This window comes from Heterodontus francisci, chromosome 47 (genome assembly GCF_036365525.1).
Source record: "Heterodontus francisci isolate sHetFra1 chromosome 47, sHetFra1.hap1, whole genome shotgun sequence".
In the NCBI taxonomy this organism is placed as follows: Eukaryota; Metazoa; Chordata; class Chondrichthyes; order Heterodontiformes; family Heterodontidae; genus Heterodontus; species Heterodontus francisci.
In genome coordinates this window covers 816,929-888,590 of record NC_090417.1, presented here as the reverse complement: position 1 = coordinate 888,590, position 71,662 = coordinate 816,929, and the positions used below count along the sequence as shown (strand labels likewise).

The 71,662-nt window shown below is 49.1% G+C and overlaps 2 protein-coding genes across 2 annotated transcripts in view; both read right to left on the bottom strand.

Moving 5' to 3' along the window:
- Positions 1–12,452, bottom strand: part of LOC137357186 (BTB/POZ domain-containing protein KCTD9-like) — a 22,735-nt gene extending 10,283 nt beyond the window's left edge. The window contains 5 exon segments of the mRNA XM_068023322.1: positions 62–120; positions 697–793; positions 2,307–2,350; positions 3,345–3,466; positions 12,317–12,452. Of these exon segments, the coding sequence (XP_067879423.1) occupies positions 62–120; positions 697–793; positions 2,307–2,350; positions 3,345–3,466; positions 12,317–12,364 (370 nt within the window). The 5' untranslated portion in view covers positions 12,365–12,452.
- A 2,833-nt stretch (positions 12,453–15,285) lies between these two features.
- dusp2 (dual specificity phosphatase 2) lies at positions 15,286–18,202 on the bottom strand. Its single transcript, XM_068023442.1, has 5 exons — positions 18,097–18,202; positions 17,377–17,833; positions 16,800–16,930; positions 16,330–16,549; positions 15,286–16,184 (listed from the first exon to the last, which is right to left on the bottom strand). The coding sequence occupies exons 2-5, from the start codon at positions 17,750–17,752 to the stop codon at positions 15,970–15,972; spliced, it is 942 nt and encodes a 313-aa protein (XP_067879543.1). The 5' UTR covers positions 17,753–17,833; positions 18,097–18,202; the 3' UTR covers positions 15,286–15,969.
- Between the last annotated feature and the right edge of the window lie 53,460 nt (positions 18,203–71,662).

The window sequence follows — 71,662 nt, the reverse complement described above, 5'->3', positions numbered from 1 at the left end:
TGTCAGCTAGTGACATCCTGCACAGCACTGGGGTTACAGGGCAGGTGGCAGTGCTACTAACCTTTGTCCCGGAACATGTGAGCAAGCATACTCTCTGGCTCCTTATTCACTAAAGTGCTCCTGGGGAATGACAGAAATGAATTCCAGAGTTAGCAGTTGAATGGACAAAGCCACATTTCGGTCCTCATGAGAAAAAATCCATCCAAACAAACACCAAGGGTGCTGCGACACAAAAGAGTGATGCAGAGTAAAGCTCCCTCTACACTGTCCCCATCAAACACTCCTGTCCCCATTTAACACTCCCAGGACAGGTACAGCATGGGGTTAGATACAGAGTAAAGCTCCCTCTATACCGTCCCATCAATGTGACTCATCCCTAATCTCAAGAACTCCTCCGACTGCACGAGTGTGTATTTTTCAAATATTTTCCACAGCAGTTATCTCTTTGTCCAGAGAGTGATGCTGAATTGAGGTTGGTTTTGTGTTGGTGATCTTACTAAAAAAAAAAGCATTTCTAAAAAGAAACTCTTTTAAAATGAAAGTTAATAACTGTTGAAGCACTTTGACATCTCAGTGACAAGAAGGATTCATTTTCATTTCCACGAGTGTTAACCTTCAGCACAGTTTTCACCCCAGCAGAATTCCCAGCCAAGCATTCTGCATTGTCACAAGCTTGCACCCTGCTCACTGCCTTACCGTGTAGTGGTGAAGTATTGTCCCCCAACATTTAGTGTTATCCAGTCAGTACACATCCCTGCTTTGGCGTCTGCGTCCTTCTCGTGCGCTTCAGGAACTGGCGGAGGAAAGCAACAAATATTTTGAAAAGGATTCTCCCCGAGCCGGTGTTTGCGTGAGAGATCGTATAGCAGAACTGTCCCTAAGCCTGAAAGAAAAAAGCTTTGAACTCGTCAAAATTCCCCATGGAAAGCCGGGAGGGGAATGGCCACACAGTTATGGTTCAGATCCTGAACATCACACGTCAGAAGCCCACTGGAAAAATTACTTGACCGACCTGCACAATGGCTTCTGCGGCCGAGTGATTCCGCGATTGGGCGAGCAAGCCAGACTTGTCGAGCCCAACAATCCCAATGTGGCGAGTTGCGAATCTGACTTCCGGAGGTCTGGGAATGTGCGGGCAGGCTTTGAAAAAACAAGGAGAAAAGCTGCCATATTGTGGCTTCACTTTTGGGATTGGAAACTTGCTACTCCAAGTGACCAACTTTGCAACTTCAGTTCCACATTACATTATGACTCCTAATGCCCAGTGCTGTTAGAAAGGGAGTCCAGGATTTTGACCCAGCGACAGTGAAGGAACAGCGATATAGTTCCAAGTCAGGATGGTGTGTGACTTGGACGGGAACTTGCAGGTGGTGGTGTTCCCATGCATCTGCTGCCCTTGTCCTTCTAGGTGGTCGTGGTCACGGGTTTGGAAGGTGCTGTCGAAGGAGTCTTGGTGTGTTGCTGCAGTGCATCTTGTAGATGGTACACACTGCTGCCACTGTGCGTTGCCGGTGGAGGGAATGAATGTTTGTAGATGGGGTGCCAATCAAGTGGGCTGCTTTGTCCTGGATGGTGTCGAGCTTCTTGAGTGTTGTTGGAGCTGCACCCATCCAGGCAAGTGGAGAGTATTCCATCACACTCCTGACTTGTGTCTTGTAGATGGTGGACAGGCCTTGGGGAGTCAGGAGGTGAGTTACTCACTGCAGGATTCCTCGCCATAGTATTAATATGGCTGCTCCAGTTCAATTTCTGGTCAATGGTAAGCCCTAGGATGTTGATAGTGGGGGATTCAGCAATGGTAATAATGCTATTGAACATCAAGAGGAGATGGTTAGATTCTCTCTTGTCGGAGATGGTCATTGCCTGACACTTGTGTGGCGCGAATGTTACTTGCCACTTATCAGCCCAATCCTGGATGTTGTCCAGGTCTTGCTGCATTTCTGCATGAACTCCTTTGGTATCTGAGGAGTCACGAATGGTGCTGAACATTGTGCAATCATCAGCAAACATCCCCACGTCTGACCTTATGATTGAAGGGAAGGTCATTGATGAAGCAGCTGAAGATGGTTGGGCCTAGGACACTACCCTGAGGAACTCATGCAGCGATGTCCTGGAGCTTAGATGATTGACCTCCAACAACCGCAACCATCTTCCTTAGTGCTTGGTATGACCGCACCACATCCCAAAAACTTGAAAACCAATTAAATGTACACCACATCCCAAGAACGGCTTTATAAATTACTGAACATTCCTGAGAACCAATTTTTATAATACACAGTTGAACATTTCAGTTCAGAGTCACCTACCTATAAATGGCTCCCCTTCAGACACGTACAATACATCGTCATCTCTGGTCAATAAGAGAGAAATGAGTAAATTAGCAACACAATAATTGTCATCTCGAAGGCTGGGAATGTTACTGAACCAGTAAGCTAGAGGCCCAGGCTGACACCCCAGAGGCCCAGGCTGACACCCCAGGGACACAGGTTCAAATCCTGCCATTGCAGTTGGTGGCATCTCAATTCAATCATAAAAATCTGGAATTGAAAGCTAGTCTCATCGATTGTTGTAAAAACCCATCTGGTTCACTCATGTCCTTTAGGGAAGGAAATCTGCCATCCTTACCCGGTCTGGCCTACATGTGACTCCAGACCCACAGCAATGTGGCTGACTCCCAACTGCCCTCTGAAATGGCCTCACAAGCCACTCAGTTGTCAAGGGTAATTAGGGATGGGCAACAAATGCTGGCCTTGTGGAAATTCACAGAACAGGTCACTTTGCCCAACTAGTCTGTGCTGGTGTTTATACGGCATGTGTCCATCGACCTCACCTCAGCGTACCGTTCTATCCCCTTCTCTCTCATGTACTCCTTCTAGTTTCCTTTTGAAAGCTTCTAAGCAATTGGCCTCAACTATCTCCTGCAGTAGCCAGTTCCACCTCTGAATCACTCTCCGAGCAAAGGAACGTCTCCGTATTTCCCGATTAGATTTATGAATGGGACGTTTGGAGCATTATCCAATGCGTGTTCAACTGGAAGGTTCCAGATTTGGCCTCCCAGGGGAAGTCGAGTGCGACAACGGGCCGAAGCGCTCGAAGTTGGAGGAACATTCGGCTCGGGGTCCTGCCACCGCTGGCGAGTGCACTTGAGTGGGTGAGAACGGGATATTGTTGGGGATGGGGTGCGCTTTGCGATAAAGCAGCACGCCAGCACTGCGCCTGGCCCTCAACACATACAGAGAGGTCACTGGAGAAAGTCACCAGCTGCTGCAGAAATGGGGGGGGGGGGGGGGGGGGGGGAAACAGGGGAGCGATAAGAACCATCAAAAAGAGTGAAGCAGACTCACCTAATGAGTGCAATGTCATCAATGAGACCTCCCTTCCCGTTGTAGAGGTGAGCCGCCTTAATACTCAGCTTATTACTGGCAACTGACAGCAAGTCTGACAGGGCCCCGTACACAGCGACAACCTGCCAAGAGGAAAAGAAGGGAGAGCGTGACATCTGAGTAGCAAAACTTAGAATCATAGAACGTTTACAGCACAAAAAGAGACCACTTGGCCCACCGTGTGCGCACCGGCCGAAAACGAGCCACCCAGTCTAATCCCACCTTCCAACATTCGGTCCGTAGCCCTGCAGGTTACAGCACTTGAGGTGCACATCCAGACTCCTTTTGAATGAGTTGAGAGTCTCTGCCTCAACTACCCTTTCAAGGCAGTGAGTTCCAGACCCCTCACCACCCTCTGAGTGAAAAAACTTTTCCTCATCTCCCCTCTAATCTTTCTACCAATCACTTTAAATCTATGTCCCCTAGTCACTGACCTCTCTGCTAAGGTGAATAGACTCTTCACCTCCACTCTATCCAGGCCCCTCACAATTTTGTACATTTCAATCAGATCTCCTCTCAGCCTTCTCTGTTCCAAGGAGAACAACCCCAGCCTATCCAATCTTTCCTCATAGCTGCATTTTTCCAGTCCTGGCAACATCCTCGTAAATCTCCTCTGTACCCTCTCTAGTGCAATTACACCCTTTCTGTAATGAGGTGACCAGAACTGCACACAGTACTCTAGCTGTGGCCTAACCAATGATTTATACAGTTCCAGTGTAACCACCCTGTTCTTGTATTCTATACCTCGGCTAATAAAGGAAAGGATTCAATATGCCTTCTTAACCACCTTATGTCCTGCTACCTTCAGGGATCTGTGTTCATTCACTCCAACGTCCCTCACTTCCTTTACACCTCTCAGTATTGTCCCATAAATCGTGCATTCCTTTGCCTTGTTTGACAAATGCATCACCTCACACTTCTCCGGCTTGAATTCCATTTGCCATTTTTCTGCCCATCTGACCAGACCCTCATCAACTTCCTGCAGCCGACAGCTATCCTCACTATCGACCACACGGCCTATCTGTGTGTCGTCTGCAAACTTCTTGATCATGTGGCCCACATTTACGTCCAAAACAAAATTACAAAAAGACTTACATTCACGTCGCCTCTTCCACATAATGAAATAATTTGTTTAAGCAAACTGGCACAAAAAAAACACCCCTACTTGCAAATAATTTAGCCTCAAACCATAACAGGTGATTCATAACACAATGATACTGTTACTATGTTCTTGAGACTGATTACTGGACCAGATCACCTCCCATTGCTCTCTCACAAAAAAAATTACCTTTGAAACTATGAAGAGATAAAATGCTTTGCCCCAACAAACATTAACCATTCCAAGAGTCAACCTTTGCCAATTCCCAACTTTCAGCGATAGTCCATTGCCCGGACACAAAGGCGATGTGTGTTGCCAATGCCTCTGACACTCAGGGTCATCCTTTACCCCCTGTCCATTGCCTCTGACACTCAGGGTCATCCTTTACCCCCTGTCCATTGCCTCTGACACTCAGGGTCATCCTTTACCCCCTGTCCATTGCCTCTGACACTCAGGGTCATCCTTTACCCCCTGTCCATTGCCCCTGCCACTCAGGGTCATATTTTACCCCCTGTCCATTGCCTCTGACACTCAGGGTCATCCTTTACCCCCTGTCCATTGCCCTGCCACTCAGGGTCATCCTTTACCCCCTGTCCATTGCCCCTGCCACTCAGGGTCATCCTTTACCCCCTGTCCATTGCCTTTGACACTCAGGGTCATCCTTTACCCCCTGTCCATTGCCCCTGCCACTCAGGGTCATCCTTTACTCCCTGTCCATTGCCTCTGACAGTCAGGGTCATCCTTTATCCCCTGTCCATTGCCCCTGACATTCAGGGTCATCCTTTACCCCCTGTCCATTGCCCCTGACATTCAGGGTCATCCTTTAGCCCTGTCCATTGCCTCTGACACTCAGGGTCATCCTTTACCCCCTGTCCATTGCCTCTGACACTCAGGGTCATCCTTTACCCCGTATTCATTGCCCTGACACTCAGGGTCATCCTTTACCCCCTGTCCATTGCCCCTGACACTCAGGGTCATCCTTTACCCCCTATTCATTGCCCTGACACTCAGGGTCATCCTTTACCCCCTGTCCATTGCCCCTGACACTCAGGGTCATCCTTTACCCCCTGTCCATTGCCCTGACACTCAGGGTCATCCTTTACCCCCTGTCCATTGCCCCTGACACTCAGGGTCATCCTTTACCCCCTGTCCATTGCCTCTGACACTCAGGGTCATCCTTTACCCCCTGTCCATTGCCCCTGACACTCAGGGTCATCCTTTACCCCCTGTCCATTGCCTCTGACACTCAGGGTCATCCTTTACCTCCTGTCCATTGCCTCTGACACTCAGGGTCATCCTTTACCCCCTGTCCATTGCCTCTGACACGAAGGATCATCCTTTACCCCCTGTCCATTGCCCCTGACACTCAGGGTCATCCTTTACCCCCTATTCATTGCCCTGACACTCAGGGTCATCCTTTACCCCCTGTCCATTGCCCCTGACACTCAGGGTCATCCTTTACCCCCTGTCCATTGCCTCTGACACTCAGGGTCATCCTTTACCCCCTGTCCATTGCCCCTGACACTCAGGGTCATCCTTTACCCCCTGTCCATTGCCCCTGACACTCAGGGTCATCCTTTACCCCCTGTCCATTGCCCCTGACACTCAGGGTCATCCTTTACCTCCTGTCCATTGCCTCTGACACTCAGGGTCATCCTTTACCCCTGTCCATTGCCTCTGACACGAAGGGTCATCCTTTACCCCCTGTCCATTGCCCCTGAGACGAAGGGTCATCCTTTTCCCCCTGTCCATTGCCTCTGACATTCAGGGTCATCCTTTACCCCCTGTCCATTGCCCCTGACACGAAGGTTCATCCTTTACCCCGTATTCATTGCCCTGACACTCAGGGTCATCCTTTACCCCCTGTCCATTGCCCCTGACACTCAGGGTCATCCTTTACCCCCTATTCATTGCCCTGACACTCAGGGTCATCCTTTACCCCCTGTCCATTGCCTCTGACACTCAGGGTCATCCTTTACCCCTGTGCATTGCCCCTGACACTCAGGGACATCCTTTACCCCGTATTCATTGCCCTGACACTCAGGGTCATCCTTTACCCCCTGTCCATTGCCCCTGACACTCAGGGACATCCTTTACCCCCTGTCCATTGCCTCTGACACTCAGGGTCATCCTTTACCCCCTGTGCATTGCCCCTGACACTCAGGGTCATCCTTTACCCCGTATTCATTGCCCTGACACTCAGGGTCATCCTTTACCCCCTGTCCATTGCCCCTGACACTCAGGGACATCCTTTACCCCCTGTCCATTGCCCCTGACACTCAGGGTCATCCTTTACCCCCCTGTCCATTGCCCCTGACACTCAGGGTCATCCTTTACCCCCTGTCCATTGCCTCTGACACTCAGGGTCATCCTTTACCTCCTGTCCATTGCCCCTGACACTCAGGGTCATCCTTTACCCCCTGTCCATTGCCTCTGACACTCAGGGTCATCCTTTACCCCCTGTCCATTGCCTCTGACACTCAGGGTCATCCTTTACCTCCTGTCCATTGCCCCTGACACTCAGGGTCATCCTTTACCCCCCAGTCCATTGCCTCTGACACTCAGGGTCATCCTTTACCCCCCTGTCCATTGCCTCTGACACTCAGGGTCATCCTTTAGCCCCTATTCATTGCCTCTGACACTCAGGGTCATCCTTTAGCCCCTATTCATTGCCCTGACACTCAGGGTCATCCTTTACCCCCTGTGCATTGCCCCTGACACTCAGGGTCATCCTTTACCTCCTGTCCATTGCCCCTGACACTCAGGGTCATCCTTTACCCCCTGTCCATTGCCTCTGACACTCAGGGTCATCCTTTACCCCCTGTCCATTGCCTCTGACACTCAGGGTCATCCTTTACCTCCTGTCCATTGCCCCTGACACTCAGGGTCATCCTTTACCCCCCTGTCCATTGCCTCTGACACTCAGGGTCATCCTTTACCCCCCTGTCCATTGCCTCTGACACTCAGGGTCATCCTTTAGCCCCTATTCATTGCCTCTGACACTCAGGGTCATCCTTTAGCCCCTATTCATTGCCCTGACACTCAGGGTCATCCTTTACCCCCTGTGCATTGCCCCTGACACTCAGGGTCATCCTTTACCCCCTGTGCATTGCCTCTGACACTCAGGGTCATCCTTTACCCCCTGTGCATTGCCTCTGACACTCAGGGTCATCCTTTACCTCCTGTCCATTGCCCCTGACACTCAGGGTCATCCTTTAGCCCCTGTCCATTGCCTCTGACACTCAGGGTCATCCTTTACCCCCTGTCCATTGCCCCTGACACTCAGGGTCATCCTTTACCTCCTGTCCATTGCCCCTGACACTCAGGGTCATCCTTTACCTCCTGTCCATTGCCCCTGACACTCAGGGTCATCCTTTACCCCCTGTGCATTGCCTCTGACACTCAGGGTCATCCTTTAGCCCCTGTCCATTGCCTCTGACACTCAGGGTCATCCTTTACCCACTGTGCATTGCCTCTGACACTCAGGGTCATCCTTTACCCCCTGTCCATTGCCCCTGACACTCAGGGTCATCCTTTACCCCCCTGTCCATTGCCCCTGACACTCAGGGTCATCCTTTACCCCCTGTCCATTGCCTCTGACACTCAGGGTCATCCTTTACCCCCTGTCCATTGCCTCTGACACGAAGGGTCATCCTTTACCCCCTGTCCATTGCCCCTGACACGAAGGGTCATCCTTTTCCCCCTGTCCATTGCCTCTGACATTCAGGGTCATCCTTTACCCCCTGTCCATTGCCCCTGACACGAAGGTTCATCCTTTACCCCGTATTCATTGCCCTGACACTCAGGGTCATCCTTTACCCCCTGTCCATTGCCTCTGACACTCAGGGTCATCCTTTACCCCCTGTCCATTGCCTCTGACACTCAGGGTCATCCTTTACCTCCTGTCCATTGCCCCTGACACTCAGGGTCATCCTTTACCCCCTGTCCATTGCCTCTGACACTCAGGGTCATCCTTTACCCCCTGTCCATTGCCTCTGACACTCAGGGTCATCCTTTACCTCCTGTCCATTGCCCCTGACACTCAGGGTCATCCTTTACCCCCTGTCCATTGCCTCTGACACTCAGGGTCATCCTTTAGCCCCTATTCATTGCCCTGACACTCAGGGTCATCCTTTACCCCCTGTCCATTGCCTCTGACACACAGGGTCATCCTTTAGCCCCTATTCATTGCCTCTGACACTCAGGGTCATCCTTTAGCCCCTATTCATTGCCCTGACACTCAGGGTCATCCTTTACCCCCTGTGCATTGCCCCTGACACTCAGGGTCATCCTTTAGCCCCTATTCATTGCCCTGACACTCAGGGTCATCCTTTACCCCCCTGTCCATTGCCTCTGACACTCAGGGTCATCCTTTAGCCCCTATTCATTGCCTCTGACACTCAGGGTCATCCTTTAGCCCCTATTCATTGCCCTGACACTCAGGGTCATCCTTTACCCCCTGTGCATTGCCCCTGACACTCAGGGTCATCCTTTACCCCCTGTGCATTGCCTCTGACACTCAGGGTCATCCTTTACCCCCTGTGCATTGCCTCTGACACTCAGGGTCATCCTTTACCTCCTGTCCATTGCCCCTGACACTCAGGGTCATCCTTTACTCCCTGTGCATTGCCCCTGACACTCAGGGTCATCCTTTAGCCCCTGTCCATTGCCTCTGACACTCAGGGTCATCCTTTACCCCCTGTCCATTGCCCCTGACACTCAGGGTCATCCTTTACCTCCTGTCCATTGCCCCTGACACTCAGGGTCATCCTTTACCTCCTGTCCATTGCCCCTGACACTCAGGGTCATCCTTTACCCCCTGTGCATTGCCTCTGACACTCAGGGTCATCCTTTAGCCCCTGTCCATTGCCTCTGACACTCAGGGTCATCCTTTACCCCCTGTGCATTGCCTCTGACACTCAGGGTCATCCTTTACCCCCTGTCCATTGCCCCTGACACTCAGGGTCATCCTTTACCCCCCTGTCCATTGCCCCTGACACTCAGGGTCATCCTTTACCCCCTGTCCATTGCCTCTGACACTCAGGGTCATCCTTTACCCCCTGTCCATTGCCCCTGACACGAAGGGTCATCCTTTTCCCCCTGTCCATTGCCTCTGACATTCAGGGTCATCCTTTACCCCCTGTCCATTGCCCCTGACACGAAGGTTCATCCTTTACCCCGTATTCATTGCCCTGACACTCAGGGTCATCCTTTACCCCCTGTCCATTGCCCCTGACACTCAGGGTCATCCTTTACCCCCTATTCATTGCCCTGACACTCAGGGACATCCTTTACCCCCTGTCCATTGCCCCTGACACTCAGGGTCATCCTTTACCCCCTGTCCATTGCCCCTGACACTCAGGGTCATCCTTTACCCCCTGTCCATTGCCTCTGACACTCAGGGTCATCCTTTACCCCCTGTCCATTGCCTCTGACACTCAGGGTCATCCTTTACCTCCTGTCCATTGCCCCTGACACTCAGGGTCATCCTTTACCCCCTGTCCATTGCCTCTGACACTCAGGGTCATCCTTTACCCCCTGTCCATTGCCTCTGACACTCAGGGTCATCCTTTACCCCCTGTCCATTGCCCCTGACACTCAGGGTCATCCTTTACCCCCTGTCCATTGCCTCTGACACTCAGGGTCATCCTTTAGCCCCTATTCATTGCCCTGACACTCAGGGTCATCCTTTACCCCCTGTCCATTGCCTCTGACACTCAGGGTCATCCTTTAGCCCCTATTCATTGCCTCTGACACTCAGGGTCATCCTTTAGCCCCTATTCATTGCCCTGACACTCAGGGTCATCCTTTACCCCCTGTGCATTGCCCCTGACACTCAGGGTCATCCTTTACCCCCTGTGCATTGCCTCTGACACTCAGGGTCATCCTTTACCCCCTGTGCATTGCCTCTGACACTCAGGGTCATCCTTTACCTCCTGTCCATTGCCTCTGACATTCAGGGTCATCCTTTACCTCCTGTCCATTGCCCCTGACACTCAGGGTCATCCTTTACCCCCTGTCCATTGCCTCTGACACTCAGGGTCATCCTTTACCCCCTGTCCATTGCCTCTGACACTCAGGGTCATCCTTTACCTCCTGTCCATTGCCCCTGACACTCAGGGTCATCCTTTACCCCCTGTCCATTGCCTCTGACACTCAGGGTCATCCTTTAACCCCTATTCATTGCCCTGACACTCAGGGTCATCCTTTCCCCCCTGTCCATTGCCTCTGACACTCAGGGTCATCCTTTAGCCCCTATTCATTGCCTCTGACACTCAGGGTCATCCTTTAGCCCCTATTCATTGCCCTGACACTCAGGGTCATCCTTTACCCCCTGTCCATTGCCCCTGACACTCAGGGTCATCCTTTACCCCCTGTCCATTGCCTCTGACACTCAGGGTCATCCTTTACCCCCTGTCCATTGCCTCTGACACTCAGGGTCATCCTTTACCCCCTGTCCATTGCCCCTGACACTCAGGGTCATCCTTTACCCTCTGTCCATTGCCTCTGACACTCAGGGTCATCCTTTACCCCCTGTGCATTGCCTCTGACACTCAGGGTCATCCTTTACCCCCTGTGCATTGCCTCTGACACTCAGGGTCATCCTTTACCCCCTGTGCATTGCCTCTGACACTCAGGGTCATCCTTTACCCCCTGTCCATTGCACCTGACACTCAGGGTCATCCTTCACCCCCTGTGCATTGCCTCTGATACTCAGGGTCATCCTTTACCCCCTGTCCATTGCCTCTGACACTCAGGGTCATCCTTTACCCCCTGTCCATTGCCTCTGACACTCAGGGTCATCCTTTTCCCCCTGTCCATTGCACCTGACACTCAGGGTCATCCTTTTCCCCTGTCCATTGCCCCTGACACTCAGGGTCATCCTTTTCCCCCTGTCCATTGCACCTGACACTCAGGGTCATCCTTTTCCCCCTGTCCATTGCCCCTGACACTCAGGGTCATCCTTTTCCCCCTGTCCATTGCCCCTGACACTCAGGGTCATCCTTTACCCCCTGTCCATTGCCCCTGACACTCAGGGTCATCCTTTACCCCCTGTCCATTGCCTCTGACACTCAGGGTCATCCTTTACCCCCTGTCCATTGCCTCTGACACTCAGGGTCATCCTTTACCCCCTGTCCATTGCCCCTGACACTCAGGGTCATCCTTTACCCTCTGTCCATTGCCTCTGACACTCAGGGTCATCCTTTACCCCCTGTGCATTGCCTCTGACACTCAGGGTCATCCTTTACCCCCTGTGCATTGCCTCTGACACTCAGGGTCATCCTTTACCCCCTGTGCATTGCCTCTGACACTCAGGGTCATCCTTTACCTCCTGTCCATTGCCTCTGACACTCAGGGTCATCCTTTACCCCCTGTGCATTGCCTCTGACACTCAGGGTCATCCTTTACCCCCTGTGCATTGCCCCTGACACTCAGGGTCATCCTTTACCCCCTGTCCATTGCCTCTGACACTCAGGGTCATCCTTTACCCCCTGTCCATTGCCTCTGACACTCAGGGTCATCCTTTACCCCCTGTGCATTGCCTCTGACACTCAGGGTCATCCTTTCCCCCCTGTCCATTGCCTCTGACACTCAGGGTCATCCTTTACCCCCTGTGCATTGCCTCTGACACTCAGGGTCATCCTTTCCCCCCTGTCCATTGCCTCTGACACTCAGGGTCATCCTTTCCCCCCTGTCCATTGCCTCTGACACTCAGGGTCAGGCTCAGGGCCCCTTTCCATTTTCCTCCCAGCACACTGAGTGAAAGGAGCTGCGGTCAGTCGGAGATGGTGGGACGAGCCGGGGGGTCTCTCCCCGGGCCCCACGGCCTCACCTTGCCGTCCCGGTGACTCCCGTTGACGAACAGCGTCACCCGCCGCATCACCGCCACCGAGCGGAGCTTCCCGGAGCACCGCCGCCCGGCATACCGGAACCAGGGGCTTCAACGCGGGCCCACCCAGCCATTGACAGCAGCCTCCGCCATACAGAGCGCGGTGTTCCTGAGAGTGACAGTGCGTTCAACCAATCAGCAGTGAGGGGGCGTGGAGGTCCGGGGCTGTCAGCGTTCCGTGTGGGACTCGCTGGAGGGGAGGAGTCAGCGCTCTCTTTCTGTCGGGGAGGAGTCAGCGCCCGCTGCCTGTGGGCTGGATTCAGCGCCCCCTGCAGGAGGGGAGGAGTGAGCGCTCCCTTGCTGGAGGGGCGGAGTCAGCTCCGCCTGCTGGAGTGGTGGCGTCAGCGCACCCTGCTGGAGGGGAGGCGTTGACACTCCTTTGCTGGAGGGGAGGAGTCAGCGCTCCCTTCTGGAGGGGAGGAGTGACCGCCCCCTGCTGGAGGGGAGGCGTCAGGCTCCCTTGCTGTCGGATTGGAGTCCCCGCCCTCTGCTGGATGGGAGGAGTCAGCGCTCCCCTGCAGGATGGGAGGAGTGACCGCCCCCTGCTGGAGGGGAGGCGTCAGGCTCCCTTGCTCTCGGATTGGAGTCCCCGCCCTCTGCTGGATGGGAGGTGTCAGCGCCCCCTGCAGGAGGGGAGGCGTCAGCGCTCCCTTGCTGGAGAGGCGGAGGCAGCGCCCCCTGCAGGAGGGGAGGCGTCACCGCTTTCTTGCTGGAGAGGCGGAGGCAGCGCCCCCTGCAGGAGGGGAGGCGTCAGCGCTCCCTTGCTGGAGTGGCGGAGGCAGCGCCCCCTGCAGGAGGGGAGGCGTCAGCGCTCCCTTGCTGGAGAGGCGGAGGCAGCGCCCCCTGCAGGAGGGGAGGCGTCAGCGCTCCCTTGCTGGAGAGGCCGAGGCAGCGCCCCCTGCAGGAGGGGAGGGGGCTTTTGCTGCTCTGAAGCTCCTATGTGAGCATTAAAGGCAGGAGGTGTCATTTCGCCACACAATGAGCTGGGTTTTAATCCACTTGACTGTTGAACATTCCCAGGTTTTGGTCCAAGATGCTCCATGGTGCCTATGCCCCTTATCTTCCTCCCCCTCCATTCCTCTGACTTCAGTCCGGAGCATCCTCCACATCCTGCGGCCCACCAGTTGGCGGCCGAGGCTTCATCAGCACCTCGTATCCCCAAACTCTGGACTGCCTCCCCTGAAACCTCCTGCTTTTCCACCTCGCTCCTTCGGCCAGAATCTCCCCCGGGTCCTTCCGTTTGCCCACAGGATGCCAATATCTCCTTAAGTGAGGAACTTGCCCAAGAGAAGAGGGGCAATTCGACAAGGACAGTCGTTTAAAGGCCGGGGATGCCTAAATTGGTTTTCCATTGGTTCCTGTTGGTAGTGAAACCCTGAGGAGGCCAGTGATTTTAGAGAGAAACCGGTTATAGGGATCGAGACCCACTGACAATACAAATGGTGGATGTACAGCCCACATCCAGTACTGAATGAGAAGGAATTTCCTACAATTAAATCTAGGGAAGACTGAAGCCATTGATTTCAGTCCCCGCTCCGAACTCCATTCCCTAGCTACTGACTCCATCCCTCTTCCTGGAAACAGATTAAACCAGTCTGTTCGCAACCTTGGTGTCACATTTGACCCCCGAGATGAGCCTCCAACTATATATCAGCGCCATCACTAAGACCGCCTGTTTCCACCTCCGTAACGTCACCCAACTGCACCCCTGTCTCAGCTCGTCTGCTGCTGAATCCCTCATTCATGCCTTCGTTACCTCTAGACTTGACTATTCCAATGCACTCCTGGCTGGTCTCCCACATTCTACCCTCCGTAAACTTGAGGTCAACTCTGCTCTCTGTGTGTTAACGTGCACTGCGTCCCGTTTCCCTATAGAAAAGTTACGGCACAAAGAGAGGCCATTCAGCCCATTGTGTCCGTGCCAGCTGAAAAAAACTAGCCGCTTAATCTAATCCCACCTTCCAGCATTTGGTCTGTGGCCTTGCAGGATTACAGCACTTCAGGTGCAGGTCCAGGTACCTTTTAAATGAGTTGAGGGTTCCTGCCTCCACCACTAGTCTGGGCAGTGAATTCCAGACACCCACCACCCTCTGGGTCAAAATGTTTTTCCTCATGTCCCCTCTAATCCTTCTACCAATTATCTTAAATCTGTGCCATAATAAAAACAAGAAATGCCGGAAATACTCAGCAGGTCTGGCAGCATCTGTGGAGAGAGAAGCAGAGTTAACGTTTCAGGTCAGTGACCCTTCATCAGAACTGGCAAAGGATAGAAATGTAAAAGATTGTAAGCAAGTAAAGCGGGGGTGGGGCAAGAGTTAACAAAAGGGAAGGTGTTGATAGGACATCGGGTCACAGAGAATAACTGACCAGGAGGTCATGGAGCAACAGCATGTTAATGGTGTGCTGATAGAGGAAAAGTGTTAGTGCAGAGAGGGTGTTAATTGACAGAAAAATGAACAGCCCTGGCCCAAAATACAAACATGGAAAAAAACAATCTGTGTCCCCTGGTAATTGACCTCTCCGCTAGGAGAAACAGGTTCTTCCTGTCTACTCTATCCAGGCCCCTCATAAATTTGTACATCTCAATTACGTTACCCCTCAGCCTCCTCTATTCTAAAGCAAAACAACCCTAGCCTATCCAACCTTTCCTCATAGCTGCAATTTTCAAGCGCTGGCAACATTCTTGTAAAAATGTATCTCTGATACACTGCAAGTGGCAGTAAACATATCAGAGGCACCTCCTGAATTTGAAACCGGAGCAATGTTGTGTGTTGTGTCTCTGTGGGAGCATTTGCCATTGAGGTTTTAAAAGAACTGCCTGGTGACCTCAGCTGTGACAGTGCGGAGGTGACAAATGGGGAGCTGGGGAGACAAGGGCCGGTTAATCCGACACAAGTAACAAGGAGGACAACTTCTGCGGATTTTCTAAACATTTTATTTTTCAGTATAATAAATAATCTCGATAATGCTTATCAGCGCACCTTCCAACAGTTATTAAACAGGTATTTAAAAAATATATAAAGTATTTTCCTTTTGAAGGAAATTAGCATGTAGAGTTCCCTTAAAACAGAGAATAAAGTCACATTTTTTTTTCCTGTTGCTTTTCGGGAGAAAGCTGCACGGTGAGATCCCTGACGGATTGCGAGAGTTTCAGTGAATAAAAGGACCAGCCGTCACATCCACTCCAGTCTGATATGAGCCTTCTCCACTCAAGTGCCAAGCTCCAGAAGCAGTCAGTGCAAGATACCGAACATAGAGTCAAAAAAAAAACGAGCCCCGTACGTGACGGAGGTACATTTGAGGTGAATAAAAAAGGAAGACATCAAAGCCATCTTAAATATAATGAACATGGGCTCATTGCATCTACATGGAAGAATGACTTAAATTGGACACTCCAAATTCTCTGTAAAAAGGACCAGTGCAGCTTCAAACACACTGTGTGCCATCGCCCCTCTCTTCTTTGCCCATTGCAGCCCAATAACTGTGCCCACACCCTTTCTGGATCACCATGTGGGTAGAGGTGAGACCAAAAGGGAACAGCCCCTGAGGATTGGGTTGAGGTTTCTCGAGTTCCCTCGGCTGAACGCCCAGCCCCTTTAGTGACAGAGAACCTTCGTCTCAAACTGCAACAACTGCCCCATGAAGCCAAAGTTCGGGGAGATGACACCGCGCCGCTGCTTGACAAAGTCGAAGGCTTCTTCCAGGCGGACTCGCTGCGTCCGGATCAGATATGCCAGGCAGATGGTGGCGGACCTGGAGATGCCAGCCTGGCAATGCACCAGGATTCTTCCACCGCTCTCTTTGACTGCATCTAAACGGGGACAAAAAAAAAAGGGAAAGGCTCGTTAATACATGGAGAAAACTGGCACATGGTAGAACTCAAGTATCACAATCCCAAATCTCTTGAACATGGGCCTCAGAACAAATAAGCTCCCAATCCACAGGCAGGAATTTACCGATAAAGTCGATGGCTTCTCTAAACCAGGCACTGATGTCTGCCAGGTGGCTATCCTCCACCGGGATGCACTTGTACTGGAAGACTCCCTCGAAGTAGTTGGGGCAGTTGGAGGAGACGTTGAGGAGCGCCGTGATGCCCAGCGATTGCAGGGTCTCTTTCCGCGAGGAGTGATAGGCGCTGCCCAGATAGAGGAAGGGCAGAATCTCCACGGGTCCACCCTGGAATGAAACACACGCCCCAGCATTAGGTTAGATCAGCAAAAGGAAGCGGAGTGCACCTCGAGAGAGCTGGCACGGACGCAATGGGCCGAGTGGCCTGCACTGGAATATTCGTGATTCGATGAAGAGTCGAGGCAGCCTGCCCCAAACCTCTCACACACACAACCTCCCCCCCCCCCCCCCCCCCCTCCCACCGTCCTCCACCCCCCTCGCCCATTCTCCTGTCTCCCTCTCGGGTGGGGCTACTCACCTGATCATAAAGTGGGGTTCCTCGAGCAACCAAGGTTGGCATGGAGCCCGCCTGCGGGCACGAATGGGCACACGGGCTGAGGTTTTCGGTGCACATCTCGGGGAACAGCGAGTGGAAGGTCTCGTAGCCTCCTGCGAGAGAGAGAGAGAGAAAGAGAGGGGTTGAAAACAAAATGTCACACCAATACAATTGGACCTGCCCGACAAAAGAGGGGCAGCAACCAAGGCACTGAGAGGAAGCTTCATTCAGATCTGCTGGGACTATTCTGGATTAAGCAGGAGGTATTCCTGACTCCCAGTGAAGAGTCTGTCACAGGAACTGCAATATTCCTCTCTCACTAACTGGACCTTGTTAACAAGGTGACAATCCAGATTACCTGGGGCTTGATACAAGGGTCTCTTAAAGCATAGAGTCATACAGCACAGAAACAGGCCCTTCGGCCCATCGTCTGTGCTGGAAACACTGGGTTTCTAAAAACAAAAAAGGTGAAAGGATAAAGATTGGCGATAAAGGGATTTGAAAGAAGACTCGAAATTTACATGAAGCTTTGCGGGCCAACATCTCACCCTCCTCTCACCTTTCAGAAAGCACATCTGGATCCTGCTTGTGTCCAGCTCGGTGTTGAGCGTGTTCAGAACGAGCCTGGCCGTGTTGTCCCTGCTGAGTGCGGCCGAGCTGGGACTCCTCTCGTCCAGCACTAGCACCCTGGGGTAGCGGCCGCGGGCCAGAGCGGCTCGGATGCCCTCTTCGGGCAGGATGCAGTCCAGGGCGATGGCTCCCTTCGACCGCCGCTTGACGATGGTGTTGCAGTACACGTTGCGGGAGCCCCTGATGTGGGAGTCGTTGAAACTCAGGAAGGATCGGCAGTCCAGGATGAGCAAGCCGCCCTGCTCCTCCAACAGGGTCTGCATCAGGTCGCAGCTCTCAATCTCCAATGATTCGGTGGTCACCATGGTTTAGGGACTGGGTGAGAATCTGACAGCAATGAATGAACGAAATTCTCCTTTCTGTTCTGTCTTGCTTTCTTTCCCTTTCTGTTTACAACAAAAAAAACCCAATTTATTTCCATGTAGAAATTGCCTCTGCTATAAAATTCCAATTGCAATGAGATTAAACTTTCAAAACGGGGTTGCAAATATTAAAAGCACAACTTCTGGAGATCCTGCTAACATCTGATTCCAGTCATTCACTAACTTTCTTTAAAATATATTTATGTTCAAAGTATATGAGCAAAAAAACTAGCACTGCTATTTCCAATTAATGTTGGCTTGTGTGAACGAATTAACTGCATACTTACATTCAGAACTAAGAAGAATTAAAGTTGGGACGTGGGGGATTAATCGCCTTCGCTCCAAATCTCTCGATACAGCAGCTGAACTGCTTCGGCTGCTTTATAATCCCTGCGCCCGGAACCCCCGCCGGGCCATGCCTTATTAGGGCACTGACGTCACGGGCAGTCACGCTCCCCCCCCCCACCGCCCAAATAAGGACGCGCGTCGTCACTGCACGTGGGCTCAGGAAACACCCCGCCCCGCGCGCAATGAGGTGTCAGGCGCCGTGGGAGGCGTGGCCACGGCTATATTTGGGAAAGCCCCAGGCCGCAGCGTTGAAGGGTTGACAGAGAGGATTCCCCCCCCCCCCACCCACCTCTTCTCTCCCCACTCTCTCTTTCTGTCAGGCTGGGAGGGAATTTACCAGCAACATGCATCCAGTCAAATGCATTCATTTTCAAGGCTGGAGTTGCCCCAGCTTGGGATGATATTCAGCATCGGGTGGCATCATACTGATCTGCCCTGGCATCGCTTTTCAAAGCTGTGCCCACCCATACAAACCCTGCACCTCCACGCGCACTTGGATCCCACACTGGGGGCAGTGAGTGAGTGAGTCATTTCATACCACTCGTGTTAATGTACCACCCCCCCCCCCCACCCCCCCCCCCCCCCCCACAAGCTACCCCACGTTGGCCCATTCTTTCCTACTCTTTGAACAGTTCTTTTTACATGTAAACGTACGAATTAGGAGCAGCAGTAGGCCATTCAGCCCTTCGAGCCTGCTCCACCATGGCTGTCCTGAATGTGGCCTGTCTAAACTTGCTATAACCCTTGACTCCCTTTGTCAATCACGAATCTGTCAAACCCAGCCTTAAAAACATTCAATGACCCTGTCTCCACTGCTCTCGGGGAAGAGAATTCCACAGACGAACAACCTTCTGAGAGACCCCTTATTGTTATACTGTATCCCCAAGTCTCTCCCATAAGGGGAAATATCCTCTCAGCATCCACCTTGTCCAAGACCCCTCAGGATCTTACATGTTGCAAAAAGATCACCTCTCATTCTTCTAAACTCCAATGGATACAGGCCCAACCTGTCCAATCGTTCCTCATAAGATAACCCCCCAATCCAGGAATCAGTCGAGCGAACCTTCATAATGACCATAATTCCATAAGTTTTAAGGTACTTGTGGATAAGGATAAGAGTAGTCCTCGGGTGAACGTGCTAAATTGAAGGAAGGCTAATTATAACAATATTAGGCAGGAACTGAAGAATTTAGATTGGGGGCGGCTGTTTGAGGGTAAATCAACATCTGACATGTGGGAGTCTTTCAAATGTCAGTTGATTAGAATCCAGGATCGGCATGTTCCTGTGAGGAAGGATAAGTTTGGCAAGTTTCGGGAACCTTGGATAACGAGGGATATTGTGAGCCTAGTCAAAAAGAAAAAGGAAGCATTCATAAGGGCTAGAAGGCTGGGAACAGACGAAGCCCTTGAGGAATATCAAGTAAGTAGGAAGGAACTTAAGCAAGGAGTCAGGAGGGCTAAAAGGGGTCATGAAAAGTCATTGGCAAACAGGATTAAGGAAAATCCCAAGGCTTTTTATACGTATTTAAAGAGCAAGAGGTTAGCCAGGGAAAGGGTTGGCCCACTCAAGGACAGAGGAGGGAATCTATGTGTAGAGCCAGAGGAAATGGGCGAGGTACTAAATGAGTACCTTGCATCAGTATTCACCAAAGAGAAGGACTTGGTGGATGATGAGCCTAGGGAAGGGAGTGTAGATAGTCTGGGTCATGTCGATATCAAAAAGGAGGAGGTGTTGGGCGTCTTGAAAAACATTAAGGTAGATAAGTCCCCAGGGCCTGATGGGATCTACCCCAAAATACTGAGGGAGGCAAGGGAGGAAATTGCTGGGGCCTTGACAGAAATCTTTGTATCCTCATTGGCTACAGGTGAGGTCCCAGAGGACTGGAGAATAGCCAATGTTGTTCCTTTGTTTAAGAAGGGTAGCAAGGATAATCCAGGAAACTACAGACCAGTGAGCCTTACGTCAGTGGTAGGGAAATTATTGGAGAGGATTCTTCGGGACAGGATTTACTCCCATTTGGAAACCAATGGACTTATTAGCGAGAGGCAGCATGGTTTTGTGAAGGGGAGGTCGTGTCTCACTAACTTGATTGAGTTTTTTGCGGAAGTGACGAAGATGATTGGTGAAGGAAGGGCAGTGGATGTTGTCTATATGGACTTCAGTAAAGCCTTGACAAGGTCCCTCATGGCAGACCGGTACAAAAGGCGAAGTCACATGGGATCAGAGGTGAGCTGGAAAGATGGGTACAGAACTGGCTCAGTCATAGAAGACAGAGGGTAGCAGTGGAAGGGTGCTTTTCTGAATGGAGGGATGTGACTAGTGGTGTTCCGCAGGGATCAGTGCTGAGACCTTTGCTGTTTGTAGTATATATAAATGATTTGGAGAAAAACGTAGCTGGTCTGATTAGTAAGTTTGCTGACGACACAAAGGTTGGTGGAGTTGCGGACAGTGATGAGGATTGTCAGAGGATACAGCAGGATATAGATCGGTTGGAGACTTGGGCGGGAAATGGCAGATGGAGTTTGATCCGGACAAATGTGAGGTAATGCATTTTGGAAGGTCTAATGCAGGTGGGAGGTATACAGTAAATGGCAGAACCCTTAAAGTATTGACAGGCAGAGAGATCCGGGCGTACAGGTCCACAGATCACTGAAAGTGGCAACGCAGGTAGATAAGGTAGTCAAGAAGGCATACGGCATGTTTGCCTTCATCGATCGGGGCATAGAGTATAAAAATTGGCAAGTCATGCTGCAGCTGTACAGAACTTTAGTTAGGCCACACTTAGAATATTGCGTGCAATTCTGGTCGCCACACTGCCAGAAGGACGTGGAGGCTTTGGAGAGGGTACAGAGGAGGTTTACCAGGATGTTGCCTGGTCTGGAGGGCATTAGCTATGAGGAGAGGTTGGATAAACTCGGATTGTTTTCACTGGAACGACGGAGGTGGAGGGGCGACATGATAGAGGTTTACAAAGTTATGAGTGGCATGGACAGAGTGGATAGTCAGAAGCTTTTTCCCAGGATGGAAGAGTCAGTTACTGGGGGACATAGGTTTAAGGTGCAAGGGGCAAAATTTAGAGGGGCTGTGCGAGGCAAGTTTTTTACACAGAGGGTGGTGAGTGCCTGGAACTTGCTGACGGGGGAGATGGTGGAAGCAGGTACGATAATGACGTTTAAGAGGCATCTTGACAAATACATGAATAGGATGGGAATAGAGGGATACGGTCCCCGGTAATGCAGAAGGTGTTAGTTTAGACAGGCATCAAGATCGGCGCATGCTTGGAGGGCCGAATGGCCCGTTCCTGCGCTGTACTGTTCTTTGTTCTCTGAACTGCTTCTAATGCAGTTATGTCCTTTCTTAAGTAAGGAGACCAAACTGTACGCACTCCAGATGCGGTCTCACCAACACTCTGTATAGCTGCTTTTGTATTTCAGTTTTTCCAGCAGTTTACCTGTAACGCAAGAACTGGGAGCTATCAATGTACAGCCACCAGATCGCAGGTACCGTTCAGTCATTCAAGTGTTTCCTGAATGAGACACTCCAAACAACATGGACTTGCATTTATATGGCATGTTTCAGAGGGAGAGAGTGGGACATTGAGCGGGACAATGGAAAGTAGGGGAAAGCCCAAAGAGATGGCTTTTTAAGATGCTTGCTAATGACTGGGGAGATGATTGAATATAAAGGGAATTTGAGGGATACTGGGGATAGTGCAGGAAGGTGGAGTTGAGGCCACAATCAGATCAGCCATGATCTTATTGACTGGTGCAGCAGGCTTGAGGGGCCGAATAGCCTCCTCCTGCTCCTGTTTCTTATTTTATGAGACATAGCAGGGAAAAGTGCATTTGGGAGAAAGCCTTTGGTCTGGAAGACTGGCATTTGATGGTACAGAAAGGGGACAAAGAACAGTCCAAAGTTTGGAGGTTACCTAGGCAGAAAGGATAGAGGGTTTCGAAGACAAGGATAAGCACTTGAAGGAGAGGCAATGGGTGGAACATTGCAAGGACAGGGTGGTGGGTGAGTGAGATTCTGGGGGGGAAAAATTGGACCCAGGCCCCAGATTTCCGGCTTTCCTGGAATTTGGGAATGGTGACGGAGAATGGGGCAGAGAATCTAATTGGAATGATGACTCTATCAAATGAGTGGGGAATGGCCTGTTGAGTTGTTCTCAACTACAATAATTGTATGGGGTAATCCCACGCCAATGACGTCAAATTGAGTATTCGGTAATCTCACTGGAACTTGACCGACTTATGAAACTTTATCTTCTGAATTTGACTCTACTGTCGATCTCAGGATCTTATTCAGCAGGGAACATACTGTGCCTCTTCTCAGTCACATATTTTGATTGCGACACACTGAGAATGAGGTACAAAGCGGTATTGTATTCTCCCAACTTTCTGGAGTAGAAAAGCTGTGTGTTTGAATATACACTGGCAACACCTCGATTTTAAAATTCTCATCCCTGTTTTGAAATCAGGGTCTCGCACGTGCCCCCCCCCCCACCCCCCAACCGTCTCTATATTAGTCCTGCAACCGTCTGAGATATCTGTTCTCGACTCCTTAAAACCTACCTCTTTGACCAAGCTTTCGGTCATCTGACCTAATATCTCCTTATGTGGCTCGGATGTGTCATATTTTGCTTTATATAGTACCTTGGGATGTTTTATTAATTTAAAGGTGCTTTCTAAATATCAGTTGTTGTTCAAGATAGATTCAGTCTCTGAAAGGAGACGATGTCAAAAGGAATCTTAATCTGGGCTAGGATACAAACTTGTGCTCCCTCCCACTTGTCTGCAAATATTCACTGTTGACTTCTAGTGCCAATTCTAAGAAGGAATTCTCAACGCCTGGCAGTATTGTGATTTCCATTCTCGAAAGGATTCACATATTTGAATGAACGTTCTGATTTCGTCATCGTGCCGATCTTTATCTTTGTTGACACTTGGCACTCTGTGGCAGGAAGTGCACCATCAAAAAAAACAAAAACAAGACGTCATACACTTCCTGTGTGAATTTCCTGACGATATTATTATACCCTGTTGAGACAATCAACAGGCCTAAAAGCCGCCCTAGTCTGTGGTCTCAATGGGCCCACTTTTCTCTGGTATCTCAATATACATGAATGTCCAATGTCACATAAGATTGGAAAGAAATAGCAGCATTGGCAACATAAAGGTACCAAAACAAGTCTTCACCCAGTGCACTGGATGAAAGGAAAGGGCTCATGGATGTTAAAGACCAATGAGTTCTCCCGCAGCACTCAAAAGGGGGATTAACTAGCCATTCGCCTCACTGGGGCTTGTGTCCAAACTTGTTGGCTCAAGGTTATTTATTGTCGGCGAAACGCATTGGGGTGTTACTGAGAGATGCAATCATTGTGTGATACAAAAGCCCTTCCTGCTTGCTTCTTCTTGCTTCATAGGAACCGGAGTAGGCCATTCAACCCATCGAGCCAGCCTTGCCACACAATTAGATCATGGCTGATCATCACCTTTGTTGCATTCCCTCGAAGGCAATAATATCCTTCCTAAGGTAAGGGGACCAAAACTGCACACAGTACTCCAGGTGAGGTCTAACCAAGGTTCTATACAATTGAAGCAAGACTTTGCTACTCCTGTACTCAAATCTTGTCTTCAGTTAACTGTTGCTCTTTATTCTCATCCCTGTTTTGAAATCATGGTCTCACACGCCACCCCCCCCATCCCCCCCCCCATCCCGTCTCTATATTAGCCCTGCAACCGTCTGAGATATCTGTTCTCGAATTCTGGCCTCTAAATTCTGGCTTCAAAACGTGGTTAAACAAAGGTCTCAAATGCATTTTGTTTCGACAGGAGAAAAAAAAATACCAGGAGTCATTTTCAGTGAGTTGGACGCTACAGTCCGTCTGGCCCCTGGGTTAGTGGGCGTGGTAATAGAGTGGTAATATTACTGAGCTCGGAATCTAGAGGCCTAGACTAATGTGTGGGCGGCGATGCAAGTTCAAATCCCACCATCGGAGCTGGGGAAATTTAAATTCAGTTACTAAATCTGGACTCAATAATGGTGACCAATAAACTTCTGGGGTTTTTTTGTAAAAATCCATCTGGTTCACTGATGTCCTTTCGGGTAGGAAATCTGCCAGCCTTACCCGGTCTGGCCTACATGGGACTCCAGCCCCACAGTAATGTGGTTGTCTCTTAACTGCCCTCTGAAAGCAGAAGTAATCCAGGTTTCACTTCACTTTTCAAATGAGTTGTGGGACATTCCCACTGCCAGGGAAGTGGCCAGAGTCGGTACAAAGCACCAAGTTAACACAGACAAATCAAATTTATACTTTCCTTTCTTAGTTTCCCTGATGACTCACAGGTCCTGCAGCCTTTTAGTCCCTTGGTTCTTCCCCCAGGTTTCCAGTTATTTCAAGTTTAATAGTACTGCAGACTGTTTGCATAAGACACACATACAATGACGTTTTCCCAATTTTCATCCCACTTTTCCTGAAAGTCGCCCAGGTTTAAGTGGTGTAGATTCCTCTCGACATCCAGTTTCTCATCCAAGTGACCAATCATCATGTGCTAGGCAAAACAGTCTTTCTCATCATTTTTTTTTTAACTGCCGTGGTGGGATTTGAACACGCAATCTTACTAGTCTACTGTACCCATCTCTATATTACCTGAGGCTATAACATGGAAAATGTCAGCCTGTTGCTATACATGGTGGTGAAACAACATTTACCTAGCATCCTTAAAGTGGAAGAGGTGAGTTTTATGCAGGATTTTGTTTTGCAGTAAGCTGACGACACACTGGCCAATGGGGGAATGCACAAGGGGCCAGATTCGCAGGAATGAAGGGAGACGGTAGGTTACAGATAGAACGGGCAAAGCTGTGGAAAGGTTTGAACTCCAAGATGAGAATTTGACACTGAAAGGGTTAACTCCACCACTGTGATGAAATCGGTTTTGAAGGTGAAGTGTGCATTAAAACCTTCCACCTGTTCTTTCTAAACTCGGTGCCTCGACGTAGAAATGTTTTGCATGAAGCCTGCGACAGGAAGGGGAAGCTCCCGCTTGTGCCCTCGTTCTCTGAGGTTACTGAGCTTCAGTGTTGAAGCTGCTGTTTCCATCTGATAACTGTGAGATGTCATCACTTAATTCATTGGTGCGGAACAGTTTGTTCCATTCCTCACCACATGCTGCTCTGGACTGCGTTTATATACGAACATAGAATTAGGAGCAGGAGTAGGCCATTCGGCCCCTCCAGCCTGTTCCGCCATTCAATAAAATCATGGCTAATCTGATTGTAATCTCAACTCCACATTCCCACCTACTCCCCGATAACCTTTCACCACCCCCCCCCCCCCCCCGCTTATCAAAAAATATATCTACCTCTGCCTTAAAAATATTTAAAGACTCTGCTTCCACCTCCTTTTGTGGAAGAGAGTCCCAAAGACTCACCACCCTCTGAAAGAAAAAAATTAACCAATAGAAACGCGTGAGGCAATAACAGGACACTGAACAATATGTGGGGCAGAGTGGACACAGTATGACTTGTCTCTATAAGATCTCTCATTGTGCTGAAGGCTTTAAAGTCTCCAATGATTAAATAAATCATTCATTAAAAAATATTTTGTGTCTAGTTATCCCTGTGGTTTGCTCCCCCTAACAGTACGAACTTCCACCCCCATGTCTGTGACTGTGTCTTTCTCTTCCTTTTGCATTGGGAGCAACAGTGATAACAGCACTAAACTAGTAACGCTAATGCCCTGCGGACACAGGTTCAAATCGCACCATTGTAGCTAGTGATGTTTAAGTTTAATTAATAAATCCAATTAATGAATTCAAAAAATCTGGAATCGAAAGCTAGCATCAGTAAGTGTGCCATGAAACGAGTATTGACTGTTGTAAAAGCTCCTTCCGATTTTTTGGCACAAGCCCTGGCCCTTCAGGTCGTCTGACCTGACGGTGAAGGGGACAAAGGATTGGTCGGCCCAGTTCCCAAAGAACGTGGCCTCGCTCTTGCCGCGATTTACTTTGGCTCCCGAGGCCAGTTCGAGCTGGTCGCAGATGCTCATCAGAGCTCTTCTGCAGATCCGAGCAGAAGACAGCGACGTTGTCCATGTACAGGTCCGGGCCGATCCAGTCCCACAGAGTTGGATGCATCTCAACCAGTAAGCCATCGCTTCCAGGAGTTTTACACGTCTTGAAGGACCTGACGGCCTTTGTCAGCTCATCCGGTGTTAGCGGTTTGTCCAGACTCTCCCGCGGACTGTCATCTAAGCCCTCCGTGATAGATGACAGGAAGGACTGGGAGGCTCTGCTGTCTGTGGGCTTCACGTCCTGCAGCCCAGCATAAAAGGATTTGCTGATCCTTAGTATGTTGGACTGCGAAGACGTTACCGAGCCATCCCCCTCCTATTTGTGGGATCTTGCTGTGCACAAACTCTGACTGCTCGAAAAGTTATTTCACTCGCCGCAAAGCGCCCGGCGGTGCCCTGAGGACGATAAAGGCCGCTATGGAAGTGCAAGTGTCTTTCTCTTTGATTCTACTTGACATTTGTTTGAGGAAATGATGCAGGCAACGGTTTTTCAAAACCACATTACTCAGTGCCAAATCCACAAGCACGAGGTTAGGTCCCTTCTCTGCTCACCTGCACCCCGCCCCCCCACTACCCCTCCCCACAAGCCCCTGTGATGCCAACTCTCATGTTTCCAAACCACACAAACCCAATGCAAAACTACACAAACAGAGAAAAAAAAAGATCTTTCATCATGGAATATTTGCTTCATTGAGCTCTCAAAACTACATCCCAGCAAAGTTTCCACCTTCCCGTATTGTAAAAATGCCAACTGCACGTCACACAATAATTCTGGACATGTGCAAATATGCTGCTTCCAACTGAGCCTTGTATACCCAACCCGCTGCTGTGCATTCCATATTCAGCCTGGTCCAAGCAGGAAGGTGTGCCTCCCAAAAACAAACTATCGCCAGATCCCCTCAATTACTAACATGTGGAAAAAGTCGATAAATCTGGAGTGAATGTTCCACTGCCTGGAATGTTCCCTGATGGGCTCTCCCCCTCTCTCTCTCTCCCACCCTCCCCGATAAAGGTTCCACATCAAAGAATTAGCATCACGCAACTGTTACAGCGCAGAAGGAGGCCATTCGGCCCCTCGTGTCCACACCAGCTCTCCAAATGAGCAATTTTCCCAGTGCCACTTCTCCCCCTGACCCGGCCCATTCTCTCTTTTCAGGAAACAGTCCAATTCCCTTTTGCATGCCTCGGTTTAACCTACCCCCACCGCACTCTCAGGCAGCGCATTCCAGACCTTAACCACTCGCTACGGGAAGAAGTTTTTTCCTCATGTCGCCATTGCTTCTTTTAGTTTCCATCCTCAATCCTTCCACCAATGGAAACAGTTTCTCTCTATCTACTCTGTCCAGTCTCCTCATGATTTTGAACACCTCGATCAAGTCACCTCTCAGCCTTCTCTTCTCCAAGGAAAACAGTTCCAACTTCTCCAGTCTATCTTCATAACTGAAATTCCTCATCCCTGGGACCAATCTGGTGAACCTTTTCTGCACTCTCTCCAATGCCCTCACATCTTTGCTAAAGTGCGGTGCCCAGAACTGGACGCAATACACCAGATGAGGCCGAACCAGTGTCTGATGTAAGTTTAACATAACTTCCTTGTCCTATGCCCCTATTAATTAAGCCCTGAATACTGCATGCTTTATTAACCGCGCTCTCAACCTGCTCCGCCACCTTCAATGACTTATGCACATATACACCTAGGCCCCTCTTGCTCCTGCACCCCCTTTAGAATTGCAGATACTAGTTACGTTGTTTTCGCAACAGTCCCCGTTTGCTGGGACTGTCTGCTACAGGGCTGAAACCTCCGCCTGCTGACTCAGAGATCTGAATGCTGCCACTGAGTCAAAGGCACACTCTGCGATGGTTATCAAGTCAGAGAAATAATTATTTGGGGTTTCCAAATGTGGACCAAACCACTGTTTGTAACGAAAATAGCACTCATTCGTTCTCAGGCTCAGTAATGTTGAAACATCAATTTCTTCCCAACTTCCTCTTTCTCAGAATCTCATGAGAATTAAGTCACTTGGAACCACGGAGGTGACACTGAGCTCCACGATTACCCAAGAAAGAACGCTGGCAGGAAGCAGGAACTCTGTTTACAAGAAGCCCTGGAACGTTTTTGTCACGATCCGTTGCTAGCAATAACTGGGCAATGTTTCTGTGAATCATTCACCTCTGTGGCGTTCGTTTACCCTCTGCGCACTTGTGGGAAATGTCGCTCTGGGTTTGCTCGACAGTCATGTGCGGAGGGCGCACTGTGATGCCTATTCAAAACTGCAGCAAAATTTATTTCCATGCAACGTTTACCGTACAGAAGGCACAGTTAAACCATTTCACAGCGCAAAGGGAGGCCCATTAACCGAACTGCAAACAAAAGCTGCCGTGACAGGACTTTCCTTCCTCTGTACATCTCCTTGTTCAGGCGGAACAAGTTATGCACAAGATACAAAGTGAATGCTGCATCGGCAATTCCTGTTTTCAAAAAGAGTAACTAACGTGTTTAGTCAAGGGCCTAGCACGACTGGCGGGTTTGAATTGCCCCCCCAAAAAACAAGATGGCGCCGCTTCATGTCCGAGCATGTGCAGTTAGCCAGCCCCTCCCCCGCTTCCTCAAACGAACGTCAAATAACATCGAGCAGAAAGAAAGACTGCTAAAACGTGCACAGCAAGCTCCCACAAACGCCGAAGGCTGAATCATTTGTTTGAGTGGCGTTGCCTGAGGGATAAGTATTGGCCAGGACAACATGGAGGAATCGCCATATCTTCTTTTAGGCCTGTTAGGCCAGACGGGGCCTCAGTTTCATATCGCGTCTGCAAAATGGCACCTGCGACAGTGCGGCACTCCCTCAGTGCTGCAGTGGGAGCGTCAGCCTGGGTCACGGGCTCAAGTCTCTGGAGTGGGACTTGAAACTCTCAACCTTCTAACTCAGAGGCAAGTGAAAAGGCAGATACTCCCAAAGGGCGCCTATGCTTTCGACAAGCTGGATGATAATCTTGGCCTTTTTGCGCCAAGGGTAGGGGATTTCCAAAGCCCTCCAAAATAGTTCCACTGCGAAGACTGTGAGGGTCACTACATTCTGCTATCAACCATATCTCAATACCGTCAGCATGACGACTCAGGCCCTTTTAGTGAGAGGGCAGGATAAATAATACATCAGTACTTGCTGTGCTCTCTGAAATTCAGTTGACCAATGCTCCAGAGCCGAGCTCAGGTTAACAGTCACAAAACCCCACAATACATTAAAGGCCATTGTGAAACTCCTTGCCACAAGTGGTCTGAGGTTAGGCAGCATCAGCTAATCGACGTCTGTTTGATCAGTGATGGGGCGGCAACCTGACAGTTAAGCAAGGGGTGTGCGACACAAAGTGGAGAATGGAAACTGTTGGAGCATAAGCCACATTGGTCGACACTCCTCCCTGAATGGGCACGGACTCGAATGTTGCATAAGCATTCCACTTAGTAATAGGCCACAAAACACAATAAGTCACTGTGCAGCCTCTGAATTATCTTCAAAGTATGTAGTGTATTTAATGCTATAAAAATGTGTGTGTTCTGTGTGTATATTTATGTGAAGCCCACAGCCCTGGTTTTGGAAGGGCTGTGCTTTGTACTAAGTGGCTGGCGTTGTAATTCTGTACTATTGCTTGGTGAGTTCATAAAGGTGTTCCACATAAAGTGGAAATTGTATCCAAAGTCTGTTTCGTGCGATTGGTACTCAGTGCGGGGGGACAGAACCTTAGAGGGAAGTGAGACCCCCTGTTTAAGAATCCAGTTTTGAAGGCGAGCTGCAATGTTGGGGTGTGTCATTGGTGAAAATGTCAAACCCGGGTCTGCCTGTTTCAGGTGCACGTAGAGGATCCTATTGCACCATTGGAGGAAGTCAAGGGAGGTACTTTCACCAACATTCCTCCCTCAGGCAGCACTATCAAAAGCAGATGAAGTCATTTGTTTGCTTGACGTAGGCAAGCGCATATGCAAATTGGCTGCTGCAACTGCTTCCGTCACAGAAGTGGCCACACCACCAAGGAATCATCAGTTGGAGCACGTTGGCAATGCCCTGAGATGCAGCAAGTCTGTCTTCCTCTTTCTATTTTTTTAAATAAGGTCACATGATAGATACAGATGAGCAAGGTCATTGCGTGAATCCTAGCTCAATCATCACAAACACACCCCCATCCTACTGCCTCAGAAAGGATTCCACCTTCCCGTTCATTCTGAGTGCCGAACGCTCCGCAGGTTAATTTTGACTTTGTGGAAAAGTGTGTAGCCCGTGTTAGGGAGGACACTTTTGCATCTCTCGCCATGGTTGTTCCCATTGACATAAAATTTGGCAAGGATCGGAGAATTTGGGATTTTCTATCGGCTGTTTTACACTCTCATCCGAAGTCAAAATGATTCCCTTTGTGTGAAGAAGTCACGTGACTGTGACACTGGAGGAAGGCAGCATTCTGCAGGAATTATATATAACATATACTTTCACAGTGGGGCTGATTCTGGTGTACACAGATTGGCAATGATTGTCCACTCTGCCTACCTGCTAACGGAGGTAGGAGGCCCAATGGAGTCTGGTGCTTGGGTCTCGCTGAAATAGAACCGGCGAGGTTCCAACACTAATCTCGCCGATTATTGGCAGCTTGCAGTCTGGGAGGATGAGAAATCGGGCAGTGCCCCTCACTGTTTAAGGGTATGCTGTGGCTAGTAAACAGGGGTGCAATTTACTCAATTCTCCGAAGCAACCGATGCCCCTCCTGGGGCAACTAAGGAATCGAAGGAGGTCCCCTTTCCTTCAGGCGGGCAATGGGCGCCCCAGAAAATTTGCCAACCGCCGTGGAGAGCGGTCAATGGCAGCAGCATTGTTCATGAGATCGAGTTGCGGCGCAGGAAGAAATGTAATGACCTGACTTGGATTACTAAGGTAAGACTTCTCTTCACACCTCTCTTACACAGCCTGGCAACAACCCAGTCTCCTTGATGCCACCATCAGAGGAGGTCACCGTTAAAGCCTGTCTCACACCCAATGCCACATCTGGAAAGGAGTTTCAAGAATTCATCTCTAAGATGAAACCTACTGAGTAGCTGAGCTATGCAGACCAGGATGGTCCTCGGTGTTATCCTTGTTCTGGGTGAAGTTCACAGGCAGTGGGATCATTACCATTGGTCTCATCGTTCCCACGATAGGGACAGGGAAATCGTCCAGAATTCCCATTCCTGATCACTACCTGATGATTCCCAGCTCGAGGTGCAGCTACAATGAGGGCAGAACCAACCTCACCTGGCAAGGTCCTTCAGATTGGACATCATCTATGTAAATAAGTCAGGTAAGAGGGAGTGACCGGAGGGGACAACCTGACTGTTGGAAATGTACTGTATCCAATTGACCCCATCCGGAGAAACGAGAGTAGGAGCAGCAGAAAGGGGAGCACAAGAGAGGAAAGGGGAGTACAGGAGAGGAGAGAGGAGTACAGGAGGAGAGAGGGGAGTACAGGAGAGGAGAGGGGAGTACAGGAGAGGAGAGGGGAGTACAGGGGGAGAGGGGAGTACAGGAGAGGAGAGGGGAGTACAGGAGAGGAGAGGGGAGTACAGGAGAGGAGAGAGGAGTACAGGAGGAGAGAGGGGAGTACAGGAGGGGAGAGGGGAGTACAGGGGGGAGAGGGGAGTACAGCAGAGGAGAGGGGAGTACAGGAGAGGAGAGGGGAGTACAGGGGGAGAGGGGAGTACAGGAGAGGAGAGGGGAGTACAGCAGAGGAGAGGGGAGTACAGGAGAGGAGAGGGGAGTACAGGAGGAGAGAGGGGAGTACAGGAGAGGAGAGGGGAGTACAGGAGAGGAGAGGGGAGTACAGGAGGAGAGAGGGGAGTACAGGAGAGGAGAGGGGAGTACAAGGGAGAGAGGGGCGAATAAAAGAGGAGAGTACAGGAGAGAGGAGGGAAGTACAGGAGATGAGAGGGGAGTACAGGGGGGAGAGGAGCGAATAAGAGAGGAGAGGGGAGTACAGGAGAGAAGAGGGGAGTACAGGAGGGGAGAGGGGAGTACAGGGGGGAGAGGGGAGTACAGCAGAGGAGAGGGGAGTACAGGAGAGGAGAGGGGAGTACAGGGGGAGAGGGGAGTACAGGAGAGGAGAGGGGACTACAGGGGGGAGAGGGGAGTACAGGGGGGAGAGGGGAGTACAGGAGAGGAGAGGGGAGTACAGGAGGGGAGAGGGGAGTACAGGGGGGAGAGGGGAGTACAGGAGGGGAGAGGGGAGTACATGGGGGAGAGGGGAGTACAGGAGAGGAGAGGGGAGTACAGGAGAGGAGAGGGGTGTACAGGGGGGAGAGGGGCGAATAAGAGGGGAGAGGGGAGTACAGGAGGGGAGAGGGGAGTACAGGAGGGGAGAGGGGAGTACAGGGGGGAGAGGGGAGTACAGGAGAGGAGAGGGGAGTACAGGAGAGGAGAGGGGAGTACAGGGGGGAGAGGGGAGTACAGGAGAGAAGAGGGAAGTACAGAAGGGGAGAGGGGAATACAGGAGAGGAGAGGGGAAGACAGGAGGTGAGAGGGGAGTACAGGAGAGGAGTGGGGAGTACAGAAGGGGAGAGGAGAATACAGGAGGGGAGAGGGGAGTACAGGGGGGAGAGGGGAATACAGGAGAGGAGAGGGGAGTACAGGAGAGGAGAGGGGAAGACAGGAGGGAAGAGGGGAGTACAGGAGAGGAGAGGGGAGTACAGGGGGGAGAGGGGAATACAGGAGAGGAGAGGGGAGTACAGCAGGAGAGAGGGGAGTACAGGAGAGGAGAGGGGAGTACAAGGGAGAGAGGGGCGAATAAGAGAGGAGAGTACAGGAGAGGAGAGGGGAGTACAGGAGAGGAGAGGAGTGAATAGGAGAGGAGAGGGGACTACAGGGAGGAGAGGAGCGAATAAGAGAGAAGAGGGGAGTACAGGAGGGGAGAGGGACAAATGAGAGAGGAGAGGGGGGTACAGGAGAGGAGAGGAGTGAATAGGAGAGGAGAGGGGACTACAGGGAGGAGAGGAGCGAATAAGAGAGGAGAGGGGAGTACAGGAGGGGAGAGGGACAAATGAGAGAGGAGAGGGGTGTACGGGGTGGGGTAGGAGAGAGGGGTGAATAAGAGAGGAGAGGGGAGTACAGATGGGGAGAAGGGAGTACAGGAGAGGAGAGGGGCGTATAGGAGGGGAGAGGGGAGGACAGGAGGGGCGGGGGGAGTACAGGAGGGCAGTACAGGAGGGGAGAGGGGAATACAGGTCAGGGGTAGAAGAGGGAAGAGGGGAGTACAGGAGCAAGTTGTAAGTGGACATTAACAGGAAGAAACTCGACAATCTATAAATGCGATATTGAGGTCTACTGAAAGAAAGTCAACGGTATATTCTGACAAATGCATTGACCTTCAAAAGGTTAGGTAAACATTTTGAGATAAAGAACAGAACCTCAGAGGAATTTTCTCTGCAATCAAAATAAACCACTGGTTTGATCCTTCTCTTGATGTAAACTGGGCTGAACCTTTGCTCGCAATCTCCAATTTTCATCACGTGCTTCAATGTGCATCTCACATGGGCTATATTTCCTCTTCTTCAACAGCAGGACCATCAGCCACCCTCAATCTGTGAGAACCAACTCAGACCTCGACATCTTATTGAATATGGACAGCTCTCTGAAGCTCTCTTTGAACCACGGCAGCATTGACGTTGATGACTGGGAGGAGCCTCCTACCGATCGTACAAAATGGCGACCACTTGTCCATCAAGCTGCATCACGCCGAGTCCAAACGTCTTCACGATGAGGCACAGCGGCAGCAGAGAAGCAGAAAAGGAAGCAAATGCTGCACTCCGGTTCTCACTACCCCCATGGGAACGTCCTGCCCCCACGTGCCCAAAGATCTCATGGGTCGGGAATCAGCCTGTGCGATCACATGAAGACCCATAGCTGAAACTCCGACCTTGAGTAGACATCAGCCTCGAATCAAGGGATAGCCGACAACAAATCTTAATTGCCCTAAGCGCAGCTAATACTTCAATGAGTCTAGTGTTGTGTGGCCCGCTCACTATCTCAGACAGTCCCATTTCAATGGTTCCCCCTCGGAATCCTTCCTGGCATCTCCTTCGACCTGCCCTTCCAACCCTGAGCCTCGCCCTTCTGGTCCTGCAGTATTTGCAGGTCCTAAAGTATTAATTGTAGGTTTAGTTTCTCGATCCTATGAAGTACTTTATATCCCGAGACGTTAATTCTCTTCCAGGCTGGAGAACCCGAGCTGATTTCAACTTTGCTCACAGCTGATCGTCCCAACATTGGCACGAAACAGATATTGGGGAGAGACAGATTGAAAAGCAACTCCTACGCTCCATCTCTCAAGCGGCACCTTCAGGAGATGGAGGTCCCACCGCGCTCACCCCTTGTCGGTAGGTCTGAGTGACGGGTCATATTCGGACAAACTTACTCGGGTCTACTGCAGGTATCTCTTTCCTTTTGTCCTGCTCCCCCATGTTCCCTGGATCTGACTGCCTCACTGTGCACCGTCAAAGCTCATTTGCACCTCGGATGGAGGCTGAATTCCCAATCGGATTTCTGCCTGGATTACTTTCAGCTTGGAGATGTGATTACATGGGCCTTTTGTCTGACCCTGTGCTGCTGTCCCGAGTGATTAGGCTGAAGTATCCTCTCAGAAATGCTGCCAGCTGCTGCCCGTGAGGTAATCCTGTGCAGTCAGATCGGCAAACCCGTCTCTTGTAATCAGCGTGGGAGTCTCCTTACTCAGCCTTCGCTCCCTGGGCTCAGAGTTTAGGCCCGAAGGAATCTTGATAAGGCTGGCATGCGAGAATTAACTCTTTCCGGCCCACCCCAATTAAACCTAGCCTTTAATTTAGTCATGGTGCAGCCATGGAGGGGGAGAGGGGAAGCACCACCCAACACGGTACTGAGGCACGCCGACTAAGTCAGTCCGGAGGGCAGTTACGAGTCAACCAAATGGCTGTGGGTCTGGAGGCACGCGTAGGCCAGACCGGGTAAGGGTGGCAGATTTCCGTCCCCAAGAGGCGGGAGTGAACCAGGTGAGTTTTTGCGACAGTCAATTCCAATTTTTTAAAAAAAATTAATTGATTTTTTTTTGAAAAATGAATTAACTGAGTTTAAATTCCACCAGCTGCTTGTATTAAATTGATGGCAAGACTTGAACAAAGACGTGCTTTTAACTTGCTTTCCTTCTTTCGCCAAATCTTATTTGCTTCATGCAATTTATTCATGACACAATAAGCAGTGGCATCTAGACGTGGCTTCATTAGGAAAACTGAACACATCCTACAGCTTCAATATGCATCATCTGTGACTCAACTGTCCTCTTTCCAAATGCAGTAACACTACAAAATATCTCTAAAACTGAAATACGCAACATTTGACGTTAAAACAATTCATCGCCATTTAAGAACATGTTCCCTGGCCTGTCCTGTAATCTAACATGTTTATGGAAAGACTGGCTCTTTCCTGGACCCACTCTCACTGTGCACTTCCTAATAAGGTCGCCCTGCTATGCACTTCCTACCTGCACTTTCTGCACACACTTCAATATGCCATAGAAAAAATTACTGCTGAAAATAGAGACATTTTGTGGAAGCTTTTCGTCTTGCACTCATCAGGACAATTCGCAAGAATACCAAAGTAAGGGAAACAACAAATTTATACTGTATGAAAAACTCCGGCAAAACGTCTCAATTTTCAGCAGTATTCAGGTTCTGTACTACCAAACTACTATTTATATTCCGTTATATAACAGTGTTTCATTTTTGACAGTTGAGTTTGCAGAGTTGGGTTTGTGTCTGTTACTGCCTTAAGTATTATAATACATCTAATGTTCTGTAAATTTGCTGTCCCCCGTTAACATGCATTTTATTTTCAAACCAGCCAACAAAGTCGTTATTTGTCCCAAAGTATTCCCCATCTTTTACACGGAGTGGCACCTCCTCTCTTCCTTCCATGCTCCAACAACCCTCTGCATCAAGACTGTTGCGAACAAAATGAATTTCTGCTTAACTACATCTCCAAACGCCCAATTTATCCTCTCCAGTCAAATGATATACTGCCTCCAACAAGTGATACATTCATTTTCCAACAGCCTGAACACTATCTCCCAACAAGAGGTGCCAATTTCCAACCGGGGTGGAGTTTGGAGTGCATTGCATGCATTTTTTGGCGGAAGATGGGTGCAGAGCGTACCAACGTAGCAGTAGGACCGCCTGCGTCCCATCTGCACAAGCTATTGGTGTCACCGGCAGATTTGTGGGGGCTGTTGTTTAATCCATCTTTTTTTCTCCCCGAGTTTGTCTGAAGAGAAATTCAGAAAAGCCATTTTCCTTTTTACGTGTCACAGAACGTGCCAGGTATCCTCTACTCATGCAGGAGGGACGATACAGATTGTTTCACAAGTTATGATACTGCGGTGGTTATGGTGGGGGAGCCAGCTGGAGGTTGTGAGTTTAATTGCCACCCAAGAGGTGGGCTGCCAGAACAAGTCATGACGCAGGCGATAGAAAACAAAAACATTGAGGAGGCGTTTGAGATTTTGAGGTTAGTACAGAAAAGGATTGAACACAAAAGCAATGTGGTCGTGATGAATCCGTCAAGCAATGGCTAGGCCACATCTGGGGTATGATGTGGACTTCCGGAGCTGCATGCTGTAGGAAGGTTGTAATAGCTTAGAGAAAATGGGGAGGCGGTGGCATAGTAGTATTGTCACTGGATTAGTAACCCCGAGACCCAGGGTATTTCTCTGGGGACATGGGTTCAAATCCCACCACAGCAGAAGGTGGAATTTGAATTCGATTAATAAATCTGGAATGAAAAAGCTAGTCTAATGATGGCCATGAAACCATTGTCGATTGTTGTAAAAACCCATATGGTTCACTAATGTTCTTTAGGGGAGGAAATCTGCCGTCCTTACCTGGTCTGGCCTATATGTGACTCCAGACCCACAGCAATGTTGTTGACTCTTACATGCCCTCTGAAATGGCCTAGCAAGCCACTCAGTTGTACCTAACCGCTACGAAGTCAATAAAAAGGAATGAAACCGGACGGACCACCCGGCATCGACCTAGGCACCGGAAACGACAACGGCAAACCCAGCCCTGTCGACCCTGCAAAGTCCTCCTTACTAACATCTTGGGGCTTGTGCCAAAGTTGGGAGAGCTGTCCCACAGAGTAGTCTGACATAGCCATACTCACGGAATCATACCTTACAGACAATGTCCCAGACACTGCAATCACTATCCCTGGGTATGTCCTGTCCCACCGGCAGGACAGACCCAGCAGAGGTGGCGGGACAGTGGTCTACAGTAGGGAGGGAGTTGCCCTGGGAGTCCTCAACATCGACGCTGGACCCCATGAAGCCTCATGATGTCAGGTCAAACATGGGCAAGGAAACCTCCTACTGATTACCACCTACCGCCCTCCTTCAGCTGATGACTCAGTACTCCTCCGTTTTTTTTTATTTCCAAAATATACTTTATTCATAAAAATCTGTAAAAATTACATTACCAGTTTCAAACAGCACCAAGTCAAAAAATACAAACAGTGCAAAGGAGGTCCGTTTGCTTCATTACAATCATGAGTTGCCTCACAACCCTTCCATTTCACATTTGTCATGCCAATTACATTTTTACATTTTACAGCAAATGAAAATTTTCCCGATACAGTTCGAGGGGTTTCCCATGGATCCAGCCCCTCAGTTCAGCTTGGTGGGGGGAACCTTACACAGTGGTCTTTCCCCATGGAGCCTTTGCTGCGGCTGCCCCAAGCTTTAGTGCGTATCTAAGCACGTAGTCCTGGACCTTGGAATGTGCCAGTCTGCAACATTCGGTGGTGGACAACTCTTTGCGCTGGAAGACCAGCAAGTTTCGGGCAGACCAAAGGGTGTCTTTCACCGAATCGATAGTCCTCCAGCAGCAGTCGATGTTTGTCTCGGTGTGCGTCCCTGGGAACAGCCCGTAGAGCACAGACTCCTGTGTTACAGAGCTGCTTGGGATGAACCTTGACAAAAACCACTGCATCTCTTTCCACACCTGCTTTGCAAAGACATATTCCAGAAGGAGGTGGTATTCCTCCATGTTGAACAGCACTTGGAGGAAGCACTGAGGGTGGCAAGGGCACAGAAAGTACTCTGGGTGGGGGACTTCAATGTCAACCACATTACTGTGGGTCTGAGTCTGGAGTCACATGTAGGCCAGACCAGGTAAGGACAGAAGATTTCCTTTCTTAACGGTGAATCGGATGACAAATGATGATGGGTTCAACTCCAGATTGTTACTGTTTAATTGAATTTTAATTCCATCAGCTGCTGTGATTTGACCCCACGTCCCCCAGGGCATTATCCGGGGCCTCTGGATTACTAATTCAGGGACATTACCACTACGCCACCATCTCCACGCCGCCTTGGATGTAATCTGCCGATAGGGGGTTCGGCAAATTCAACAGCCTACTCGGAATCAAAAGTGAAGTGCCGCAGCTTTTTCGCTCGGCCTGCCAGATATTTTTATCGTTGTGACAGACTTTTGAAACGTTAAGTGAGGCTGTTGCAGGAGCTATTTGAAGCCGGATTGAGCGTTGGATCAACAGATGCCATGCAACACATGCTAATGAGTTATGTTGTCGTTTTGGCTGTAAATGTGTAATCTCTGCAAAGATGTATATTTATTTTTGAGTGTAATGTATCCACCGGCGGTTTTAACAGCTGTACTCTGTTCTGTCTTCTGTAAACCAGGTTTCAATGCTAGCTTGATCGTAGCAGGACCCTGCCTAAATCTGCTTAACAGTGAAAAAAACAGACCCTGAATCACGTGATGCTGTCAGGCACTGCTACAGCAGCAATAGGGTCATAGCAACTGCGACGAGAGTGAGTTTGCCACACGTCCAGAGATGCCCAGCAAGTCCGACACCCTGTCCTGTTACCCACTCCGCACTCAGTGCCCCGGCACCCAAGCCCTGTGGACCCGTGCAAAAAAAAAGGTTGCCCAGCACACAACGGGCAGCCCTTCAATGGTCCCTGACACTTGCCCTTCCACTCTGGGTACTCCCGGGGGATCTTGTATGATGCACACGGTCTCTCAAGGAGAAACAGCCAGCCAGAAAACGTGTTTTTGAGTAAAGAGGAAATTTAAAGCTTCATTTTTAATAGGATCAGGCCCTTCTGCTTTCTACGGGGTTCGGAGATTAGAAAAAGACACAGTTATTAGTGATCACGTGCGGGGATTTAATTTGCGTTTCCATAAAGTGCGTTACTTTCAAAGCATCACGTAATGTCTCAAAGTCTGCCTAAAGTCTTCAAATTTTGTCTCTTAATGCCCTCTAGCATTAACAATTCCCTGAAAATGCAACATGCAATGGGTAGACAGAGACTCTCATATGATTCAGTGCCCACAAGTGACATGTCCCTTTGATTTCGCCTGCCCCACCACCACCACCCCCCCCCCCCCCCCACCCCAACCTTTACTGCTCTGCTTTGCACCTTCCCCTGAGTTTCTCCGGTTTTGTCTAGCTCATCACACACTCTCCTATTTTTCCTGTATCAGTTCCTTTACCGAGCTGACCATCTGTACTTTGCGACAGCTTCACCATTGGACCTGCAGCAAGAGGAGATTACCTGGCCACTGATCTGAATCAAATTGCGACGAGACAATTAGAGAGTTCCAGCAACATAAGATCATGGCGAGTATTGATCCCTCAATTATCTTCACTGAAACACATATTATCCCGGCTATGGTCACATTTGCTGGTCGTGGGATCTTGCTGTGTGCAAATCGCCTTCTGTGTTTCCTACATTACAGCATCAAAAAAGTACAGCTGTCCAGCACTTTGAGCCATCCTGCGGTCGTGAGAGGTGCTATATAAATGCGAGTCTTTCTTTTTACGTCTTCCTTTCGGTTAGGCACATTACAGCCTTCCTGATTCAACGCCGAGTTCGCCAAATTCAGATTGCCCCGATTTTTTTCAGACAGCAGCTGTTGGTGATGGTTCTGCTGTTGCTATTTACACCTCCTCTGGACCCATCCTTTGTTTCTTTACTTGACCCATTACCATCGCCTGTCTTACCTTTTGTCATCTCATCTCTCCTGCCTTCCATCCTATCATAGTTCTTTCCTCCACTTCCCCCTTTTCCTGCCTCTGTACTTGCTTGGAACCTGTTCCATCTCTAGCTTCCAGTTGTGACCAAAATTCATCGACCTGAAATGTTAACTCTGTGAGCCCTCCAGAGAGGCTGCCTGTCCTGCTGAGTGCTCCCACTTGCCTGGATGGCTGCAGCTCCAACAACACTCAAGAAGCTCGACACCATCCAGGACAAAGCAGCCCGCTTGATTGGCACCCCCTCCAAAAACATTCACTCCCTCCATCACCGACGCATAGTGGCAGCAGTGTGTACCATCTACAAGATGCACTGCAGCAATGCACCAAGGCTCCTTAGACAGCACCTTCCAAACCCACGACCTCTACCACCTAGAAGGACAAGGGCAGCAGATACATGGGAACACCACCACCTGCAAGTTCCCCTCCAAGTCACACACCATCCTGACTTGGAACAATATCGCCGTTCCTTCACTGTTGCTGGGTCAAAATCCTGGAACTCCCTTCCTAACAGCACTGTGGGTGCACCTACCCCACATTGACTGCAGCGGTTCAAGAAGGCAGCTCACCACCACCTTCTCAAGGGCAATGAGGGATGGGCAATAAAAGCTGGCCTGGGCAGCGATGCCCACATCCCCCGAATGAATAAAAAAAAAAAATTCCAGCACTTTCTGTTTTCCTTTCAGATTTCCAGCAGCCACGTTATTTTTGTATTTGCTTTAGTTATGGCCGTGTTGAACTGCTTACTTTTAGCGATTTGTACATTTATACTTCTCGACTCCTTTGCTCCTCGCCAACATTTAGAGTCTAAAATTGAAAGTTTTGGAATTGAATTTCAAAGGGGGAATTGGAGTTCTGAACCTCATGAACCAAAGCTCAGATCCAATGCGTGAATATTGCCAACTACTGATCTGCGATTTCTGACTCATTAAAGTCACATTTTGAAACTAATAGCTTGATAGCCGATGAGAAAATGGCAACACCCAAGTGCCCCTGAAACCACAGCTCGTAGAAGAAACGGTCAAAAAAAACCTGGCATTCAGAGCTGTGTCTGCACTTGTCAGGAACCAGTGGCTTCCCGGCCTGAGGTAATGCTGGCTTGGATCCCAGTTGGAGTGGGAGGCTGTTCCAAGGAAGAGGAGGTCTGATGCCAAGAAACATCAATTTCTAGGAAGAGTAGTGCAAATAAAGGTCTGGAATATCACATGCAAAAACTATGGAAACGGGGGTGGTGCTGATATAAAGCCCACTTATGGGCTAAGTACTGTTCCCTCCCAGAGAGTTGCATGGTGTTACAAACGGACAAAGAAGAGGAAAGATCTATCCAAGTTTATTCCAATCAGGGAAAGTCTAACAGCTCGAACAGATATACAAGATTGCAATATACACGAGCTCATTCAAAGACAAACAGATAGAGTGAAAGAGGGACACTTAAACACGGACAGGCACATAAAGACCCTCCCTCAGGTCTGCCAAACACCTGTGTGTTACTATAATAAAAGCAAAATACTGCGGATGCTGGAAATCTGAAACAAAAACAAGAAATGCTGGAATCACTCAGCAGGTCTGGCAGCATCTGTGGAAAGAGAAGCAGAGTTAACGTTTCGGGTCAGTGACCCTTCTTCGGAACTGACAAATATTAGAAAAGTCACAGATTATAAACAAGTGAGGTGGGGGTGGGGCAAGAGATAACAAAGGAGAAGGTGCAGATTGGACCAGGCCACATAGCTGACCAAAAGGTTACGGAGCAAAGGCAAACAATATGTTAATGGTGTGTTGAAAGACAAAGCATTAGTACAGATTAGGTGTGAATACACTGAATATTGAACAGCAGCAAGTGCAAACCTGAAGAAAAACAACCTGAAAAAAAAGTGGGTAAGCAAACTGAACAAACTAAGATGAAATGAAATAAATGCAAAAAAAGATAGCAAAAAATGTAAGAAGGAATGTAAAAAAAGGAAGAAAAAATAACTAAAAATGAAAGTAAAATGGGGGGGCTGTCATGCTCTGAAATTATTGAACTCAATGTTCAGTCCGGCAGGCTGTAGTGTGCCTAATCGGTAGATGAGATGCTGTTCCTCGAGCTTGCGTTGATGTTCACTGGAACACTGCAGCAATCCCAGGACAGAGATGTGAGCATGAGAGCAGGGGGGAGTGTTGAAATGGCAAGCAACCGGAAGCTCAGGGTCCTGCTTGCGGACTGAGCGGAGATGTTCCGCAAAGCGGTCACCCAGTCTGCGCTTGGTCTCCCCAATGTAGAGGAGACCACACTGTGAGCAGCGAATACAGTATACTACATTGAAAGAAGTACAAGTAAATCGCTGCTTCACTGAAAGGAGTGTTTGGGGCCTGGGATAGTGAGGAGAGAGGAGGTAAATGGGCAGGTATTACACCTCCTGCGATTGCAGGGGAAGGTGCCCTGGGACGGGGACGAGGTGGTGGGGGTAATGGAGGAGTGGACCAGGGTGTCGCGGAGGGAACGATCCCTTCGGAATGCTGACAGGGGAAGGGAGGGGAAGATGCGACTGGTAGTGGCATCACGCTGGAGGTGGCGAAAATGGCGGAGGATGATCCTTTGGATATGGAGGCTGGTGGGATGAAAAGTGAGGACAAGGGGAACCCTGTCACGGTTCTGGGAGGGAGGGGAAGGGGTGAGGGTAGAGGTGCGGGGAATGGGTCGGATACGGTTGAGGGCCCTGTCAACCACAGTGGGGGGAAATCCTCGGTTGAGGAAAAAGGAGGTCATATCAGAAGCACCGTCATGGAAGGTAGCATCATCAGAGCAGATGCGTCGGAGACGGAGAAACTGGGAGAATGGAATGGAGTCCTTACAGGAGGTAGGGTGTGAAGAAGTGTAGTCGAGGTAGCTGTGGGAGTCAGTGGGCTTATAATGGATATTGGTAGACAACCTATCCCCAGAGATGGAGACAGAAAAGTCGAGGAAGGGAAGGGAAGTGTCGGAGATGGACCATGTAAAGGTGAGAGAAGGGTGGAAATTGGAAGCAAAGTTGATAAAGTTTTCTAGTTCGGGGCGGGAGCAGGAAACGGCACCGATACAGTCATCAATGTACCGGAAAAAGAGTTGGGGGAGGGGGCCTGAGTAGGACTGGAACAAAGAATGCTCGACATATCCCACAAAAAGACAGGCATAACTAGGACCCATGCGGGTACCCATAGCGACACCTTTTACTTGAAGGAAGTGCATGGAGTTGAAGGAGAAGTTGTTCAATGTGAGAACAAGTTCAGCCAGGCGGAGGAGGGTGTTGGTGGATGGGGACTGGTTGGGCCTCTGTTCCAGGAAGAAGCGGAGAGCCCTCAAACCATCCTGGTGGGTTACTGTTTCACTGTGTTCCCGTGTGTTTTACTGTTTTGCTGCGTGCCTGTGTGGGATACTATTTTCCTGTGCTTCCTGAGCTTTTTGGCACCTCCACCACACCATCCCTCCATCCCCGACATCAGGTATGTGACAATTGCAAGAAGGGAAATAAATCATGTTATGGAAGCTAAGAGGTATTTCCCTCTTGTCCAGAGCATAGAAATTCCTGACATGCATTCTCCCGAATCGCCGCCTTCCTGCGGCTGAGGAAATCCTCCCAGAGACACAGTGTGGCTTTAAACCTTCCACAGAAACCTCCCACATGGTCTTTGTTGCCAGGAAAATCCAGGAAAAATGTCAAGAGCAACACCAGGAACTCTTCATCGCATTCAGACCAAAGCATGTGACTCAGTAAATGGTGAGGCTCGGTGGATTGTGCCCCAGAGATTTGGATGGCCACGAAACTTCATCACAATCCTGTCAAGCCAGGCTGTGTGATAGCCCCCATACTACTTACAATCTACCTATTCACCTCATCAAAGATCAGCTTCCCTCTGGTCTGAGTATTAAATACCACCTAGCTGGAAAACTCTTTAACCTCTGTTGCCTCTATGCCAAAACTGAACTGACCACCGTCAACATACATGATCTACAGTTTGTGAATGACTGCAGTGTCGCTCTCCACTCTACCCCAGGTTTGCAAGGCACTCTCGATCTCTTCAATTCTGCATACAAGAGACTCGGCCTGTCCTTGATCATTGCCAAGACAAAACTCAAACGTCAAACCCACAACGGGTCAGCCAAATATTCCAGCTCCCATACATGTTGAAGGAGAGACTTTGGAATATGTTGAGCACGTCCCATAGCTTGGCAGCTTCTTCTCTCAAAAGACCACCATTGACGAGGAGATTCAACACTGGATCAGCTTTTTACAAACTACAGCAGGGAGTGCTTGACAACAAAGACCTGCGCAAGTCAACGAAAGTCCTAGTGTAACAGAGCAATTGTCACCACACTCCTGTACTGCAGTGAGACCAGGACTGTGTATCAGCGACACATAAGAGCACGAGAGAAATTTCTGCAGCAATGCCTCCACCGCATCCTCTGGATTCAATGGGAGGACCGTCAAACAAACACGTGTTTGTTCGCAGAGAAGAAAAGAAAGCAAATGTTGCACTCCGGATCCCGCTACCTCGTGGGACCTCCTGCCCCCATGTGCCCAAAGATCTCCGGGTCGAGAATCAGCCTGTTAGGTCACATGAAGATCCATGGCTGAAACTCGCGACCCTAAATGCCAGGACATCATTTATTGCCCATCCCTCATTGCCCTTGAGAAGGTGATGGTGAGCTGCCTTCTTGAACCGCTGCAGCCTATGTGGTGTAAGTACACCCATAGTGCTGTTAGGGAGGGAATTCCAGGATTTGGGTCCAGCTACAGTGAAGGAACGGCGATATAGTTACAAGTCAGGATGGTGTGTGGCTTGGAGGGGAACTTGCAACTGTTGGACTTTCCCTGATTGGAATAAACTTGGATAGAGCTGTTTTCTTCCTTGTCCCTTCATTTGTAACACAGTGTAAAACTCTCCAGGATGAAATGGTATGAGCTCATGAGTGGGCTTTTATCAGCATTGTCCCCACTTACGTAGTTTTTGCATGTGGTATTCTGGACCTTCGCTTCACCTGCTCTTCCTAGAAATTAATGTTCCATGGCATCAGACCTCCTGTTCCTTGGAACAGCCTCTCACTCCAACTGGGATCCAAGCCAACATTGGCTCAATCCTGATGAGTGCAGACACAGCTCTGAACAGCAGTGTAGCTGCACTAGGCCTTTAACAGAAGCAGAGAGTGCAGTCACCACATGAGTTCTGAGCCTTCTTGACAGCAGATTCAAATTCATTGCAATCCGCAGTAACAACACCTCTGGGAGGAAATGGAAAAACGAAGGTCTGTTTCAACCATCCGACTTACTTTTGGCGTCTATTTTCCATCTCTGTTCAAAAACCAGCGTATTCAGTGCAAAACTGGATTGGACCCAGGCCAATGTTAGGTGAGGAAGTCAAACATTATAATGTGTATCTCTGTAAATAAATGCTTACAAATGTGTATAAAGATTGGCTCCAGTTTTATCTTTCACCACCTAAAGTATAACACTAAAACACAAGGCAAACATTGAGAGGCGCATGAATAAAGCATAGTCTAATAGAAGTTATGGACCAATTAGAGTCATGGTGTAAGCCACTTGGATATCTCTTGTATTTCTGTAATGCTGTCAAGCATTTTTAATGACTCTTGCATTTCTGTTTGTAAGTAAAATGTAACCAGTTGTGGTGTGGTCCAGCATGTGGAGCTCACCGGGTGGTAAGAACTTGGAGGCGAAGGACATCAGAACAAAGGGAGAAGAATTCTGACTGAAAACATCATCGCTGGGGTTCATATTGGACTTTCTAAAAAATAAAAACAGTGTAACTGAACAAGGACCCAACCACACACACACACACACACACGCACAGACAAGTCAGGATGTGCCAATAATGTCGTAGCCCTGGGCTATTACAACATCAGGCACTCTGTCTACTACAACTCTCATGGACAATGGCCTCTTGGAATAAGTGTGAATGGTTTTCTTCTTGCCTCATCAAGATGCAGATATCACATCCATTGCTGGTATACACCTAAGAACCCCACCCGCTGAGAGCAGGATATGGCCACAGGTGGTCTTGCATAGCCAGGGTGGGATTACCCAATCCCAATTCGAGACATTACCTAATATGTAAAGGAACCAGGGTCAGAAAGGAGTATAAAGCACAGCTCACGAGGACATTGTTGCTGCAGCCGGGAAGTGTGACTTGGTCAGTCACAGGAAGTCGCGTGGGAGAAGTCGTTCAGCGGACCTCACCACCCGGGAATGAGCTCCTCGATGTTGGTCACTAAACAACTGGTGTTGTAGGTATATTGCTTAGTGGGTTAACAAAGGTTTTCCAGATAAAGTAGAAATTGTATCCAAAGTTTGTTTTGTGTGATTGATACTCAGTACGGGGTCAAGACCTTAAAGGGAAGTGAGACCCCGTGCTTAAGAGTCCATTCACACCCCCACCATCTCTCCATCCACACCCCCACCATCTCTCCATCCAGGCCCATCCCTATCTCTTCCACCAAGAGGCTAAAGTATTGGACAACGCTGCACTGATGCACATAGAAACTGAGAAGCACACGAACACAGATGCAGAGAAACAGGGACATGTGCAAAATCACCAATGTGCCGGCACATACTTGATCCCTTGAACACTGCCAGTTTAAGGCAGCAGTTTCGGCGAAAGAGCCTGTTCTAATGTGATTGAAAGCCACATTGTTTATTGTGATGGAGCATCCCCCTCTGTGACTCAGTTGCCCTTCTGCAGTTAATGACCAATGCAGGGAAATAGCTCGATGTGAGTCAAATGGAGCAGCCACTATTTTGCTAATTGCAACAGCATTACATTTGACACAGTTACCAGATAGCAAACGACTTTCACGCCCGCTGCCTCCACAACCTCTTACGCAGTTATTACCGTCAGTGCAAGGCTGAAAGAGTTTTCTTAAATGCTTCTGCTCTGTTGCACTCGCAAAAGAGCTTTCTGGCTTACTTAATATGCTTCAACAATACAGTCATAGAGTTATCCAGCACAGAAACAGGCCCTTCAGCCCATGTATGACAGCCTAAAACTGTGGGCTTTTAATTTGCAAAAAAAACACATGTGCTGCACAGAGCAGGGTGAGATCTCAGTGGGCCAGTCCTCCACATCATTCGTATTAACCCAAACCTCTCCGCCTCTCCTGCTTTAAGAACATCCTTAAAACCTACCTCTTTAAACAAGCTGCTGGTCATCTGTCCTAATCTCACCTTACATGGCTCGGTGGTCAAACATCGTTTGAGAATACCCTTGTTGAAGTGTCTTGGGATGTTTGACTACATTAAGGGGGTGCCAGATTTAAAACTGGTTTAAATTTTAGTAGCATTCAAATTTCGAACTCAGCTGGACCACCCAGTGTGAAAGGGCTCCTTTCATTAAACATCTTTAACTATTACACAAAAAGAAAATCGACAGAGTTGGAAAGGAAGATGTGCTTTTGTTTCGCACTTTATCACGGGGCTCAGAAATATCTCAAGCTTTTTCGCATGCCATGAAGTGCTGTAACTCCTAATTGTGCAGGCAAAAATGCAGCAGCCCTTTTGCACAAAGCAAGATCCCATAAACAGCATTGAGGTGACCACAATAGGTCCCAGCATCTGGCTGGAAAGGCAATCACCTAGGCTTCTGGATCCAGGTCACTAGTGATTCCAGCTGTCAGTGTATAGTTGTGGGGTTATTCCCCTGTGTTCCCTGCCAATCTTGGGAACACAGGAAACAGCACCCTTCACCCTACAAAAACTGGGCAAAATGTCAATGTATGGCATACCCCTGACAGGATTTTGCGGGAACAGTGAGGGAACGGTGATATAGTTCCAAGTCAGGATGGTGTGTGTCTTGGAGGGGAACTTGCAGGTGGTGGTGTTCCCATGCATTTGCTGTCCTTGTCCTTCTAGGTGGTAGAGGTCGCAGGTTTGGAAGGTGCTGTGGAAGGAGCCTTGGTGCGTTGCTGCAGTGCATCCTGTAGATGGTACACACTGCTGACACTGTGCGTCGGTGGTGGAGGGAGTGAATGTTGAAGGTGGTGGACGGGGTGCCGATCAAGCGGGCTGCTTTCTCCTGGATGGTGTTAAACTTCTTGAGTGTTTTTGGAGCTGCACCCATCCAGGCAAGTGGAGAGTATTCCATCACACTCCTGACTTGTGCCTTGTAGATGGTGGACAGGCTTTAGGGAGTCAGGAGGTGAGTTACTCGCCACAGAAATCCCAGCCTCTGACCTGCTCTTGTAGCCGCAGTATTTATATGGCTGATCTAGTTCAGTTTCTGGTCAATGGTAACCCCCAGGATGTTGATAGTTGGAGATTCAGCGACGGTAATGCCATTGAACATCAAGGGGAGATGATTAGATTCTCCCTTATTGGAGATGGTCATTGCCTGGCACTTGTGTGGTGTGAATGTTACTTGCCACTCATCAGCCGCCAAGCCTGAATGCTGTCCAGGTCTTGCTGCATCTTGACAAAGGCTGCTTCAGATATGTGTGCACTTGTGCAAGCCTCTTCTTTTTCCCATTCCCTTCCAACTGCGACATGTATTAAAGTAGCTTAATTGAATGAATTGTGGCTCAATAAATAATGATCACCAAAGCATACACAGGCAGACATCTGCATGCACTAAGTCATAGTAGCAGCGGAAACAGGAATAATGGAGTGTTTGTGAGATGTGTCACTATCCCACAGAATGTGTTTTATAAGATAGCGGAGTTCCATCTGTTCACAACAGTGTAGCAGAAGGGCTTCCTGTAAGACGCACACTCCTCCATTCAGCCTGCATCTCCCAGGCTGACTCACTTCCCATTCGAGAGGAAGGAGGGGGAGAGAGAGAGAGAGAGAGAGAGAGAGAGAGAGACGGCCTGTCAGAGTTGGTGACAGATGGTGACGGAGGCCATGAATACATCAGAATAGAATGGAAAATATCACTGTAGAGGGAAAGCTGGTTTGTTTCAGTCTCTACTGATCTAGTTCATCTCAGTTGAGTTGGAGATAAAGACTTTACTTACAACTGACTTCAGAACAGCAGGTTAGGGAAAATCGTCCAGGGCTCCTGCTCTGGGAAATGTGTGTGTGTGTGAGTGCGTGTGTGTATGTGCGTTTGCACCTGTGTGTATATGTGACTATGTGTGTGTACTTGTGAGTGTGGATGTTTATGTTTGTTAAAATCCAGGTGGAGACGGACCACTCAAAGGTAATCACTTGAACAATGGGACCCTGAAATCCAGAAGCAACCCCTGCACCTGAATGGTGACTAGGCTTCCAATTTTCCCTAGTATCGCCTTATGCGGCTCGGTGTTACAATCAGGTGAGGAGGGGTCGAAGGGGTCCCCTCTTTTCCCTCTCCTTGTCTGACCGCAACAGGGCTTATTTCCTTTGAAAAGTACTTGCCAATTCAGTGAGCGTTTCACCGTTTACGTGCTGTGATCATAAAAGAACCAATCAGACAGGTTTTCTTGAATTTAACAAAGAAAGAGGCTAGCTTTGTTGTAGGCACAGTGGCACAGTGGTTAGCACCGCAGCCTCACAGCTCCAGGGACCCGGGTTCAATTCTGGGTACTGCCTGTGCGGAGTTTGCAGGTTCTCCCTGTGACCGCGTGGGTTTTCGCCGGGTGCTCCGGTTTCCTCCCACCGCCAAAGACTTGCAGGTGATAGGTAAATTGGCCATTGTAAAATTGCCCCTAGTGTAGGTAGGTGGTAGGGAATATGGGATTACTGTAAGGTTAGTATGAATGCGTGGTTGTTGGTTGGCACAGACTCGGTGGGCCGAAGGGCCTGTTTCAATGCTGTATCTCTAAATAAATTAATTAAACTGATCTAAGTGAAATAATAAACTATGGTCCAATTTTCACACACACAAACACTCAAGGGTCTCACACACAGGCAGAAATAGGTTACAGAGTGGGGAAAAATAGATTGCTCGGATTAGAGTCCAGAGCAACAAGAAAAGGGGTATGCAGTCTGTGGAGGTTGGTGGTTCGGTTGTCTTCCAGCTGAACTTGGTGGTCCTGAGGCTTCTGACTTCTAGATGTCGCCAGCAGAACAGCGATATGATGAGTTTCTTCATGGGGTCTCTGTCTGCCGCAGTGATAGGCTTAGGTGGTTACGGCCAGAAGGCAGGGTTCGAAATTTGCCAAGTGGACTGGGGAGAGACAGAGACAGAGAGAGAGGGACCTCCACTTGGGTCTCTTCTGATCAGTGTCCAGTTGCTTGTCTGCTGCAAAGAGACAAACACCACCTTAAAACACACAGATGGTGGGCCTGTCACATGATGACTCAATGTGTATTTCCTCTTGCAACTTAATTAGTTCATGTCTAGGACTTGCCTTCTCTCCATCAGGGTCCCACTGTTCAAGTGATTACCTGTGAGTGTTCTGTCTCCTCCAGTTTAATGGCCCAAAATTGCCCTTGATGTCTTGTCGGTGGAGACTGGCCAGACAATTTGACTCCCTCTCAATGTAGGGGAATGCAAGGGATTTTTGATGCAAATTTCAGTCAGCAGTCACCTTTTTCAAAATTTAATTCAGATTTCTAGCCAATGGATTAAAAAAACACTATCATTCGGCATAGCACATGTTTGTGACACTCAGTGTCCAATTTTGCTTTATATGCCTCCTGTGAAGGGCCTTGAGACATTTATCCCATAAAAGGAGCTATATAAATACAGGTTCTTGTTGTTGTGAGATCCAAGGTCACCCCAAAATAATCTGGCATTTGAAAATACTGTCAGAACTGGCAGCGTCACTAGACTCATTGCAACATAGATTAGACCAGGGGCTGGGCGGAGGGCGAGAGGGAGGGGGGTAAGACAATGAATATTCATGTCCAGGGCCCCAAGAATGTTTAACCTGTCTCTGAGCAAGTACAAGAGTGAATTTGTGCAAGTGAGGGAGTGAGAGGGTGAGATCGTGAATGAGTGAGAAGGATGGAGGGTGTGAGGGAGTGACGAGTATTTGAGCTGCTTAGAAAATAATAGTCGATCCAGCGAAGCGATTAAAAGTGTTGGCCTATCGTCAGTCTGAAGTTTAAGCTTTAACACAGAGTGTTTGCATAATACTGAAGGCTGGTCTGAAACTTTCCACTCAGTATTCTCAGATTCTATCACAACAGATTATGCACACGTCATCTGTGCAGAGATATATCTCAGTCACTTAATAGTCACAGCAGGATCCAATCTGCAACGTCACAGAACAGCCTGTCCTATTTACAGCCACACACTGCAGCAAGCAATGTGTGCAAAATACACATATTGAATGTACACACAGATGGTATTGTGGCAATGAATACATTGAGGATTGTAACAGTGAGTCCTAACACAAACCCAGGTTGCAGGCAATTGTGATCCTGCAGTCAGCAACTATGGGCTAGGAAGAACATAAGAACATAAGAAATAGGAGCAGGAGTAGGCCATTCAGCCCCTCAAGCCTGCCCCGCAATTCAATAAGATCATGGCTGACCTGTCCCAGTCCTCAACTTCTCTTTCGGGCCTGCTCCGCAGAACCCTCAACTCCCCAAGATTTCAAAAATCTTTCTACCTCCTCCTTAAAATCTTATATGTTTCGATAAGATCACCTCTCATTTTTCTAAACTGTACCCCATCAACAGTCAGTGCCTGTGGGACCTGTACCCCAACAACAGTCAGTGCTTGTGGAACCTGTACCCCAATAACAGTCAGTGCCTGTGGAACCTGTACCCCAACAAGTCAGTGCTTGTGGAACCTGTACCCCAACATGTCAGTGCTTGTGGAACCTGTACCCCAACAGTCAGTGCTCGTGGAATCTGTACCCCAACAACAGTCAGTGCCTGTGGGACCTGTACTGCAACAACAGTCAGTGCCTGTGGAATCTGTACCCCAACAACAGTCAGTGCCTGTGGTACCTGTACTGCACCAACAGTCAGTGCCTGTGGAATCTGTACCCCAACAACAGTCAGTGCCTGTGGGACCTGTACTGCAACAACAGTCAGCGCCTGTGGAACCTGTACCCCAACAACAGTCAGTGCTTGTGGAACCTGTACCCCAATAACAGTCAGTGCTTGTGGAACCTGTACCCCAACAAGTCAGTGCTTGTGGAACCTGTACCCCAACAAAAGTCAGTGCTCGTGGAACCTGTACCCCAATAACAGTCAATGCCTGTGGAACCTGTACCCGAATAACAGTCAGTGCCTGTGGAACCTGTACCCCATCAATAGTCAATGCTCGTGGAACCTGTACCCCATCACCAGTCAGTGCCTGTGGGACCTGTACTGCAACAACAGTCAGCGCCTGTGGAACCTGTAGCCAATAACAGCCAGTGCCTGTGGAACCTGTAGCCCAACAACAGTCAGTGCTTGTAGAACCTGTACCCCAATAACAGTCAGTGCCTGTGGGACCTGTACTGCAACAACAGTCAGCGCCTGTGGAACCTGTACCCCAATAACAGTCAATGCCTGTGGAACCTGTACCCGAATAACAGTCAGTGCCTGTGGAACCTGTACCCCATCAATAGTCAATGCTCGTGGAACCTGTACCCCAACAACAGTCAGTGCTTGTGGAACCTGTACCCCATCAACAGTCAGTGCCTGTGGGACCTGTACTGCAACAACAGTCAGCGCCTGTGGAACCTGTAGCCAATAACAGCCAGTGCCTGTGGAACCTGTAGCCCAACAACAGTCAGTGCTTGTAGAACCTGTACCCCAACAACAGTCAGTGCCTGTGGTACCTGTACTGCAACAACAGTCAGCGCCTGTGGAACCTGTACCCCAATAACAGTCAGTGCCTATGGAACCTGTACCCCAATAACAGTCAGTGCTTGTGGAACCTGTACCCCATCAACAGTCAGTGCTTGTGGAACCTGTACCCCAACAACAGTCAGCGCCTGTGGAACCTGTACCCCAATAACAGTCAGTGCCTGTGGAACCTGTACCCCAACAACAGTCAGTGCTTGTGGAACCTGTACCCCATCAACAGTCAGTGCTCGTGGAACCTGTACCCAACAACAGTCAGTGCCTGTGGTACCTGTACTGCACCAACAGTCAGTGCCTGTGGAATCTGTACCCCAATAACAGTCAGTGCCTGTGGAACCTGTACCCCAACAACAGTCAGTGCTTGTGGAACCTGTACCCCAATAACAGTCAGTGCTTGTGGAACCTGTACCCCAATAACAGTCAGTGCCTGTGGGACCCGTACTGCAACAACAGTCAGCGCCTGTGGAACCTGTACCCCAATAACAGTCAGTGCCTGTGGAACCTGTACCCCATCAACAGTCAGTGCTCGTGGAACCTGTACCCCAACAACAGTCAGTGCCTGTGGTACCTGTACTGCACCAACAGTCAGTGCCTGTGGAATCTGTACCCCAACAACAGTCAGTGCCTGTGGAACCTGTACTGCAACAACAGTCAGTGCTTGTGGAACCTGTACCCCATCAACAGTCAGTGCTTGTGGAACCTGTACCCCAACAACAGTCAGTGCTCGGGGAATCTGTACCCCAACAACAGTCAGTGCCTGTGGTACCTGTACTGCACCAACAGTCAGTGCCTGTGGAATCTGTACCCCAATAACAGTCAGTGCCTGTGGAACCTGTACTGCAACAACAGTCAGTGCTTGTGGAACCTGTACCCCAACAACAGTCAGCGCCTGTGGAACCTGTACTCCAATAACAGTCAGTGCCTGTGGAACCTGTACCCCATCAACAGTCAGTGCTCGTGAAACCTGTACCCAACAACAGTCAGTGCCTGTGGTACCTGTACTGCACCAACAGTCAGTGCCTGTGGAATCTGTACCCCAATAACAGTCAGTGCCTGTGGAACCTGTACCCCAACAACAGTCAGTGCTTGTGGAACCTGTACCCCAATAACAGTCAGTGCTTGTGGAACCTGTACCCCAATAACAGTCAGTGCCTGTGGGACCTGTACTGCAACAACAGTCAGCGCCTGTGGAACCTGTACCCCAATAACAGTCAGTGCCTGTGGAACCTGTACCCCATCAACAGTCAGTGCTCGTGGAACCTGTACCCCAACAACAGTCAGTGCCTGTGGTACCTGTACTGCACCAACAGTCAGTGCCTGTGGAATCTGTACCCCAATAACAGTCAGTGCCTGTGGAACCTGTACTGCAACAAGAGTCAGTGCTTGTGGAACCTGTACCCCATCAACAGTCAGTGCTTGTGGAACCTGTACCCCAACAACAGTCAGCGCCTGTGGAACCTGTACCCCAATAACAGTCAGTGCCTGTGGAACCTGTACCCCAATAACAGTCAGTGCTTGTGGAACCTGTACTGCAACAACAGTCAGTGCTTGTGGAACCTGTACCCCAACAACAGTCAGTGCCTGTGGAACCTGTACCCCAATAAAAGTCAGTGCTTGTGTGACCTACATCCCCAAAATAGTCAAGGACTGTAGAACCTGTAGCCCAACATTAGTCAAAGGCTGTGTTGGGCTATTGAACAACGAATAGGAGGAGCAGGCTCCGTGAATAACCCCATCCTCAATGATGGTGGAGCACAACATATGAGTGTGTTTGTAACAATCTTTAGCCAGAAGTGTCAAGTGGATGGTCCATTTTGGCCTCCTCCTGAGACTCGCAGGTGCCACTTCTTCAGCCAATTCGATTCACATGACAGAAGTAAACAGCTGAGCCCATTGGATACAGCAGTGGCTACGGATCCAGACAACATCCTGGCTGTAGTACCGAATGTGTCGTCGCCAGTGCTACCACACATCACTTACCAATAACCTACTCACCGATGCTCAGTTTGGGCTCCGCCAGGGCCACTCGGCTCCAGACCTCCTTTCAACCTTGGTCCAAACATAGACAAAAGAGCTGATTTCCAGAGGTGAGCTGGGAGTGATTGCCCTTGACATCAAGGCAGCATTTGACTGAGTGCGGCATCAGGTAGCCTGAGCAAAACTGGAATCAACGGGAATTAGGGGGGAAACTCGCCACTGGTTGGAGTCATACCTAGCACAAAGGAAGATAATTGTGGTTGTTGGAGGTCAATCATCTCAGTCCCAGGACATCACTGCAGGAGTTCCTCAGGGCGGTGCCCAACTATCTTCATCAATGACCTTCTCTCCATCATGGGGTCAGACATGATGATGTCTCTGATGATTGCACAATATTCCTTTGTAACTCTTCGGATACTGTAGCAGCCCATGTCCAGATGCAGCAAGACCTGGACGACATTCAGGTTTGGGTTATTAAGTGGCAAGCAACATTCACACCATGCAAGTACCTGGCAATGACCATCACCAACAAGGAAAAACCTTTTCACCCAGAGGGTGGTGGGGCTCTGGAACTCCCTGCCTGAAAGGGTAGTTGAGGCAGAAACCCTCAGCTCATTCAAACGGAGTCTGGATATGCACATCAAGTGCCGTAATCTGCAGGTCTACGGACCAAATGCTGGAAGGTGGGATTTTAATAGGTGGATCTTTTGTCGGCCGGCACAGACACGAAGGGCCAAGTGGCCTCTTTCTGTGCCTTAAACTTTCTATGATTCTAAGGGGGAACCTAACCATCTCCCTTTAGTATTCAACGTCCTGGGGTTTACATTGACCAGAAAATGAACTGGACCAGTGCCTTTGGAACCTGCACATGAACAGCACAGACGGCACAGTGGTTAGCACCGCAGCCTCACAGCTCCAGAGACCCGGGTTCGATTCCGGGTACTGCCTGTGTGGAGTTTGCAAGTTCTCCCTGTGTCTGCGTGGGTTTCCTCCGGGTGCTCCGGTTTCCTCCCACATGCCAAAGACTTGCAGGTTGATGGGTAAATTGGCCATTAGAAATTGCCCCTAGTATAGGTAGGTGGTAGGGAAATATAGGGACAGGTGGGGATGAGGTAGGAATATGGAATTAGTGTAGGATTAGTATAAATGGGTGGTTGATGGTCGGCACAGACTCGGTGGGCCGAAGGGCCTGTTTCAGTGCTGTATCTCTAAACTAAACTAAACAGGCCAAGAGGTAAAAACATAATTAATTTCTCCATACTGGAACTTTAAAGAAAAGTATTTTAAAGTGGGTGCAATCATTAGGAGACTCTCGGAATGAAAGGTACATTTCTCGGTGATTTAGAACTGGGTGCTCACTGGTGTCGGGAGGTTGCAGACTGTACAGATCTGACCGCAAAACAGCTTACAACACATCAGGCAGTGCAAAGCCATGCAAGACGAGGTCACATGCATTAAGAGAGACAGACGGGAGCCCAGACATCGAGCTGTCTGGAGCACTGAGTCACACAGATCTGTGAAACAGTCAGCCCTTGACCCACACAGAAACTGTTACATTCAGCTCCGGTTCAGCAAGCACCCAATCGAACATGGGTTCATGTAACATGGGATTTTAAACCCTTCATACCCTTTGTACTGTTGTTGCTGCCTGATTGTAAATCTCACTTCAAACATTCTAATTGTCATTTAGTAGTGCAGAACTTGAGTATTGCTGAAAATAGAGACACGTTGTCGAAGCTTTTCATCTTGCACTCGTCAGGACAATCCGCAAGAATAACCAACGTAAGGGAAACTTACACTGCATGATAATCTTGCGATTGTCCTGATGAGTGCCAGACGAAAGGCTTCAACATTATTTGAATAATTGCAATGAAGCCCTTAGCAATACAAAGCAAAATCAAGTTAGTCATGGGTTTTATGATTAATGATGCAATGTAAACACACCAATGGATCAACAGCAGAATACTGAAAGAGGTGCTTTTCCAAAAATGAAACGTGCAACTTTTAAAACTCCCATATGCTGCCCCCTCACAACCTATCTGGGGGGCTGGGAATTCGAAAAGAAAAGTGCATCACTTTAAATATACATCATAGAATCATACAGCACAGAAGCAGGCCATTTGGCCCATCGTGCTGTGCTGGCTTTTTGAAAGAGCTACCCAATTTGTCCCACTCCTGCTCCTTCCCCCATAGCCTTGCAAATCTTCGCACCCCCGGCTTCAAGTAGTTATCTCATTCCCTTTCATTCCTCTGTTCTGATTTTCTTCGCTGATTTCAACAGCTCAAAGACTTTACCAGTCTTTTTTAGTCAATTTACCAGTCACTTTCTACTGCATGAGAAGAGAGTGCTGATTGGTTGGCAGGTGAACTCTGGTATAAGTTGTTGTTTTCCTTTACATTGGTATTCTTGCGATTGTCCTGATGAGTGCAAGATGAAAAGCTTCGACAACATGTCTCTATTTTCAGCAATATTCAAACATTCTGGCAAAACTTTCAGCTGTTTCTGCTGTCTTCCAAACTACAGTAAATACCCTGTCCTCCCCTCCTGATAGTGTTACCCCTCAGAGTAGGAAACCTGACTGTCGATGCCCTCCCTCACCCAGTTGTAAAACCCCCGAATGCCACCAGCTAATTCACCGTGGCCTGAGAATCAAACCTGGGACTCAGTTACACACTGCCTTTACAAACTGAACAGTTAGCTGAGAGGGATTTTTGTTTCCTCCTTCTGACTAAGGACAGCAGCTAGTGGTTGCAATAGCCCCCTCAGTTCCCAAGTTACGCAGAATTCACACTGACATCTGGCATGAATATGCACATGCAAATACACATGCAAATATGCATGCTCACACAACCCACGTCCCCGCCCCAGGGCATAATGTTTACATGTGTGATCCAGGTTGGACACAGTGCACATTGTAGAATCATTGAGCTTACAGTCCAGGAGGCCATTTAGCCCACCATGCCTGTCCTAGCTCTTCAACTGGAGCCATCCACTCTAATCCCAATCCACGTATCTATTTCCATTCTTCCTTTACAAATACTCACCCAATCTCCTTTTTAAATGACTTTACAGTCTCTGTTACAACAATTGCTACATTAAAACTTAGAAGCAGGTGTCGGGCACTCGTGATCCACCTCCCTTGCCCAGTGTTCATCCCCAGCACCACCTCCACCCCAAACAAATTGACTGGCACACAGAAGGCTGCTGCCACCCAACGTAGCCCTGCAAAGGACCACGAGAGAGAAAGTAATGGAATAGCACAAGCTGTATTCAATCAGCTGCACACAAGCAGCAGGGTGCCCGTCTCATGTCTACACATGCTCCAACTGACTGTTCCTGCACACAGTATTTGTTAAATGCTTCCTCTTTGGACTGGGCAAAGCTGCCAAACCGTGGGCCCTGACGCCAAGCTTTCTCAATTTAAAAAAACGCCTCATCTCCTCGACCCCGCGGACCCTCCACTGCTCCCCCCACTGACCCGGGCCTTGCAGGGCTACGGGGAGCGAGCAGGGGAGGGGGGCGGGGGGAGTGACACTGACTGCACAGCTCTGCGGAGAGCTGGCATGGTCACGATGGGCCGAATGGCCTCCTTCTGTGCCAGAAATGCCTCTATGGTACATAAAGGGAGGGAGGAAGGGAGGGCGTGAATGCGTCATTCCATTTTAACGGCATGTCTGCTTCTTGTGATTTGGCTGTGAACGGTGCCAGAGCAGGGGAAGAAAGCCCCGCACAGACAACGGGTTAGGGGCACCCAGCTTTTCATCGAGAAAAGCTGATCCTTAATCACAGTCGAATCGAGGAAGCGTAAGATGTGATTTCTGAAAACTTCAAGCTGCTCTCAAGGGAGCTCAGTAGCAAAGCAATTCATTAATCGACCTGCCCCATGTACAAGGACAAGTGTCTCTGAAAGCTGATTTCAGAGCGTGTTGTAGCTTTCTGTGGGCGGGGGGGTGGTGAGTGAGAGTGCGTGAATGTATGTCGCAGACGCTGCATACCTGGCTGGACTGCAGTATCTCCCACCAATGACGTGATCAACACCTCCCACCCATCTCCTCCCCCTGTGGTATGACTTACATCAATGTGTTCATCTGCGTATGTCTGACTTCCTCTGAGCTGTGAGCAGGGAAACTGTACAAACTCCTCACGTGCAGCACTGTATATTTCACTCTTGCTGCCCTGTGTATCAGGCAGTGGCAGAGAGGAAGAGAGCCATCCGCTCACAGCCAGGAATGTTGATCTGCTTTTTCCCATTTTATACCCCGTAAAGTGCATATTTTCTAGTATTTGTCTCACTATTAGTGCCAACATAACAAACTGTTAACCGGTTAACCGATGTTAACCGGGCGACGCACTGGGAGTGGGTGGTCTGACAGCACCTGAACTATGCTCAGCTCACCCGCCAGGGGCTTTTCAACTCAGCCACTGCACTCACTAGTCGGTCTGACCTTGCCCTCGTCGCAGGAGGAGAGACCACTGAACACCAGGGAGGGAGGGGGGAGTCAGAGGTAGCCCTCCTGCCAACTCACAACTAACAACTGCAGAGGAGGCAGCGATGGGGATCCTTGGGGTTTCAGCATTGGAGATGGGGAGCGACTATTAATTATCAGCCGCCCACATGTCATATGGCACTCAGTCATGTTGCCAGTGAAATTAACCAACTTTATAATGACAAGTTGCACCATTTTTATCCTTCCAGGACTAACTAATGTCTTTAATCTTCCATCGGGCCTTCATAGAGTCATAGTGTTATAAGAGCAGTAATTTGAGCAGCCCACCTCTGTCTCTGCTCAGGCCACATGGGTTGTACCACATCGGAGTTATTGGAAAAGGAAGAGTGTTATGTTTATGCCAGGTTGCTGGGTTTAGTTTGGATATCCGATTTATCTCAGAGCAATGCAGATATCACCTTTGTGTTAAATCACCAACTGGTTTCTTTACAGCGCATGAACTTAAAAGCTCTTAGACAATTTCAGTGCATGTCTTTCAGAGCAGCCAGTGTGTGCAATCAATTAAACACGACAAAGATTAAGGTTGTGTCATTGCACAAGGATATGCACGTGGAGTGTGGGGAAAAGGTTGCACTGCTAAGCTTCTGTTCTTTAGTTCGGTCGTGTAAATATTGCTAGTTTGCGCCACTTTCTCGCCATATCTAGTCTTGGTTGCTGGGAGGCAAGTCGCTTTTTAATCTGTTCGATAATGAGTGGGAAGACCTGGATTGACAGAGGCCAGTAGAGCAATGTTCAGCAGGTGGGTGGTTGTTTGCAGGTCCGCTTTGTGGCATTGGGGGGAGATAGAGAAAGGGAGGCAGGAACCATGACACGGGTGCAAATCAGCCGAGGAGGATTTGAGTCCGTCACCCTGCAAGTCCAAGTCTCTCTGCTGCTCCCCTCTCCCATGCAACTATGGATATTCTTCACGTTTGCCACCTAGATAGTGTGTCAGCAGCTAACTGACTGTGGGCGCCATCACAGCCGGGGCTCATCTTGTTCCAACCCAACGCCTGCTCTTTCCAACCAGATTTGGAGCAGGAATCTTGCCCGCGTTTCTCCCTTCCTTTAATCGTGGGTACTGAGGCCAACGGCAGCCTCCAGCTGGGATCAGCTGGCTAAGTACACGCTGGGACAAAGCCTGAGAGCTTCCTGATCTATCGGAAAAGTTGGCGAGTTGCCTGCTCTCAGCTCGTCTCTTCTTGTCCCTGTTTAGGTCACAAGCTCGTCCAGGGAGCTGACCAAAGGGCCCTCCCATGGAATGTCAAACTTGGTAGGACACACACTAACTAAGGTATCACGTACCTCATCATGTACACTTATGAGTTAAAGTTCAGACCGGTAACTAAGTATATGAGATGGTTAAAAAACAAAAAGAGCCTTCAGAACTTGGTGAAAGTTCAATCCCTGGGATACAGGAAAGCTCTTTGATCTCTGTCCTTCTCTACTGCTGGACTTAACATTCTGCCCTCCTCTCTATCACTCTTTGTCCGTCGTTACCTCTATCACAAGCTCCCATGACTTGGCTGAACAGGTTCATCCTGTCAGTACAGGCCAGGAAGATTCCAAGTTTGACCCCTGTTCTGATCTCTGCCAGGATGGGGTGCTACAATTGCCCTTGGGGAGGAAAATCATCCGAGATTCTCTGACCAACCGCCACCCTCTGCCGGAACTGTGCTTACTTGGGGGGGGGGGTTGGGGTCAGAAGAGAACTGGATTGGAGTGGACTGTGATATCCCAACACAGACCGAAAGGCACATAGGAAGGAAAACCCCTTCGAGCAGGTATGCATGGCCATCAGTACAGCTGTAAATGCAACTTGGATCTTGGTACCTGAGGGCCATGTTACATTGACAGCAGATTGTAGAGAGCAGAATCAGTGTGGTTCATGTCTGAGTCCTTCACAACAATTTATCTTTAGTGTAATAAAACATTCCAAATGTGCTTCACTGAGACATTATCAAAAAGAGCCACAAATGGAGATATTAGGGTAGATGACTAAAAGCTTGAGGTAGGATTTGAGGTGTGCCTTAAAGGGGGAATGCCAAGTGGAAAGGCACAGGGAGGGAATTCCAAAGCTTGGGGCCTCAGCAGCTGAAGGCACGGCCGCCAATGGTGGAGCGATTAAAAGCAGGGATGCTCACGAGGCTAGAATTAGAGGAGAGCAGAGATCTCAGCGGGTTTTTAAAGCTACACGCTGCTTAACCAGGAGCCGGCGTGGGTCAGCGAACAACAGGGGTGGTGGGGGAACGGGATTTGGTGCGAGTTGGGTCATGGGCAGCAGAGTTTCAGGTGACCTCAAGTGCTTGTACCAACAGCCTGGGTGAACACGTTTACTTTAGAACGTCGCAGGTCGTACATTTTCCGTGGGTGAATTCAGGCCTGCCCAGTTGGGGGCCCTGTTCGGGAGGTGTGATTATGCTCTGACCGCACTGTTCCATAAAACAGGGGGTGGGGGGGGGGGGGGTTTAGCTCAGATGGACCTCTTTCACATTTTCCATTCGTCTGGGGGAAGTGAGAGGCACCCACTAGTGGTCTGTCGAGCCCCGTGTAATGGTCAGGGAGTTCTGTCGTATTTCAAAGCAGGGGAAAAACCTGACATTTTTAATATCTATTTATGGGATTTGTTCGTCACTTTAATATGTTTACTAATGACTGGGCACCACCTCGCTATTTGGAATATATAAATCGTCTGAATTCAGACTCCCACCATCTGCGACTCTTAGCTGTGTTCATCCGGTGACTGAGAATTTCTTTTCTTCACTGAAGTTGTCAATTATGCTGGAGAAGGCATGTAAAATCGGGGACAGACAGGTGGAGGGGACGGTTCGCTGGCCAAGGTGAGGAAGTCCGGCTGTTAAAAACAGCGAAATCTGATCCTGAGAAAGAAAGACGTGCATTTATATAGCGCCTTTCCCGACCGCCTGACGCCCCAAAGCGCTTTACAGCCGCTGGAGCACTTTTCGAAGTGAAGTCGCAGCTCGAATGTCGGAAGACGTTGTCAGATAATATGCGCACAGCAAGCTCCCACACCCAGCAATGTGGTAATGGCCAGCTCATTTGTTTTTGAGATCTTGATTGGAAGACAAATGTTGGCCAGGGCACCGGGGAGAACTCCCCTGCTCTTCTTCAACAGGGCCTGCGTTTAACGGCTTGTTCGAAAGACAGCGTCGCTGACGGTGCGGCACTCCCTCAGTACTGCACTCAAGTTGCGCTCGAGTCCTGGAATGGGACTTGAACCCAGAACCAAAGGCACGACCAACAGCTGACACAATGACACATAATGCCAAGGCTCAGTTGAGGGAGGGACTGGGGTGGCCGGTGCTGGTGCCACTGTACGCCAGTAAGCAACAAAGAATTAGTTTCGTGCATGTTAATGACAGAATAATGAACAGCTCCGTCCAAAAGCACAACATGAAAAACCAAGTTTAAGGCAGGCACATGGTTAAAAAGTAAAATAAAATAATAATTAAAAAAAAAGACCAGGTCATGCTCTGAAATTGTTGAACTCAATGTTGAGTCCGCAAGGCTATAGAGCTCCTAATCGAAAGATGAGGTGCTGCTCTTCGAGCTTGCGTTGATGTTCACTGGACACACTGCAGCCAGCCAAGGACAGAAATGTGGGCATCAGAGCATGGGGTGGGGGGGGGGGTGTGGGGGCAGGGTGCAGTGTTGAAATGGTAAGTGACCGGAAGCTCGGGGTCATGCTTGCAGACTGAGCGGATGTGTTCCGAAAAACGGTCACCCAATCTGCCTTTGGTCTCCCCAGTGTAGAGGAGACCGCATTGTGAGCAGCGAATACAGTATGCTAAATTGAAGGAGGTACAAGTCAATCGCTGCTTCACCTGGAAGGAGTGTTTGGGGCCTTGGATGGTGAGGAGAGAGGAGGTAAAAGGGCAGGTATTGCACCTCCTGGTGATTGCATGAGATGCCAGGAGTCTGGCCACAGTGCAACATACTACAGTGCTGGTTGCCAGGTTTGAAGAGGAACTTTCACAACCAACTGTACCGCGAATCCACAAACGTACATGTAAATAGTTAATTCTGAGAATCTACGTAAAACTGGGAAGTGAAAGAAGACACACTCTCACATCCTGCCCCAGCCTCCACACTGAACCTCATCCCCCACCGCACCCCCCCACCTCCTCGTTTCCTTCCCACTGCAGCAGATAGTACAAAATCCCAGTGAATTCTCCGTGGAAACCTAAACATTGCTTCTCAGCTTTTTCAAAAGTAACAATGGTGGAAGCAGTATTCTCTGCAAGCTGCAGAGGGCGTGCGGAGAAAGGTGGTCCTTACCCTGCTGCTACGGGTCAGTGACTGCAAGCTGCTCAGAGTACTGAGAGACAGCAGCACCAATCCTTTGCTAAAGGCAATACCTGCTGCACCACCAAGCCAGAACAAGCAGAGTTCAATCCCTACTCTGTGTTGAGTTAGCTGATTTGAGCTAGGCTTCAATGGGCCACTGCAATGGAGCCAAGTAGGCATGGCACGGATTCAAATTGTGAGAGCAAGTCCCACTCCAGGGGAGTTAGCACGTAATCTAGGCCGGCACTGCAGTGCAGTACTGAGGGAATGCTGCACGGTTGGAGGTACCGTCTCTTGTGTGAGATGTTTGTGCCCTCTCAGGTGAACGCTATTACGAGCGAGAGCAGGGGAGTATTTTTTGGTATTCATTCGTGTGATGTGGGCATCACTGGCTAGGTCAGCATTTATTACCCATCCCTAATTGACCTTGAACTGAGTGGCTTGCCAGGCCATTTTGAGGGCATGTAAGAGTCAACCACATTGCTGTGGATCTGGAGTCATATGTAGGCCAGACCAGGTAAGGATGGCAGATTTCCTTCCCTAAAGGACATTAGCAAACCAGATTTGGTTTTTACAACAATCGTTTCATGGTTACCACCAGCCTAGCTTTCAATGCCAGATTTTTTTTTAAATAGAGAGATACAGCACTGAAACAGGCCCTTCGGCCCACCAAGTCTGTGCCGACCAACAACCACCCATTTATACTAATCCTACATTAATCCCATAATCCCTACCACATCCCCACCATTCTCCTACCACCTACCTACACTAGGGGCAATTTACAATGGCCAATTTACCTATCAACCTGCAAGTCTTTGGCTGTGGGAGGAAACCGGAGCACCCGGCAGAAACCCACGCGGTCACAGGGAGAATGTGCAAACTCCGCACAGGCAGTACCCAGAGCCGAACCCGGGTCGCTGGAGCTGTGAGGCTGCGGTGCTAACCACTGCGCCGCCCAAATTTTATCGACTGAATTCAAATTTCACCACCTGCTATGATGGGATTCGAACTCATGTTCCCAGAGCTTTAACCTGGGCCTCTGGATTGCTTATCCAGTAACATTACCACGATGTCACCCACCTCCCCACTTTCTCAGTGTCCTAGCCAATACTTATCTCTCAACCAACATCACTCAAACATATGATCTGGTCTTTTATTTCATTGCTGCTTGAGGGACCTTGCTGTGAGTAAATTGGCTGTTACGTTACAATAGTGACGACAAAAGTCTTTCATTGGTTGGAAAGCTTTGAGATGCCCTGAAGTCACGAAAGGTGCTACAAAAATGCAAGCTTCTTTTCTCTTTTAAAGTGCGGAAGAGCACCTAGGGAAATATATTCAGGAGAGGAGAGGAGAGGGAGGGGATGTAACTAGTGGAAAAATAAAGGAAAGGAAGACTTTTTTAAAAAATATAAAAACTGGAACAATGGATAATGAAGTGGAGCTCGGTGCTCCAAGGCAGCTGTTGACAGTATTTGGGTGTAATGACTGTGATGGTTTGATGCCGTGGCAGTGGAGAGAGTGAATCAAAGAGAAGGGGGGGGGGCTTGCAGTTTCTATATCAGGGCCCACGAACAGCAGCCAAAAATCCACCAAGCAGGATGTGCGCCTGTGTGTGTGTGTGTGTGTGTGTGTGTGTGTGCGTGTGTGGGGGAGGGGGCTGTCTGTGCGTGGGCCTGCTGTTATCCAGATGCTACTGTTACGACCTGGTGAGAAAGGGGTCTAGGGTTCCCTCTCAGCCTTCACCTGGTCTTACCGTAACAGGGTTTAATTTTAAACACACCGTGTTTTTAGCTCCGCCTTGGAGAATCCTCGCTCACCGCTTTCCAATTATAAGGCAAAGAAATCACCACAAACAGGCTTTCTTAGGTTTAAGGAAGAAAAGTTGAAATGTATTAAACTCTAATTCGGTTGATGCCTACGGATATATGACCCGCCCACACTAGCATGCATATGTGATACACATGCAAATAGAGACAGAAAAGAGCAGAAGAAAAATAAAGTGGAAAAGTTTGAGGCAATATATGAAGAGTTGTTGTTATGGTTCTTCGAGCTCACTGTTGAGTCCTTGATTGTAGGTAGATCTTACTTTTCGATGGGACCCAATATTCTTCTTAAACCTTGTTCGCTGTAGGAGACTTTTCTCTCTTGAGGTTCATGTGTCTTCAGTGGGTTCAGAGGCTTGTGAGAAAGATATAGGAGCAGGCAGGCAGGCAGGAGAGATCTTCTCAGTTCAGGAGCAAACAGACTTTCTACCCAAACTGTTTTGTACAAATTCAAAACAACTCAGGTTGCCCAGCAGGTTAGTCATGTGACTAGCTGGTTTGACCATGTCCATTTGTGCATCCGGCCATCTTAGCAGTCAATCTGGAATGCGAGCTCCCCCACCTTCAAAGTCTGATGATCAAAAGTCCATTGTGGGTTGAATGTGTCAGGGAATGGCTGCTTTGTCCTTCCAAACACTGTCTGTTAATATACATAGGTCTTTCCAGGCAAGATCTGGCAATTTTTTAAAGCAAGCCCTTTCTTCAATTCAACAACAGTTTGAAATTTAATGTCCACATGGCAAAACTAACATGCCTCATGCTTGGCAGGTGAGGTCTGCAAGACACTACTAGATAATGAAACTGAGCTTCCGCTGTTTGCCTTTCATCCTCCCTCATTATCCTGCTCCCTCCTCTGCATCCTAAAAATTATTTCGCATCTGGGGAAAGGTATTCTAGCCGCATCCTTTTTTAAGCAGCATGAGCAGTATATTTCCTCCTCCAATGGGTTCCACCCTACTGCCGAGGACACTGACTTGCCCTGTACCGTTCCGTGGTCATCCAATGCCCCGTTACCATGTCCAAGTGGCTATCTTTCATGTGTGAATCTGGACAGCGAGTGTCAGCAGGCTGGTCACCAAGGGGAGTCATCGCCCAATAAACTAATCAGCACACACGCAAAGACCCAGTCCGACCCTGATATCAACATGCACACTAACAGTCCTCAATGTTCAGACTGCCGTGCTTGCTCCAATGGCGCCCTCTCCTGGCCTCTTCCAGAATCAGAATCAACGCATCAAAATTCTCAGGATTCCTCAGGCCTCGTCATTGATTTGTGGTTGAATCTGATCAACAGCCTGAGGGATGTTGCGGAAGAACTAAATGTGCATTTGGGTTCCATTAATGCAGACGGGTGTGCAAGTCGAACAAGAGGGAGGAGACGGGGCTGATTAACCGCCAATACTGACAGTCTGCGGCTACCCTATTCAAAAGGAAAGTTGAGTTGTTCACCGTCAAGAGATGAACGGTGATAGATCACATGGCACCTGCGGCTGTTGAGCGTGACGGAATGGACAGGTGTGGTATTTTAGTCCAAAACCCAAATGCAAAATCACGCTGCAAAAAAGTTAAACAATCCAGTGTTTGAGCATTGCTGAAAAAAGAGGCATGCCGCCGAAGCTTTGCATCTTGCTATCATCAGGACAGACGCAAGAATGCCAAATTTCAAAGGGAGCAACAATTTATACTGCAGGAGTAAAGGGTGCTGATCGGTTGGCAAGTCAACTCTGATTGGTCGAGGTGTTGCCATGGAGAATGCACCAGGGAACTATTGTCCCTCATGCTTTTGTTTACTTCAAAAAAAAAGGCACAAAAGGATTTGGTCCTTTCAGTTCAGGAGCGGAGTGGTTGAAGGAGTTGCTGGAGGGAGCTCATTGCTAATACATATCCCAAACAGTAACACATCAGTGGCTTAAAAGCAATGAATATTTATTTCCAGGAATTACACCAATAGTCCCAGGAAATGGTATGTTACCGAATATTGAAACAACCTTGTTCAGTTTTCTTTCACACACAGGCCAGGCCATTATGCAAACGGGAAAAACAGCAAGACACTGCCTTTCTTTCAATACAGTACATGAGGTGCCTTACTACACTTACCATTACAGGTTATATTCGAACATTCTCCGGTGCATACATCCCGAGGGATTTTATATGGTTTCCAGCCCCTCGGTATAAAAAAAGCTTTGATTCTGCCTAGCAATTTTCAGACAACCGATAATGAAAAATACACTCGCAATGTGCAAATCACAGTTCCAAAGTGGTGAACTTGATAAATATTTAATCTGGGGGGAAAGCGGCAGTGGGAATGATTCATGCAGAAATATTGCCCGAGAAAAGCAAAAGGCTTTTTGAATGTGGTCCGAGTAATTCCTGACCCAGTGCCAAGTAAGTGATCTACCACTAGACTTGGCACTCAGTCAGTGTAAATAAAGGCAAACTGAGATCATACAGACTCAGCACTCCAAAGGAATGTAAGTGAGTTTACAGTGGGTGAGATCTAGACTTAGGCTCCAAGCATTTAAGAAACGGAAGGTGAGGGGTCAAGGGTCAGAGTGTAGAACACCATAAAGAATGGGAAAAAGGCATGGTAAATTGGGAAGCAATCATTGGGTTGACACCAAGAGCGGGTGGAAGAGGGGGAAATGGGATGTGAGAAGGTGGATTGGGAAAGAGCGCACTGTCATCTTCGATGCTTTCAGTCCTACCGCTGTCCACAGCCTCAGTCACAGCCACTCCAATGATGGGGAGCACCATCTCCTCTATAGCGGTGAAGGCACACCTTCATGTCTGTCTCTTGCTGTTTAGGTACTGCTGTCTACAGTTGTGCGCCACCTTGCCCTGCAGAGAGAGGGAAGCGTGTCAGTGATGTGCCTATCGTGGTTTTTTAAAATTATTCTTTCATGGGATGTGGGTGTCGCAGTCTCGGCCAGCATTTGTAGCCCATCCCTAATTGCCCTTAAGAAGGTGGTGGTGAGCTTCCTTCTTGAACCGCTGCAGTCCATGTGGTGTAGGTACACCCACAGTGCTGTTAGGGAGGGAGTTCCAGGATTTTGACCCAGCGACGGTGAAGGAACAGTGATATAGTTCCAAGTCAGGATGGTGTGTGACTTGGAGAGGAACTAGCAGGTGGTGGTGTTCCCATGCGTCTGCTGCCCTTGTTCTTCTAGGTGGTAGAGGTCGCAGGTTTGGAAGGTGCTGTCGATGGAGCCTTGGTGCGTTGCTGCAGTGTATCTTGTAGATGGTACACACTGCTGCCACTGTGCGTCAGTGGTGGAGGGAGTGAATGTTGAAGGTGGTGGATGGGGTGCCAGTCAAGCGGGCTGCTTTGTCCTGGATGGTGTGTAGCTTCTTGAGTGTTGTTGGAGCTGCACCCATCCAGGCAAGTGGAGAGTATTCCATCACACTCCTGACTTCTGCCTTGTAGATGGTGGACAGGCTTTGGGGGTCAGGAGGTGAGTTACTCACCGCAGACTTCCCAGCCTCTGATCTGGCTACTCCAGTTCAGTTTCTGGTCAATGGTAACCCCCAGGATGTTGATTTCAGGGGGTTCAGCAATGGTAATACCATTGAATGTCACAGGGAAATGGTTAGATTTTCTCTTGTCGGAGATGGTCATTGCCTGGCACTTGTGTGGCGCGAATGTTACTTGGCACTTATCAGCCCAAGCCTGAATGTTGTCCAGGTCTTGCTGCATATGGACACGGGCTGCTTCAATATCTGAGGAGTCGCGAATGGTGCTGAACATTGCGCAATCATCAGCGAACATCCCCACTTATGATGGAGGGAAGGTCAATCTGCTTTACAGCTGGCCAAGTATGCAAGCTGAGAGATGTGGGTGTGAGGCGTGCAGCAGTGCTAAGTGTGTGAGGCTGAGGCGAATCTATGGATGTGTGGTACGAGTTATGATTGATAGAGATTGTTTGTAGGTGACTGATGATGCATTGAGCAGTGCGTGAGACTAGTGTCACAGTTTGGTGGGATATGGCATTGGATGACGCATTCACTGACATTTCCACTTGTGTGCTGTCATTAAATTTCTTTCAGCACAGCATCCAGGTCCTCGGAGCTGGCACTGACCTGCATGGCTATCTGCTCCCACTGCCTTCTCAAAGTTTGCCTGCAGGGCCTCCTGCTGGATACAGGTTGTTACAGCCACGTAACAACATGCAGCAAGCATTTTTTGCTCTTAGGGTTTAACCCCTTTGTGTTTTATTTGTCAAATAAACAGACAGTGACAGGATTTCCTGTAGGTTTAAAACAGAAGATTTAACTATTTATTGAGCAATATGCCTTATCCTGAAACAGTCACAACTACACCCACTCATACGTTCACACACACACACACACACAAAAAGAGAGGAAAAGAGATAAGTAGTTGTTAAGTGAGGTAGGGTTTCGGGGCTCACGTTAAACCTGTTGAATTCTCTCGGAAGTCTAGTTCTCGTTGGTTGCAGGCCTGAGGTGTTTGTAGATTTCTCTCTTGGTTGAAAGTTCAGTTTGAAGACAGAGGATCGCTTTCAATTCACTGCTGCACAAGTCGAAATTCACAACAAGATGCCCCCTGTCTTGGCTTGTTGGATTTTTTCCCCAGCTCTTAGCTGGACAAGCTTTTGGTGATGCTTCTTTCTGGGTCTCTCTCCTCTCTCTTCAGGGAGCTACCTTTAAAGCTCAAAAATGGTTTCACGCCTTTGCCTCTGTTCGGATACATATCTTCCCTGGGGTGACCGACAATTGCCCAGGATGCGGCTACTTCATACCTTCTTTGTTTCAGAAGAACCCGTTCAAGACAAAAATGTCGACTGATGGGTTCAGGATGGGTGTAATTGACACCTCTTCATCTTGAATGTATTCTTTTGTCTTTGCCAAACAGTTGGAATATACAAAGCCAGGTCTTTTAATCGTCGGCAGCCACTTCTTTAGCACATTGTCCATTTTTTAAAAAGAAAAATCCATTTCTATAGCTCTTCAGGCTGAGTTCTTGTAGTTCCAATCGCTGCAGTGGCTGCACACTGCAACCATTTAAATAAGCAATATCCTCCTCGAGTAGGAATAGGGTGAGGAAAGGATGCTGCTTAAACTGTGAGGCGCCCATGTAGCTCACCCTGCTGCCACACACCATCAAGGCTCACAAACCTCACACATAAATAATGACCACTTGGATACAGAACTAGAGCAACCCATTCTCAGGGTGTGGGTTCCCACTAACAAGGCCAGCATTTATTGCCCATCCTTATGCCCTTGAGAAAGGGTTGCTGGGCCTTCCTTAGAGCCCATGTGGTGAAGATGAGTCTGCAGAGCTGTTAGGTAGGGAGTTCCAGGATTTTGACCCAGCGAAGCTGAAGAAACAGCACGATCAGAATGGTGTGTGACTTGGAGGGGAACTTGCAGGTGGTGATGTTCCCTTGTCCTTCGAGGTGGTAGAGGTCGCAGGAGGTGCTGTTGAAGGAGCCTTGGTGAGTGCCAAGTGCACCTTGTGGAGGGTACACACTGCAGCCACTGTGAGCCAGTGGTTCAGGCTAACGGGTGACGTGCCAACCAAGCAGACGACCCTGGCAAGGAGTCAGCGGCCTTCAGGGGAGAAATTAGTCGAGTAAAATCGGCAAGGAAAAGAATGGGCCAGTGATTTTTCTTCGCCCTCTGGAGAAAGGAGCAGGTGTCTGTTGGAATGAAGTGTCACCGGTAGATGGAACTATTCACAAGCGGCGAAGCTAATGCCTATTTTTAAACAGCCTGACAGGAACTCAGAGCTTTTTGAAGGTCATGCTTTCCCCCACACACCAGGCCTCTCCTCCTTAAAGCAAACTGATGGATTAAAACAACAAAAGAAACCCTGAATTCGAACCATACTGGGAGAGATCTCTGAAATTTCACTTTGACTGTCGGTCAGAGGATCTGACAGTAAAATTAGAGATTGGCTTTTCAGTCAGGGTTCAGGTCCCGAGTATCAGCACCTGCCCAGACTTTCATATTGATGTCCAGACCGGATTGAATCCAAACAGCATCTCTGATTGCTTTCATTGTGGCTGACTGTATCTCACAATCGACCCCAGTG

Bases quoted from the DNA above. Each gene is read 5' to 3' on its own strand.
- dusp2 (XM_068023442.1), bottom strand. From the start codon at position 17,752: ATGGTGACCACCGAATCATTGGAGATTGAGAGCTGCGACCTGATGCAG. The intron at 16,931-17,376 runs GTGAGAGGAGGG...TCTCTCTCGCAG, and splicing joins CCAGATGTGCTTTCTGAAAG to GAGGCTACGAGACCTTCCAC. The intron at 16,550-16,799 runs GTGAGTAGCCCC...GTTTCATTCCAG, and splicing joins GAACCCCACTTTATGATCAG to GGTGGACCCGTGGAGATTCT.